This window comes from Xenopus laevis, chromosome 7L (genome assembly GCF_017654675.1).
Source record: "Xenopus laevis strain J_2021 chromosome 7L, Xenopus_laevis_v10.1, whole genome shotgun sequence".
Classification (NCBI taxonomy): Eukaryota; Metazoa; Chordata; class Amphibia; order Anura; family Pipidae; genus Xenopus; species Xenopus laevis.
In genome coordinates this window covers 85125928-85198016 of record NC_054383.1, presented here as the reverse complement: position 1 = coordinate 85198016, position 72089 = coordinate 85125928, and the positions used below count along the sequence as shown (strand labels likewise).

The following is a 72089-nucleotide window of genomic DNA, read 5'->3' as shown; positions in this document are numbered from 1 at the left end:
TCTTAAAATTACAATTGCCTTGGATATAAATGCTTCCTCAAGAAAACATCCAAGCCCCTCTTACAGACATAAATAGAATCAGCCATCATAACATCATACTGCAGTGCATTCCACAACCTCACTGTACTCACCATGACGATCCACCTACGCTGCTTCAAATGATAGATCAGTTCCTTAGGTTTAAAGAGGTTGGCTCTGGTTCGGTCACTCTATTCCCAGAAGCATTTCTGGGGCTGCTGCCACCTGAGACAGGGACCCTAATGCCACCCCCCTCATCTGGTCTGCATTTACTGTACTAGAAGATTCAAAATGAGTTTACGCCTCCCCTGGTAACTGACCACGTACTGCCATCTGAGCCATGGTTTTTCATCTTGCTTCATGGCACGACTGGACCTGGCTATTTCCTAAATATCAACTTTGAATGCAACCAGGACTCCAGTATGTACTGCTGATAAAAGAATCAGAAGTTCGTTAGGTTTTCATTAGGTTGTGATCAATGTTAGGGCAAATCTGTAAGTCGTATTCTTTTGTATTAAGATTGTGAAACATAATAAAAAATTGTTAACTATTATGCATTCTTTGAAATCATTTTCAATAATTAATGCTGTTACATTTATTCAATATGTTCAAACACAGCACATGGCAATGGGGCCAAACACATACATATAAAAATATACAGGATTTTCTTTATTCGGGTGGTTTAATAAATTTTTCCTGTCTATACTTCATCCACAGTCTGGATGCCACAGTTTGGTCTGCTGCATCCGCATGTGTGACCAGACTTTTCATATAATGCCTTGCCCTCCATTTTCAACACTTCTCCAGTCTATTATCTTTTCTCAAATGGATTTCTGTCCAAACCTCCTCTAACTATTGATGTGGTTGTAAGATAAATGCCATGTGCATTGCAGTGAATCTCCCTTACTAGAGTGAGTTAAATCCTGCCACGGGCTACACAGAAGGGGTGCTTCCTTTCACTTAGAACAATCATTCGTCTTTGTCTTTTCTTTTGAGATTGTTCTGATTTCCAGCTCCATGTGCCTATGTTCCATTAAACCCAGAAAATGAAAAGCTACAAACAACTAAAACAACAGAGGGGTCTACAATCAAATGCTCTAAGTTATCTGGAGATATTGCTCACACTGAGTTCTGGCTATGAATGAAAAGAAGGGAATGAAAGATCCTTGTGGGCATATTAAAGAATGGTATTATCAACAGGACCAGACAAGACATGTATATAATGCCTAAGCAGAGCCAGGTTTCTCCCCAAATAGATCGTACATCATTGGGACTTGCGCTCATGGGAAACGGAAGAAAGAGTAATGGGTGTTAGCATCAGGAAAGACACAGCATGCAACAGGAAAAATACCAACGAAATCTAGATCTGACTTTGTGTAAAAGACCTTCATTTCAGGGAGAATAAAGGTTAATAAGCAAAAGCATTAGGTAGAGATTGGAGGAAAAAAAAATAAGAGGAAGAAGTGCTGGCGTTTCTATGCTGACAGGAAGAAAGTGAGAAAAAATCTGATGGAGAAACATATAAACCACACAGGATTTCTTCAAGATGGATGGATGGATAGAATGGTGAATAGTATTCCATGAGCACTCCCTTGGTCTTTTTTGTTTTTCATTTTTAGATAATAGAACCTTTCAGGCAAAGGTATACTTTATAATATATATATTATTTGGGGGAAATGTAACAAAAACAAAAATTGTAAATGTTAAATATATAATAAATACTTTCCAGGTTAGCAAAAGCTATATTAAAATATTATAATAAGAGTACATTTGCGTTTGATGGTAACTGAGCTACAAAAATCCAAAACAAATGGCAAAGCAATCCTATTGGATTTATTACTGTGTACATAATTTTTAGCAGACTTATGACGTATGATGATCCAAATTATCCCAAACTTCAGGTCCCAAGTATTTACCATAATAGATCCTATACCTGTACTTCTATTTTATACATTATGTGAGGCCCATATGTGAGATTGGGTTCAAAAGAAATCTCCAATGGATTCAGCAACATATCCAAATTATCATATAATTCTCTAAAAGAGTTAGAGAGGCAAATATGAATTGCATATCATTTACTGATCTCTTTTTAGTGCTTTTTAGTGCTCTTGCTAACATTTTGTCAGCTTTATTACCATATCCATAGTACTGTCATCTCATTTGTTTGTAAGTTTAAGTAGCTAGTGAGTACTTGTCTTCCTTTGATCAGATCAGACAAGGTCTCCTTGGCGTCAGATCTTTTATGTGCTAATGATCAAGTGTTTATCTTATTATTTAGCCATTTTTGTATGATGAAATTCTACATCTATGCTGTAGGTTTATGAACTTCCCGAGGAGGGGGGGGGCAGGAAGGCTGGGGGGGAGGTGGGAGGGGGTTATACCCAGGGTAGGGGGGAGGGGTTTTTATTACAGGTTGAATTCTCCTTTAAAGTGTAGCTTTAAGAATTCCTATTATAAAATGCAAAGTCTGAGTTTCATGACTTTGGCATGAAAGGGCCCAGTCTGCGAAATTTAAATAAAAAGACCACGACCAAACTCCGATACCTGATTTCACCTTAGTTAATATTAAAGAAGCTAGATTTAATTGGTTCCCAAATCACTCTATTTTTAGTTTTTTTCCCTGAAAAGCCAGATTTTTAAAAATTTTGCTTGAAAAGTCTGAAATGGATTTTGGGATAGGATAGGGACCTCTGCTATTGACTTGTACACAATCTCGCAGGTCTGAGATGTCAGATTTTCGGATTCTGGACTCAGAAAAATTTGAGTTTTGCCCCAAAAAGCCAGACTGTAGTTTAGTAAATAACCCCTGCGTCTTTGTGTCTTTATATGTGTATGTAACCCTTAAGTCAGTTGTAACAGGTTGCTTTATTTTGATCTTCAAAATGACCAGGCCAACAAATAATTGTATTAGAGAAATTCCACTAGCATCTAATAATGAAATAGTACCAGTTTAATATGCTAACATGGATTGCCTAGAAAGAAATGGCAGTTACCAGACATACGTAACTCCTGCCTTTTAGAACTAAATTGTATATATATCATCACTAAGTAGTTAAATCATCTGGGCACCTAGATCTCCTATTCTGTAGCTTAAAGGGATACTGTCATGTGAAAACATGTTTTTTTCAAAACACATCAGTTAATAGTGCAGACTTCTGCACTGAATCCAATTCTCAAAAGAGCAAACAGATTTTTTTATATACTTAATTTTGAAATCTGACATGGGGCTAGACATGTAAGTTTCCCAGCTGCTCCCAGTCATGTGACTTGTGCCTGCACTTTAGGATGGAACTACTTTCTGGGAGGCTGTTATCTCTCCTACTTAATGTAACTGAAGGAGTCTCAGTGGGACTTGGTTTTTATTATTGAGTGTTGTTCTTAGATCTACCAGGGAGCTGTTATGTTGTGTTAGGGAGCTGCTATCTGGTTACCTTTCCATTGTTCTTTTGTTAGGCTGCTGGAGGGGGGTGATATCACTCCAACTTGCAGTACAGTAGTAAAGAGTGACTGAAGTTTATCAGAGCACAAGTCACATGACTAGGGGCAGCTGGGAAACTGACAATATGTTGAGCCCCATATCAGATTTCAAAATTGAATATAAAAAAGTCCATTTGCTCTTTTGAAAAATGGATTTCAGTGCAGCATTCTACTGGAGTAGCACTATTAACTGATGCATTTGAAAAAAACATGTTTTCCCATGGTAGTACCCCTTTAAGACAAGCAAACAGTTAGACCTGAGATGCTTCTAGGAATTCTGCATAGAGGGATATGGGTATACAGTAACCTCATGGAATCAAACACATTTCTAAATGTGGAAAATGAGAGTGATGGAATACATTTAATAGATTTGGAGTGTCAAATGTTTAAATAGAAAGGTTTAAATAGAAAAATCTCCATGCAATTCTTATTGCTATGAAAAAAGATACAAGAGAATGTGCACACAGTGCTCCCATGGTGCCACACATATCTTATTCCATCCCAGCCGGCCCTACATCAGCAGTGAGGCCCGAGGGCTTCAGAAAGTATCTACCTCAAATTGCTGACTTTGCACTAAAGACCTAATGGCCCATGTTAATAAAAGACAGCTCTGTTTGGATCAATTCCTCTTTCCCTGCGGATGCTGTGTGCTTAGTGTTAAAAGTGTATATAAAATGCCCTGTATTTTATCAATTGAACCTTACTGGAATTTACAAGAGAGTTTAAAATGATAAACAATATACACATATACAGTACAATGTTATATTCAAAAAAAGCAGTAAGTTTTTTATTAAAATGCTTTTTAGAAATCTATTCCATAAAAAAAAAGACTTATTATAGCTTGTGCTGAACATACTTTTTTCCTATATTAATTAGGAGCTCTATCTACAGTATCGATCTATCCATATATCTATCTATCTATCTATCTATCTATCTATCTATCTATCTATCTATCTATCTATCTATCTATCTATCAATCTATCTATCTACCTCTCGATCTATCTCTGCAGCAGTTTGTTTATACTGAGCTCGTAAACTCAATTTAAAGAAACAAGTGATTACAAGTGGTGGGAGGCTAAAAACAAAATAGTGCTTTACATTAACATGAATAATACAAATATTGAGGATAGGCATACTAATTTTACAACATAGTGCATTAACATGAATAATACTAATATTAAGGATAGACATTCTACTTTTACAACACAAGACCTAGAGAAAAAAATGTCTATATAGGTGTGTATTGCAGCTTTACAATAAGCTTGAGGACACAACATTAGATTCCTTTTAATGGTATCATTTTGTATTACTTATAGAGAATATATATAACCAGAGTATCATACGATAGATAGACATATTTTTTGTTATTTACAAATTTAGACATTTATCTTTAATACATCAGAAATAATGGTGTTTATGTGCTGCAGAACTGCATATTTCCCCCTCCAGAGTTGTACAGAAGCGCACAATTCTTTCAGCTGTGATGGGAATTATCCTCTGCTTCCAGGCCCTGTAAACTAGAAACATTATTCTGATAATTCTGTTGGGATATTTTTGGTGATCATTTCATCACTGTGCGTGTGTATTTGCCTTTTCTTCCTTCTTTGACTCAGAAATCATTATCGCTAAGCACCATTAAATGGTGAGGATTTAACCTTCTAAATACATTTGTTGACAATAGTGAAAGTCACAGTTTGACAGCCAAGGATTTAAGCAGAAAGAAAGTAGCTAAAGGCGAAGATAACAAAGGTTGTGAGCATGACACAGATCAAGCTTTCCCGCTCATGAGAATAAATACATACTGCTTTGCGAGCTCAATTACAGACTGCTCGGTTTAGAAAAAAAAAAAAAATAGCTTTTTGCAGCAAAATATATAGTGTTGATGTGAATGTTGTGTTGCTTTGCAGTGCTGCCATTTAATGATGTTGTGGAGAGTACAATTTGGCACAGGGTCAGTATTGACCTTTCTATGTCTTAAGAGTAGGTACATACTGTTTTAATATATAGGGTTGGCACACAGTCCTACTATGTGTTCCAAAAGTGCCATAAAGCAGATATCACCATGTAGTGGGGCATGCTGACAGTATTGTACATACCTGTCAGTTCTAGAGGCATCAGCACATTTCAATGGTATGAAACACTGATAAATTAGGCTATATGTTAAAGAACTGACTAGAGGAATTGTCATTGATAAGGGAATCCTCAATTGACCCTTCACTTTCAGACATCCAACTGAACCCCATTGTCACATTGTAAACACCAAAAGCCAGAAATTGGGTAAAAGCATGTATTCATATTTTATTAAATAAATAGGACCTCACCAGCCTAACCCAATGCATTAGGCTGCCTCTACCTACAGAGAGGATGGCCCCAAACTCTGCTACCAGCAGGAACTGCATCTCCCACCATGAGAGAAGTTCAGCAACCCTGCTGCCAGCCCTGAATCTGCAGTGTTTCGATGATAGGAAATCAAAGCAGGCTGTCACCTAGCACAAGCAGTAGTAGCGTCTGTACCAATCAACCCTTCGTGCAGTCACAGGAGAGAAACCCATTTCTCTCTCTGGCAAGGTCCTACCACAAGAGAGAGGGAACTGCTTCTTTTCCTGACATCACATACCTCTCTTTCTCCACCCCAGCCCAGCTTTCCCTGCCTTACCTCATTCATTCTCATCCAATCACAGCTGCATCTGATTCTGTCAATCTTTAAACATAAACCAGTATAATCTGGCTACTGGTCATTTGGCTCCCTTGTCATGCAGCCCTTGCGCTTATAGCTCCAGGGCTTTCCTTTCTGTTGTTTCCTTTTAACCTCAAATGTTTTCTTTGCTCCCCCAAAAACTATTGGGTCTACATATCCCATATTTATGTATTGTTTAGAAATGCTGAAAGAGGTAGTAGTGCAACATCAAGGCTGGTTTTATAAGTGACTCAGCTGCATAAAATGGTTCTCCAGCTCAGAAAGGCCAAGAAACCACTTAATGCTTGATGCTCATCTACTGAAAATCCAGCTCCCTATTCTTTGTTCATGCAATTTTCTGTGAAGACATTAAACTAAATTTTCCTAGCACTAAAAGCCTAAATACCATTATACTTCTTTACTGACATCTTGCTAAGCTGAAAGTGCACAGCAATCTCCCTATGTAAGATCAAAGCAAGATGACTGACATAGTACTGGTAGACTGGATTCCTACTGGAGAATTCTCTTCCATGAGTAGTTAGGTTTGTGTACTTTTGGAGATTTTACATGTACAATCGAAGACATCTGCAAAAGAAAAAAAAAAGTAAATACCTTGGTCTCCTTCTTCATTAATTTCTTTACAATTTTTCAGCAAATTTCTTTACAATTGTCTTATTGGGGCTGCTACATCAGGGGCTCTCCACATACCCCTGGGGCCCCAGCATCAGTCCTGGAGTTCTACTTGCAGAGCCGTAACCCCCTTTCCCTGTACGTAGACCATCAGAGTGCCAATTGGGTGGGAGCGGGTCTGGGTTGGTGGCGTAGATGAAGGCCAAGGCCCACCAGGTTTTTTCCCAATGTCCCTCTGTCCCAGTTCGACCCTGCAATTGTCAATGTCTTTTTTGGACTTTTTTCTAGGGCTCAGCTGCACATCAGAAAGCCACAATCTCACTTTTGTTCCGGACTTGCAGTTTCCTTACTGTAGAAGGACAAAGAAGGAATATGACTCAACTGAATCCAAGATTGCAGACATATATTCTAGAGACAGAGGTATTACAATTCTAAGGAGCTTTTAAAGGAAAACTATACCCCCCAAACAATGTAGGTCTCTATAAAAAGATATTGCATAAAACAGCTCATATGTAAAACCCTGCTTCATGTAAATGAACCATTATCATAATAATATACTTTTTTAGTAGTATGTGCCATTGGGTAACCATAAATAGAAAATTGCCATTTTAAAAAATAAGGGCCGCCCCCTGGGATCGTAGGATTCACTGTACTCACAAACATACCAACAAACCATACATGTTAGGTCACATGAGCCAATTAACAGACCGAGTTCTGTCTTTTGCTTCCTCACTTCTTCCTGTTACAGTTAGAGTTGAAGTATTTCTGGTCAGGTGATCTCTGAGACAGAACAGAGACCAACACGAAATGGTGGCTCAAGGCAAGAGATGTAAAAGGGCAATATTTACTTAAATATATATTCCAGTTTGGTAAGATTCTTTAATATGCCACTTAATATGATCTGTTGCTTAAGTGTTCATTTTGGGGGTATAGTTTTCCTTTAAGAGAAAAATAAGGTATATTTATGGCTGCAATTGCAAGATTGGTATGCTAAAATGGGCGCAGACAAGTTTATGTATTAACACTAGTGATGGGCAAATCTGTCTCGCTTTGATTCACGATAAATTCGCAACACAGCAACATTCGCAAGTATTTGCGAAACGGCTAAAAAATTCGCAAAACTTGTTTTGATCGGCCCTATTGTACTGCGTGCCACTGCTGCAATGACACTGGAATTCTGGTTAAAAGCTTTACATTATGCGGGGAATATGAGGATTTGTGTCTGAAAATTGCACTTTACAAATGTGATATTTAATTTATTCAACACGAATGGCAGAAACAAAGTATATGACTTGCGGGATCAATAAAAGATTTTTTTAACTATAAAAAAAAAAGACCATAGAGGAAGCAGGCCCTGTACAGGGGTGGGGGTACAGGGGGCCTGTAGTGGGTCCGCTTCCTTGCCAGTATTTGATTCAGGAAGATCGTTGGTAACTCGCTAGTATGTGCAGCAGAGAAGTTTAGGTCAACCGCAATTATACCTATGACTACGTATCTCAAGATACGAAACGCATCAGGATTTCATGTTTTTAACTTGCTGAAATAAAGTTGCCTTTTACCTCATAAGTGGCTCCAGGAGTGCTTGCCGATTCTTCTCCAAGTTTATACTCACCTCCTGCTACGGGTTGGGGGCGATGCACCCTGGCCACTCGACACATTCGGTGAGTACATTTCCTTACAAGTTTAAGCGGGGTTAAGAACCTGGGGACGTGGGGTTTCTACAGCCAGGTCAAAGTATTCCCAGGGTGAGCGCTTTTGAATTTTGGAGCTTGTTAAATAGTGCTACTTGTTAAATTATCCTAATAGAATAAGGACAGAATTTGTAGCAACCCTGCTTTCATTTAACACTTTCTAGATTTGAGCTACAATTTTTCTGTGTGTATAGCCGCAATAATCATGCATGCAGATGTATAGAGGGGTCCCGGAAATTTTTTTGCGGGGTGGACAGGGCCCCTGAAGTTATGCTACTGGTGTTGCAAATATACTTAAACAGTAACTCAATCATATGGCACCAAAGTGGGTAACGAAAGGGTTTCCAGGACTGTGGGGAGGTGCTGGGAGCAGAGGGAACTATGGGACAGGGAATGTGGGTGGGGGGGGTAAATATTGGTAAAGGTCTCTAAAGGAGGGCTTGTATGAAAGGGAAGTCACTTACTCTCCTCATCTTGCAACGTCACAGGCACCTGGAGCACTGTGCGGACTTAGCAACATCTCTGGTCTCCCATAATGGCAACCGATCAGCCCACCCCCCGCCCATTGCACTGTAATAGTATTATTGTATTTTGTTTAAAAAAAAGGTTTATGGGGATTTGTTTCCATATGTCAAAATTATGTTATCTGCAATGCTGTCAGAAGTGTTTTGTCACAGCTGCTGGTGGGCAATTGTTTTTGGTCCTTGCCGTTTTGGTCTGGTCTATAGTAGCTCCAGGGTTCCTCTGCATCAACAGGTGCAACTGTGCTTGATTCCAAACGGGAGTCAAGAAGAAATAAATGACACTGAGTGCAACTGTACAGAAGTGCAAAGAGCACCCAGGGCTTTTACACACACAACTGAATGTGGGGAGACTGGCACAAATGCAACTATGACAGCAGATATAAATGACCCCTTATTTCTCCTTCAAAATAATATTTTATTTTATGTATAGGAGCAAACATCAATTAGTAATTATAGGCAAACTATTATGCTTAGTAACCCGTGTTTGAAATAAATATTACAGTACGTGCCAGCACAGACTAAAATATCCTTTCAAGCAGTGCAATCCAAATCACAGAATGTTCCCTAGCCAGGGACGTTAGTGCTGTATAGGCCTAGCCCTGAATGTATCTTTCTAACTGTTTTTAGGACATTGTAATTGGAAGTTATTGGAACCAGAGAGGCTGTTTTGATCCAGGTCAACCTTGAAAAGAGTCATTAAATCTGAAGGATTCTTCTCAGCTGGTTAAATGTAGTTGGATTGATTGTATGATTGATGATGTGAATGAGGAGTCATTATTACCCTGTGCTCCCAATGGCTTCCTTTCCACTGCTACAATGCCAGCACAGTTAACATTACAGTAAGGTGGAGGAGGCTGGAAATCGCCCTTGTCATTTTGTAGACATTAATCAATTTTTTGTATAGTTTTGTACCAGAGCAAATATACTTATTTATCTGAAAAATATAAATGCCTTTCAGATTCCAGGTCTGTGTATCCAATCGGTGTTGCTGTTTATTGTATCTTTCCAAAGGAGAAAATAGGCTTTGTTATTATTAGAAGAATTTGCAGATTTTTTGCAATTTCTTTTACATTGTTTAGTGTGCGTTGTATCTTCAAGGTCTCCCATAATTTTTCTGCACAAGCAATGGTTAATGCTAAGCTGTTTTGCTTTTTAACAATTTGCTGTAAGTCAACTGTAGAAAATCACTGGATTCATTAATATTTTTTTCCCTTTTGGCATAATAATGAGTATTTTATTAAAATGAATTGGATGAAAATTGTATAAAAGATCTACTCAATGAAGGGGAAATAACTTGCAGGAGATCCAGCAATTAGCATAGAGATGCTCTTTTTGTTACCCTGTTGTATGCTCCAAAAAATTTCTATAGGGATCATAAGGTGCCCCCTAGCAGTAAGTAATCCAATGTGTGAAAGAGTGGATTTTCAGAGGGACTAAGATGAGCCAATGTCAGACACTTAGGGTCAGATTTCCTAATTGGGAAGTGACTACCGCTAGCGAAAATTCACCAGCGTGACATCATTCAGGCGCTTCACAGATTTCATAACTTTGTAAGTAAAAGAGACTGACGCTATTGATCCTAGTAAATTTACGATGCGAAGTGTTGCGATGGCTGCAAACCTGTTGCTGCCAAATTTTCGCTGTTTAGGGAATTTGCCCCCTAGAGAAAAAAGGACTTGAACTGGCGAATAAGTATTTATATACTTGTTTATGCATTGTAATTGCTTTATTTGCCTCCACAAACACACTCAAGAACTTTAATTTTAGCCTTTACATCCCCTTTAATATCTGGCATAAAACAGCAATTTGCCTGTGCAGGTTTTTGTCAAGCATGGTGCTGCTATCATTTTCAGTGTGGATTGCATTACTTTCAGCAGGTGGAATTAAAAGGGTATTAGATTGTCATCCTTTGGTTACAAATCTGTTACGTACAGATATTGATGGGAACTCTGGAATTACTGCCACATTCAGGGTGGTGGTAGCTCCATGGTCATATACTCACACAGGCATACAAGTGTACTCATCCTAGTGCAATATTGTTAATATTCAGTGCAGTCACCAAAGTGTTACAACACTAATCTGTGTGTGTCTTGAACCATAGAAAGTCTATGCAAAGATTTTCCGTGTGTGTTCTAAAGTGCTATAGTGATTTCTACAAGGTGCTCCAAAAAAAATTATAATTAAGTCAAACAAGGTGCTTGTAGTGTTTGCTTCAAAAGATAAAATGATTTAAAATAAGGTGCTATGGTGTTTTCTTCAATCAGTAAAACTCAGCATGTGGCTTCTCCACTCTCTGGTGGGACTGGCAACTTACAAGATTCCTGATTTCAAAACAGCATATCAATATCTCTGAAGAAGCTGACCTCAGCGAAATGCGTCAGGTGTGACATCAATTCCGGTCTTAGCAGTGAGTGGATGTACAGGTGGAACACACAGGAGAGGGAGAAGCCAGCAGAATCCATCTCTTTGTATTGCAAAAGTTCACGTCTATGATCTGCAGTATAAGACTGGATTTGATATGCGCTCAGAAGTGTGACTTATGTAAGTGCAATACGTTTTAAAACCTTTTAAAAAATAAAGGGAAATTACACTATAGGCGCTGTCCCTGCATTTTAATACCCTGGAGTTGATATTGATATGCTATTTTGAAATCAGGAATCTTGGAAAGTTGCCAATGCCACCAGAGAGTGGAGAAGCCACATGTTGAGTCTTTCTGATTGAAGAAAACACCATTGCACCTTATTACTAGTTCAGTACTAACTATCCATCACATACTCACAACCTGATGTTCACTCACACATAAGGGCTCATTTACAACCACAGCTGCAGTTGCAGGGCAGTTTTGGAAAAACGAATGCAGCTGTTGGACGTATTGACGCCATACTTGCATCGATTGCACCAGTTGTGTAAAAGCATGTACTGGGCCCCTCTGCAAAAAAAAAAACTTCAGAGGTGCCCAAAACCCAGCCACTCTTACCCAGCCCTCTGCTTCCCGCACAACTGAGTCCTCCACTCCCTGCCAGGCTGTAATAAAGGAGAATTTCATTAATTTCTTCTTTAATTTCATAACTAGAGAGGAAGCAGGCCCCGTGGTCTGCCCCCCCCCCTGTGCCCCCAGCCACCTTAGGGTCTGCTTCCTCTATAGTTACTCCAGTGCTTGCACTTCACTATAGTTGCACTTGGCACCACCACTTTTTTTCTCCCTCCACTGATGAATCCCACAAAAATGTGAGTATTGACCCTTGAAACTCTGGAGCTGGCCACGTTCAATCAGGCATTTATTCCGGGCTACTTTAAGAAGTGCAGCAGACTAGTGCCCCGTGAATAATGTGCACACTTCATATTAACTCAGCGTGCTGGAAATGATGCAATCCCCAAAATTTGTACGCAATTGTTTCTAATTCTTGAAATGTGCACCTGCAATGGCGTTCATTTTGACATGTTGAATGTGCATTTGCGGTGAGTGCAATGACGCAGTATTTATATTAGATTGTAAGCTATTATGGACAGGGCCCCGCTTTACCTCTTGTATCTGTGGTTGTTTTTGTATGTTTTTTTGTATGTGTAATGTACCGTATACACTAATTTATTGCACAACACTGCTGAATATGTTGTTGTTTTATAATTACATACTAATAATTGCAATAATATCAGAAAAACAAAACACTGCATTGTGGGTATCAAATAGGGATGTAGCGAACGTCGGAAAAAAAGTTCGCGAACATATTCGCGAACTTGCGCAAAAACGCGAGCGGTTCGCGAACGGTTCGCGAACCCCATAGACTTCAATGGGAAGGCGAACTTTAACATCTAAAAAAAAAATTTCTGGCCAGAAAAATGATTTTAAAGTTGTTTAAAGGGTGCAACGACCTGGACAGTGGCATGCCAGAGGGGGATCAAGGGCAAAAATGTATCTGAAAAATCTGCCTGTGTGTGCTTGGAAGAGATAGTGTAGGGGGAGAGCTGTTAGTGATTTCAGGGACAGATGATAGTAAGTTTGCTGGCTAGTAATCTGCTTGATACTGCTCTGTATTGGAGGGACAGAAGTCTGCAGGGATTTGAGGGACATTTTAGCTTAGGTAGCTTTGCTGGCTAGTAATCTACTGTTCTCTTTAAACAACTGCCATACGTTGACCTTGTAGGCATTGTTTGCCCAGTTTTTTTGGACGCAGCCACTGAAGCACAGTTGCCAGAAAAAATATGCCATATAAATGCTGAAAATAGTCATTTTTCGCCATACGTTGACCTTGTAGACATTGTTTGCCCAGTTTTTTTGGTTGCAGCCACTGAAGCACAGTTGCCAGAAAAAATATGCCATATAAATGCTGAAAATAGTCATTTTTCGCCATACGTTGACCTTGTAGACATTGTTTGCCCAGTTTTTTTGGTTGCAGCCACTGAAGCACAGTTGCCAGAAAAAAATATGCCATATAAATGCTGAAAATAGTCATTTTTTGCCATACGTTGACCTTGTAGGCATTGTTTGCCCAGTTTTTTTGGTCGCAGCCACTGAAGCACAGTTGCCAGAAAAAATATGCCATATAAATGCTGAAAATAGTCATTTTTTGCCATATACGTTGAGTCAACGTATGGCAAAAAATGACTATTTTCAGCATTTATATGGCATATTTTTTCTGGCCTCTGTGCTTCAGTGGCTGCGGCCAAAAAAACTGGGCAAACAATGCCTACAAGGTCAACGTCGTTGACCTTGTAGGCATTGTTTGCCCAGTTTTTTTTGGCCGCAGCCACTGAAGCACAGAGGCCAGAAAAAATATGCCATATAAATGCTGAAAATAGTCATTTTTTTGGTCGCAGCCACTGAAGCACAGTTGCCAGAAAAATTATGCCATATAAATGCTGAAAATATGCATTTTTTTGGTTGCAGCCACTGAAGCACAGAGGCCAGAAAAATTATGCCATATAAATGCTGAAAATATGCATTTTTTTTGGTTGCAGCCACTGAAGCACAGAGGCCAGAAAAATTATGCCATATAAATGCTGAAAATATAAATTTTTTTGGTTGCAGCCACTGAAGCACAGAGGCCAGAAAAATTATGCCATATAAATGCTGAAAATATGCATTTTTTTGGTTGCAGCCACTGAAGCACAGAGGCCAGAAAAATTATGCCATATAAATGCAGAAAATATGCATTTTTTTGGACGCAGCCACTGAAGCACAGTTGCCAGAAAAAATATGCCATATAAATGCTGAAAATAGTCATTTTTTTGCCATACGTTGACCTTGTAGACATTGTTTGCCCAGTTTTTTTGGTTGCAGCCACTGAAGCACAGAGGCCAGAAAAAATTAAACCAGTAGGGTTTGCACCCTAGTTTGTAACGGTGGCGGAGGGAGGAGGAGGACGCTAAAGGACAGCTGTGTGTGGAGTCATGAGGCTTGAAGAGAAGGACAGCTGCATAGAAGTCAGAACAAGTCTTCCGGCGTGCAGTAACCCTCCGAGATCCACCCCTCATTCATTTTAATAAAGGTCAGGTAATCGACACTTTTGTGACCTAGGCGAGTTCTCTTCTCAGTTACAATCCCTCCTGCTGCACTGAAGGTCCTTTCTGAGAGCACACTTGAGGCTGGGCAAGACAAGAGGTTCATGGCAAATTGTGACAGCTCTGGCCACAGATCAAGCCTGCGCACCCAGTAGTCCAGGGGTTCATCGCTCCTCAGAGTGTCGATATCTGCAGTTAATGCCAGGTAGTCCGCTACCTGCCGGTCGAGGCGTTCTTTGAGGGTGGATCCAGAAGGGTTGTGGCGCTGCCTTGGACAGAAAAACATTTGCATGTCTGACGTTACAGACTGGCCAAAGGGCTTTGTCCTTGCAGGTGTGCTCGTGGCAGGATTACTGGCACCTCTGCCCCTGGAATGTTGATGAGTTCCTGAAGTGACATCACCCTTAAAAGCATTGTACAACATGTTTTGCAGGCTGGTTTGTAAATGCCGCATCTTTTCGGACTTGTGGTATGTTGGTAACATTTCTGACACTTTATGCTTGTACCGAGGGTCTAGTAGCGTTGCGACCCAGTACAGGTCCTTCTCCTTAAGCCTCTTGATACGGGGTCCTTCAACAGGCATGACAGCATGAAAGACCCCATTCTCACAAGGTTGGATGCAGAGCTATCCATCTCCGCTTCCTCATTATCAAGGACTGCATCATCCACGGTCTCCTCCCCCCAGCCACGTACAAGACCAGGGGTCCCCAAAAGGTCACCACTAGCCCCCTGGGAAGCCTGCTCCTGTTGGTCCTCCTCCTCCTCCTCCACAAAGCCACCTTCCTCCTCTGACTCCACTTCTGGCACCTCTCCCTGCGTTGCAGCAGGTGCCTGGGTTCGTTCTGGTGATTCCGACCAGAAATCGTGCGCTTCCAGCTCCTCGTCACGCTGGTCTACAGCCTCATCTGTCACTCGTCGCACGGCACGCTCCAGGAATAAAGCGAAGGGTATTAGGTCGCTGATGGTGCCTTCGGTGCGACTGACCATATTTGTCACCTCTTCAAAAGGTCGCATGAGCCTGCAGGCATCGCGCATAAGCACCCAGTAACGGGGGAAAAAAATCCCCAGCTGTGCAGATCCAGTCCTACCACCCAGTTCAAAAAGGTACTCGTTGACGGCCCTTTGTTGTTGCAGCAGACGTTCCAACATAAGGAGCGTTGAATTCCAGCGAGTCTGGCTGTCAGAAATCAAACGCCTGACTGGCATGTTGTAGCGCTGCTGAATGTCAGCAAGGCGTGCCATGGCTGTGTAGGAACGTCTGAAATGGGCCGACACCTTTCTGGACTGGGTGAGAACGTCCTGGAATCCTGGGTACTTGGAGACAAAACGTTGGACTATTAAATTTAACACATGTGCCATGCAGGGCACATGTGTTAAATTGCCTAGTCTCAACGCTGCCAACAGATTGCTTCCATTGTCACACACCACTTTTCCGATCTGCAGTTGGTGTGGGGTCAGCCACCGATCGGCCTGTGACTGCAGAGATGACAGGAGTACAGATCCGGTATGGTTTTTGCTTTCCAGGCACGTCATCCCCAAGACAGCGTGACAACGGCGTACCTGGCACGTCGAAATAGCCTAGGGGGAGCTGGGGGTGCACAGGTGTGGAGGAGGAGAAGGAGGACCCAGCAGTAAGAAGAAGAAGAAGACGAGGTAGAGAGCGATGGAGGAGTAGAGGTGGTGGCAGAACCGCGTGCAATCCGTGGCGGTGACACCAACTCCACTGTTGTTGTTGAGCTACCCATTCCCTGCTTCCCAGCCATTACCAAGTTCACCCAGTGGGCAGTGTAGGTGACATACCTGCCCTGACCATGCTTGGAGGACCATGCGTCAGTAGTCATATGGACCTTTGGCCCAACACTAAGTGACAGAGATGCGGTAACTTGGCTCTGCACATGTTGGTACAGGTGTGGTATTCCCTTTTTAGAAAAAAAATTGCGGCTGGGTACCTTCCACTGCGGTGTCCCAATTGCTACAAATTTGCGGAAGGCCTCAGAGTCCACCAGCTGGTATGGTAAAAGCTGGCGGGCTAAGAGTGCAGACAAGCCAGCTGTCAGACGCCGGGCAAGGGGGTGACAGTCAGACATTGGCTTCTTACGCTCAAACATGGCCTTCACAGAAACTTGGCTGGTGGCAGATGACTGGGAATGGGAACAGGTGGTCAAGGTGGAAGGCGGAGTGGAGGGTGGTTCAGACGGGTCAAGGAGAGCAGAGGTAGAGCAGTAAGATGCTGGACCAGAAGGAGTGTGGCTTTTAGTTTGCCTGTTGCCTTTGAGGTGTTGCTCCCAAAGTGCTTTGTGCTTGCCGCTCATGTGCCTTCGCATAGAAGTTGTACCTATGTGGCTGTTGGGCTTACCAAGGCTCAGTTTCTGACTGCACTCATTGCAAATTACAATGCTTTTGTCAGAGGCACACACATTAAAAAAATCCCACACTGCTGACTTTTTGGAAGTGTGCGATCTGGCGGTAACAGTAGAAGTTGGCGGCATTGGCGGCAATGGCGGGTGCGTTGGCCGGCTGAACACAGGTGCCGATACATGTTGTTGCCCTACTGATCCCTGCGGGCTGTCCTCCCTGCTTCTTCTAAGTCTTATTCTCCTACTGCCTCTCTGACTCTCCGTCTCTCCATCTGAACTACCCTCCTCTTGCTCTCTTCTACTAGGCACCCACAAAACATCAATCTCCTCATCATCATTCTCCTCAGATGCATCAATTTCTTCTGACACATCACAGAAGGAAGCAGCAGCGGGGACCTCCTCCTCATCACTCATTATGTCCATCTCTGTCGTGTTCTCTGCCAGAATTAAATCTGGTGTAAGGTCCTCATCTCCTTCATCTTCTTCTGGCAATAATGGTTGCGCATTACTCAGTTCAAGAAACTCATGGGAAAATAACTCCTCTGACCCCAGTGAAGAAGGGGCACCGGTGGTGGAGGAAGTGTTACGTGGGGTGGCCATAGCAGTGGAGGATGAGGAGGATGTTGTGGTAAAGTTAGAAACGGTAGAGGATGGGGTGTGCTGTGTAAGCCAGTCAACTACCTCTTCAGCATTTTGGGAGTTCAGGGTCATTGGCTTTTTAAAACTGGGCAATTTGCTAGGGCCACAGGATTGCATAGCAGCACGGCCCTAGCACGGCCTCTGCGTGGCGGCCTGCCTTTGCCTGGCATTATTTTTTAAAAAACAACAACAACAACAAAAACTCAGTTGGTTTTTCTGGAAACGATAATACACACAGCTAGATGGCGGGTTGAAGAAAACAGTGTGCAAATAATGCCTACAAGGTCAACGTATACACTACTACAGCGGTGGATACGGATTACGTAAAATATATTATGGCTGCTTGAAAAAAGTCACTCCGGTGTTTTTTCTGGAGACGGTAATATTATGGATATTTAGACAGAATGTGAACAAGGTCACACAGCTAGATGGCGGGTTGAAGAAAACAGTGTGCAAATAATGCCTACAAGGTCAACGTATACACTACTACAGCGGTGGATACGGATTACGTAAAATATATTATGGCTGCTTGAAAAAAGTCACTCCGGTGTTTTTTCTGGAGACGGTAATATTATGGATATTTAGACAGAATGTGAACAAGGTCACACAGCTAGATGGCGGGTTGAAGAAAACAGTGTGCAAATAATGCCTACAAGGTCAACGTATACACTACTACAGCGGTGGATACGGATTACGTAAAATATATTATGGCTGCTTGAAAAAAGTCACTCCGGTGTTTTTTCTGGAGACGGTAATATTATGGATATTTAGACAGAATGTGAACAAGGTCACACAGCTAGATGGCGGGTTGAAGAAAACACTGTGCAAATAATGCCTACAAGGTCAACGTATACACTACTACAGCGGTGGATACGGATTACGTAAAATATATTATGGCTGCTTGAAAAAAGTCACTCCGGTGTTTTTTCTGGAGACGGTAATATTATGGATATTTAGACAGAATGTGAACAAGGTCACACAGCTAGATGGCGGGTTGAAGAAAACACTGTGCAAATAATGCCTACAAGGTCAACGTATACACTACTACAGCGGTGGATACGGATTACGTAAAATATATTATGGCTGCTTGAAAAAAGTCACTCCGGTGTTTTTTCTGGAGACGGTAATATTATGGATATTTAGACAGAATGTGAACAAGGTCACACAGCTAGATGGCGGGTTGAAGAAAACACTGTGCAAATAATGCCTACAAGGTCAACGTATACACTACTACAGCGGTGGATACGGATTACGTAAAATATATTATGGCTGCTTGAAAAAAGTCACTCCGGTGTTTTTTCTGGAGACGGTAATATTATGGATATTTAGACAGAATGTGAACAAGGTCACACAGCTAGATGGCGGGTTGAAGAAAACACTGTGCAAATAATGCCTACAAGGTCAACGTATACACTACTACAGCGGTGGATACGGATTACGTAAAATATATTATGGCTGCTTGAAAAAAGTCACTCCGGTGTTTTTTCTGGAGACGGTAATATTATGGATATTTAGACAGAATGTGAACAAGGTCACACAGCTAGATGGCGGGTTGAAGAAAACACTGTGCAAATAATGCCTACAAGGTCAACGTATACACTACTACAGCGGTGGATACGGATTACGTAAAATATATTATGGCTGCTTGAAAAAAGTCACTCCGGTGTTTTTTCTGGAGACGATAATATTATGGATATTTAGACAGAATGTGAACAAGGTCACACAGCTAGATGGCGGGTTGAAGAAAACACTGTGCAAATAATGCCTACAAGGTCAACGTATACACTACTACAGCGGTGGATACGGATTACGTAAAATATATTATGGCTGCTTGAAAAAAGTCACTCCGGTGTTTTTTCTGGAGACGGTAATATTATGGATATTTAGACAGAATGTGAACAAGGTCACACAGCTAGATGGCGGGTTGAAGAAAACACTGTGCAAATAATGCCTACAGGGCAAATAATGCCTAAAAGGTCAACTTATACACTACTACAGCGGTAGTAAAATAAAAAAAAGTAAAATAAAAAAAAAATGAATATTAAAAAAAAAAATTAAAGTTGGTGCTGCTGAACTACTAGGAGCAGCAGATTAGCACACCAGTCCCACTCCCCAACACTGCTAGACTAATAGCACTGGGCTCTTATAGTAGTAGTAGTAGTAGTAGTAAAACAACAAAAAAATAAATAAAAGCAGTCCTTACAAGGACTACTGTTATTGCAGCAGTCAGCAGATGAGATCAGAAGCAGGACAGCTGCCCACTGCAGCTACATACAGAGCACTGCAGTAGAAGGTAGATTACTAGCCAGCAAAGCTACCTAAGCTAAAATGTCCCTCAAACCCCTGCAGACTTCTGTCCCTCCAATAACAGAGCAGTATCAAAACGATTACTAGCCAGCAAACTTTCAACTGTCCCTGAAATCACTAACAGGCAGCAGCTCTCTCCCTACACTATCTCTTCAGCACACACAGGCAGAGTGAAAAAACGCTGCAGGGCTTCGGTTTTATAGGGAAGGGGAGTGGTCCAGGGGAGAGCTTCCTGATTGGCTGCCATGTACCTGCTGGTCTGGGGTGAGAGGGCAAAAAAAAGCGCCAACAATGGCGAACCCAAAATGGCGAACGTCGCGCGACGTTCGCGAACTTCCGGCGAGCGCGAACACCCGATGTTCGCGCGAACAAGTTCGCCGGCGAACAGTTCGCGACATCTCTAGTATCAAACATAGCGAACCGTGTGCAAAATCACACTTTACAGAGAGCCCTATTTATTTTGTTCTCCCACATGTGCTGTGACTATATTCTCTCTCTTTCTCTCCCCCTCACAAGTTGTTTTCAGTTGCCAAAGTAATTCCCTTCAACTGCAGATCAGCTTAAACCCAAGTAAATGACAGGTCCAATAGCTGCTACTTTATTTCTCAAAGCAATGCCAGATACAGGCTGAAAAACTTTAAATGAGCAAGCACTGAAATATAAACCTAATCGCATGTTTCTTAATTAACATCAACATTGGGGTAAATTACAATTTAGAACAGAAGTTTATGTGAAGCCGTTGCCCATGTGAGTGGTTTGAACATGAAGTGATATTAATGAAGACAATGTTGAGCGCAGACAGAAGGTCTAGGACATTATAAAGGAATTCCACCAGGATTCTCAGTGCAGACAAGGTAACTCACTTATAATAGTCTAGAAACTCATCCAACCAATTCTCTCTGGCAGCCAGTATATCATCTGCAATAAAGATCCGTGCCAATTCATCCTCTAGTGCTCATGTGTTTAGCAACATATTTACTGTTCATACTCATAACAAAGTGATAATAGCTAGCAAATTTTCTCCACTGCAATTGATAAAGGAACATAAATATTAAGAGATAGAAAGATACTATAAAAATGCTATCAATCAAATCCATTCCCCTAAGATGATTTCTGTCTTGGCACGGATCAATACAATTACCTTCATCCTCCATTTCCAGTGACTGTGCCATTTCCTGCATGACATATATCATTTTTAACGTGTGAGGCATTGAACACTCAAACAGAGACAGGTGGGAGGCAGGAGAAAGCGTATGAAAACAGTATAATGTAATGTGAACTTTTCTGCTCTCTCATGTATATAAGATTTAAGTGCAAATGTACAGTATTTAAGGTGATTTAAAACGTAGCTTACCCAAATGTTACTGGGCCAGGAATGAACCCAGCAACGTCTCAAATGCATGAAGGTGCCAAACAGCATGCAGAACTGCACATAATTATCAAATGGATTGAGATTTCGACAGATAATCCTTCTTCATAGCACAATTTGCCATTATGCACCAGTGAGTGACAGGTGTAGAGCTGCATGTTTTATGTGATGGCCAGAGCAAAAATATGAAAGAGGGGAAAATGTTGGAAAGTGATCCCTTGCTAGACTTTTTCAGTGATGTCAATGCCTTTTGAAACTATTCAGTTGTGCTCATCCTCCACATATTTCTGCCTAGATGTCTTTGATAAATAAAATGTCCTTCCACAGAGAGGCATATGCTAAGGATAAGGAAACTTTTTAAACTGCTTTATTAAAGGAATTCTGTTGTAATTTGTATGGTATAGTTTTATTACTAAATTACACTGTGTACCTTGCAAGTAATTCATGCTGCCATTTAAAATGGTATTATTGAACCAATAAATGTTATTTAATAGATGTCATATTGGTATGTGAGCAGCCAACTAAGGCCATTTTGCCTGGTCATGTGCAGTCAAGAGCAAGCACTTCACAGTGGAACTGCTTTCAGGTAGGCTACTGTTTCTCCTAAGCGATGTAACTGAAGTTACCCTGACTTGGGTTAACTGGACTTGGATTTTTACTATTGAGTGGTGTTCTCATATCTACCACTAGGTGGGGCAAGGGAGCATTTTAGCAATGCAGGTTTTGAGGAATTTTGTTTCTTATAAAATTAACTAATAAAATACATAAAACATTAATTCACAAGAAACATAACATATAATGCAATTAATCTAAATTAACCAAGTTCAAAGTTAACATTTTCCTAAAGAGACATATTTTGATTTGATTTCTCCATATACCTCATTATGACATTCGTCACCTGACCCACCGTCTTTTACACCCCTCCTAGTGTCAGTTGACTTCATATTCCAGAGAAATCATTGGAATAATTATATACAAAATCTCCTTATGAGTATATTAATATTTTGTATCATTGTATATAATTATGTCTCTGTTAACACTTCCATAACATAATTCTGCATATGTAGCACATTTAAGGAAGGAGAAAGACACAGTCCTTGCCAGCCTTTTCCTTAGAGTTTTTTGTAATTTGGAAAAATGCTCCTGTGTTTCATCTGCTGCACAACACTTAAAGTGGACCTGTCACCCAGAAAAAAATGTATAATAAAAGTCCTTTACATACTAAACATGAAATCTAATTTTTATTTTTTATAAAAGCATTCGTAGCTGTTGTAAGATCATTTAAAAATCTCAGCTGTCAATCAAATATTGTTTGCCCCTCCTCTATGCCTAGGCGGGCAGACAATTACTTTCACTTTCCATTCAGCACTTCCTACATGTCACTGCTCTCCACACATTCCCCCGTTCTCTTCACCATTTAATTGTGTAGCCAGGGCATGGGGATGGACATCAGGTCCCCCATTCTGGTGCACAAACAAGATTCTGAGATGATGCAAGGCTTTCCTTAATAACAGTGTCCACAAAATGACTCCTGCCTGCTTGCTATAATTATGAATTCCCAGACTGAAGGAAACAAGATTCAAATAATTTATATAGTGTAATTAAAGATCATTTTGCTTGACTAATATGATTTTGAATAACTCTTTTGGGTGATGGGTCCCCTTTAAATGCTTAACGTTCCCTCTAACAAAAAGCTTCCCATGGAGTGAAATCTAAGCATTGTCCAACAATTTCTTTGGAAGCCCCCTATTATTTAGAAACCAAATGCTTTTTTCCATGACATCATTCAAACAGGCCTTCAAAGCCATGGGTGTACAGAAGAAGGTTTGTAGGAACCTTAAATAAAGTTGTTTTCTTGGGGTCATATTTAATTCCTCTATTCTTTATGGACAAAGCTAAGTATGGTGGGAGTCTGTCACCCCTGACACGGATCCCCTTCATCCTGTCTCCTATCAGCCAACCTTTAACAAAAGGTGATATCTATAACCTAATACTTTCTTCCCACAAAGATTCAGTTCTTTGACCTAAATTTCCAAAGTTATACTTCAGAAAAATAGAGAAAAAAAAGCCATTGAGAAAATCATTCCCAACCCTCATTTAGATTGCTGCAAGAAGGTGATGGTCCTTTTAAAAGAATTTAGTCTGCTTACCCAAAGCATCTGAAAGAAGAGACTATACATTTTGGTATAGCAGGCCTCTGACAATAGCATCACACAGAAAAATAAATAAAACAAATTAGGAATGACTAATACTGAACCTTTGTTGAGATGGGATCTAACTTATCTTCCCAATTAGCCTTACCATTATCTCCCTCACCAGAGATTGACAAGATGCTTCTTTCTTCCTCCCTATATTGAAAGAAAGAGACTGAAAAAAAACTTCTTTGCATCCTCCCACCGTAGGGGAGTCATAGAAATCTACCTTAGACCATTGGTTCAGGAAGAACTCTTTGAATGTCTGTTTAAAATTTTCTTCCAGAAGTGCTGAACTGAGCTTCTATAAACATTTCCTTCTTTTAGAGAACCCAGTGAAAGATATTAGTAGGTGATCTGAGATTTCTACTGGTATTGGTAATTGTCATTTTACCTAAGGTAGACTTAACCTTACCAGACTTCCTTCTCAATACATTCCATTCCTCATCCACAGGTACATTTTTTCTAAGAGTTCTTTCCAGATCATTAACAGTAGTCTTTTCCTTTCTGCTTTCCCTCCCCCTGCTGCTACTTTCTAGCTGTCCCCTAAGATTTTTGTCTTTACTCTGTACTTCTTGACCTAGCTCTTGCTCTAAAATTTCCCAAACGTCAGGACCTGTGGACATGAACAAACATAAAGCACAGGTTGCACCAAATTCTATTGCAGTTACATTTTTGAACTGGACATTTTTCTACCAGATTATCATTAGAACCACAATTGAAACAAACCTTAGGCTAGCCAACATAAAAACAGATCCCTCTTGGTAAATGCTTAGGGGGCTGCTGAAACCGTTATCACCCAGACATCCCCCCACAATCTGTTCCACCTCAGCATAGACCTTCTATTGGTAGCCCTCCTGCTAGACCCAAGGTGGGCCCTCAACACACAAGGGGGCAAAAGTGTCTTCCTCATGATGGAAGCAGCACAAAAAGAGCCAATATGGAAGAATGGGAGAACAGTGGGTGGGTGCCTAAGCACTCAAAACAGCAAAAGTCCTCCAGACCCAGATGAGCCTGGGTGAAAACAACCTCTTTCTGGAACTCACCAGAACATACCCTGTCAGTAGGAGGGGGCGATATCACTGCAACTTGCAGTGTAGCAGTATAGAGGGACTAAATTTATCACAGTCAAATGACTGAGGGCACCTAGGAAACTGACATGTCTAGCCCCATGTCAGATTTAATAAAAAAATGTAATTCAATCCAGGATTCTGCTAGTATTAGCTGGTGCATGACAGAATCCATTTATATTCATAACTTACTTGTATAACGTAGTAGATCATGCTTTTTAGCAACATGATAAAGATGTTGTATGTCTAATAAAAGTTACAGCCATTTAATTTTGCTTTGCGTGGTGCCCTCTGTTTAAAGATATATTGCAAACTGTTAGAAAAGTTACCACGCTCGGAATTTAGTTCACCTACGCAAACAGGGATTGGTTTCACTTAATTAATACTTAATAAGAAAAAAGAACAAAATACACAAAGCTTAATAACTGTCAAAGAGAGCACATGAATGTTACTGCCGAAAAGTCTCCTGGGGCAATTTTTTCAGAACAGCTTATATTCTGAATACAGCCATAAGCTTACATGAAATATAATTATGAGCCATGTTTACTAGACCTTTGAAATATTTGGTGATCACAGATTAATTTAGTGGTGATTATTGAAAAGTTAGTTCTGAGCAAAATAGTCAGAAATTAAATAATTCACCCCCCTCTATAATCCTTCAGCAATCCTTCAACATGTGTAACCTTTATTAAACTACAAGGAGATATGAGATGCAGAGTAAAGCAATGCTGTTATGATGGAGCACTAATTACATGAAACAGAAGCAACATAGAACAATACCACATTTCAAGGGGTGGTTAATTTGGACCTTTGCAAACTAGAAAGCTCCTGAATAAAAGCTAAATAGCTCAAAAACTACAAATAATAATAAAATGAAAACCAATTGCAAATTGTCTCAGAATATCACTCTATACATCATACTAAAAGTTAATTTAAAGGTGAACAACCATTTAAATATTGTAATACAAATTTTGGATGCCAATGAACGTCATTCTTTGAAGTAAGCATCATTGATGAGTAAAACTGTCCTGCTTTGCTTCTCCAAACAATTCCAGAAAAAACAAAATCTCATTGAAATACATTGGAGTCAATGGGAAAGCAAAGATATATTATAGTTAGGGATAGGTGTTTTAGCTCTGCAATAACATGTACAGTACATTGCCCTACCTATTTATGCTACATCTATATTTCCCATGTTATCCATTTTTTCCAAACGAGGCACCAGTACAGCTTCTAAGCTAGAAAGGGGGAGGCCTGGGAAGGTTTCAATTGGTTGATATGGAAGGCAACAGTGCATAATAATGTAGTCAGAGCTTTTGAGTGGAAAGAATGCCCTTTGGGAGTGAAATGTGAACTAGGAACAACAGTGTTATGACAGGGCTAGGAAGTAGGAAACTGAAAGAAGGTGTTATATTATGGGCATTAGGTATTATGGGTGTTGTGAGAATGGGTGGAGACATGAGGGGTGTAAGGAGGAAGGAAGTGAAGGAATGTTCTCTTTTACCTTGAACAGCTCCCGTCCGCCCTCCCCAGAGCAATGGGGTAGCGGTGTAGGAGGGTGGTATTAGGGTAGTGTTGCAGCAGGAGGAGCTCCCCTGGCTTATCTGTTCCAGTATCTCCTGCAAATCCAGCGGATGCATGCGCAGTAAGCATCCAGTCACAACATTGGGTTACTTCTGGGTTTTGACATACAAACCTCTGCTGTACACAAAGCAGTTTCCCCAAGGATCTTCTTCTAAGTGTGCGCTCAGATAGGTAGGTGGACCTGTACATAGCATTACCCAGAAAATCAGATAAGGTTAATGGGACAATGAAATAACCAAGCTCAGAACTCTTGAAAGCCCTTACTCTTTGTCTTTGCAATGTACTGCTGAGTAGATCTCAAATACTATGTAAGGGCATATTCTCATTGGTCAGATAGGTTAACCTTTAATTCAGGGGTTATTTGATGGTAGAGCGAGGATCAACACCTTTGGAAACCCCTAGGTACCTGTTTTGTCGTTTGTTACAATGGGATTTACAACTGAAAGAACGTTATCATTATTTATTGTTCATATGCAATTTCTGAACATTATTTATATGGATTTGCATAGATTGACAAATCCATTGTCAAATAGTCAAGTCAATTTATTTTATTGCAAAAACTCAATAAAAAGTATTTAAAAAGAAAAAAAGAAAAAGGAATTTACACAGCTTACTTACTTACAGTACTTACACAATACAGTTTGATTATTACATAGAAAAAGAAAATTATTTTAAAAATAATTATTTGTTTAAAATGACTTCTCTAAAGAGATCCCATATCTGCAGATATAATTAAGGTATATTATCCTTATAGGGACAGAGTTAACAAATAGCTATGGTCTGTTTAGTAACAAGAAGGTGTTCCATTTTCCTTTAAAAATATCAATCTGGCCAGATGTAAAAGTCCTTTTCTGAAATCCACTTGATTTGGCCAAAGAAAATCCCAGAGTGACACCGGACAGAGCTTCCTGCTTTTTCAGGGCACCAAATGTCAATGTAGGCATGTTGCCTGAAGGGATTTGGCACATACATTATTAACAGCATGTACTAATGCCACGTTGTCACAACACATCAAAATCATCGAATCTCTGAATGACCCTTATCATAACAGTACAGCATGACTGCAGGGCACTGTTCAACCATCCAAAAAGCAAGATTAACAAACAAAAACTCAACTGTCAACTATATATGTAAATATATATACAGTATATAAACGATATATATCTATATATATCTATATATATATATATAGATATATATATATATATATATATATATACCTTTAGGATTTTGTACAGGGACTAATTAGTATACAACAGTGATATATTTATAAGCCTATTGGGAATAGTTAAAGAAATGGCAGGATGTTTATCTTAAAATAGACAACCCACCACGCGCACATAAAAAAATTACCTTCCATTCTATTGTAATATATTCTATTAGGGTAATTATTCCAAAGCATGACATGGATAAACAATTATCATTTTTAATGCTGTTTCCAAGCATAAAATATAATTTAACGAGGAACTACATGTTCTTAAAAGAAAACTTTAATAAAAAAGGATTTGTATCCTAATATCTCATATCACTCATATCACATTGACATATACGGTAGTAAAAGAGTAATATAATAACATGGTAATATGCTATATATACATATAAATAGCAAAACCATTTCCAATAACCATTTCCTATTTAGTATATGTGTCTTAAGGTAGCACAGCTCAGAGGGAACTTTGTACAATACCTTTCAATGTCTAAATACACTGCCCTTCTCTCATATTCCATTTAGGTTTGGTGCTGCCCACATGCTGGTGCCCAGTACATACTCAGATCAGCCGGTAGTGATCCTCCTGCAAATAAAATTCATATAGGTACATGCAGAGTCCATATGTCAAACACCAGCTGTCATATTGGTAATAAAAAAAAAATGTAGCTAGGGTTGCCACCTTTTCTGGGAAAAAATACCGGCCTTCCTAAATATTTATCTTTTCTTCCTATTAATAACATTGGGATCAACCATCATTTTTACCAGCCAGGCCAGTAAAATATCCCTAAATGCCCTATACGTGAATAGGAAGCTGTGAATTTTTCCTCTGGCAAACGATGGTGTGGGGTACAAAGTTCCAGTCAATGCTTTTTTACTGTTATACATGAACGTGACAAATATTATTACCCCTTACCTAATATCCCCAATAACACAATTATTATATACTATATATATGTAACTTCATTTGGTCCTGGATGAACAAGAGAAGGAATTCAAAGGATCATCTTTCTATAAAATATAAAATGCCTACCTAAAAAACACTGGAGAATCAAAAAGAACATAAGTTGCTAGCACCCTTTAAATACACTATGTGGTGGCAGAAATTTCCATATTGAGACAGATGGTACATCAATCTGTGGATAATTCTACAATAAAAGGCCTTTACAAATATACTTATGTTCCCTCTAATAAAGCTTTTTTCCTCTTTTTGTTCTTTTCTTTTTTATTCTGTCCAAATTCTTCACATTTTACACTAATTATGTAATATCTAAACTTGATTATTTAGGTGCAAGTCTACTGTCATTTGATGCATGATGCAGGGGGAATTTTGGATCTAATTTTGGGTCAGGTACAGTGGCACCCATTTCGGAACAGAAGGCAGAAAGAAGAGTGTTGCCAAGCTCAACTATACGGAAGTGTGAAGAGAGGATTTCAGTGCACGTACTTTTACATTTACTCTGTTTCATGCTGATTCAGAGGGGCCAGCACCACAGTTTAAGGCATAACAATACAAAACAGTAGAGCACAAAAATAGTACAGATAAACTAAAATATACACATAAGGGGTAATTTAATTACCATACCATAAAAACATTGTTTTTTACCCACAATGCAGTGTTCTTCCCAAAATCTGATGTAGTTGGGCAAATGTTTGAAAACTGGCATACTTGCACTTACACTTTGACATGAATTGGGTACATTTACACTGAAAATTCTATAAGTCCAGTTGGCTTCTGGTTTCCAGGTTGCTGTGAAAACCCTGGATTTACAGTCTAATTTGGAGGTGGTGGTAGCTCCAGGGTTCCCACAATAGCCTGTATCAATTGGTGTAAGAGTGCTACATTTGGAACAAGAGAGGAGGTGAAGGAGAAAGGCAGTGGCACCAAGAACAACTACAATATACAAGTGCAAAGAGGGCAATACAATATACTTTTGATGTAAAGGGCAGCAAAGTTACTAATATAACTGATATACCATCCAGTATCAAACATGATACATTATATATAATATAAAATAAATGTCACATGCAAAAAGAATATATCTGTGAAAACAGTGGCCTAACATATACACAGGGCATGAGATGTGCAACTGGCAGTGGACTAACCAGTCACATGGCACTTGGAGGTGTGGGAGAAGACTCAGTAGATAGTGCTGGGCAAATAAATTCGCCAGGCATGGATTTGCGGGAATTTTCTACGTTTTGCCAAATTTTGGCAAAATTCACCAGCCAAAAATCCGCATCAGAATAGTCGTACACTAAAAAATTGTTGCGCATCAAGATTATTCGGATGCACATTTACTTTAACGCATTTGGACAAAATAGTCGCGCAATTAAAATTGTTGCTCGCGTCAAAATTGTTGCACATTCATATTATTTTGACGCCCATTGACTTCAATGCGTTTCTCTAATTACTTGCCGCTTTGCAAATTTTCCGTAAAATGTGCAAATTTTTATAAAAAATGCCACGGATTTGCCCATCACTATCAGTAGAGTGACATAGGGCTTCCTGTGCAGGCAGGGTCAGTTTAAGCTACATTGAGGGAAATGTAATAAAAGTCGCAAAGAGCAAAACAATTCGCACCAATAAGACTAAAAATCCACATCTCAAAATGTAATATTATTCCTTAAACTGTTATTGCGAATTTTAATTGCGCATTGCGAATTTTAATTGCGCACTCACAAGAAGTGCTTGAAGGTGTCGTAATCTTTTGGAGCAAACATAACGACTTTTTCAGTAATAAGTTTTATTACATTGACTGCGCATTGGCGCAAACTATAAAATTCGCAAACGGTCTTTCACTGTCGGAAGTGGTCGCTAAACAGTTTCCGGGCTTGCAAAAGCTATATAGAATTCGCACAAAGCTAAATTTGTTCGCGCAAAGGCATAACTTTTCGCATTGCGAATAGTTTTTCCATTAGCGATTTTTATTACATTCCCCCGATTATATTATAAACTGGAGTTGTCATTTACATTTGTACAAACTGCAAATAACAATAATGTGCCTGTCAATGGTGGCTTAAAATAATTAAAACTCTCCATGACATTTTCGATGCCTACACCTGTAAGTATTCATTTTATTCCTTCTTTTTAGCTATTATTTCCGCCCAGGAGCCTACTTTAAATCCTCCCCTGATGGAACATCCTGCAGATCTCTGTTCCCCAATTGTCATACAAATCACTACTGTACCTTATGCTTATTGTAAGACCAATAATAACTTGTAAGTTATACACGTATAGGGTGAGACTTCATTTAAACTACATGAATATTTCTTGTAGCTATAGTAAGTGCATGTAAGATTAGTAGGAAACATTAGCAGGGCACCCAGAGGATTAGCACCCCAGCGATGCGTTGTTCATGCAAGATTAGTACTAAAGAGCGGTGCGCAGTCTCAGAGCGCTGAACATTCCCTGGAAGCACCAAACTGATAGGTTTCTTTACATTTACAGTGTATATTCCTTTGGGTGCCCACATCTCACTTAGCTTCAAGCTGACTAACACTGCAACCCCATCTCTGGAAGCAGAAGTGAGGGAAAAAAACCCATATCTCCTAAGGGGCGCAGGAAGTCCCTGTTACCAGCATTTTCACAGCTTGATTTATTTTTTAGCAGCTGTTGTTTTGCTGTGAGGTATGGTTCTGACAAGCTGCTCTGCCTGAAAAATGTGCAGCATCTTTCCTTGAGGTAAAGGACACTGTGTCAGATTCCTTGCTCTGCTCCTCTGGGTTCTTGTCACATGTAAGCGCCCGTTCCCTCTTTCTATGAAAAATCCTCCTCTAGCCGTAGATACTTAGCAGGAGACAGGGTTGCTTATGGTTATACACAGCAGAGAGACAAATGAAAGGCAATTGCAGAGTGGTGGCGTATCAAGGAGCTGCCTAAACGCTACCTCTGACAAGTCTGGCCTACTCTGTGCCGTGTTTATAGCTAACTGCAATTGGGAGATGTGATTTTTATGCTTAAGTGCTCTGTTCTCTTTAGTGCACTATTCTAATTTGTGCTTATTCCCAAATGTACCCTGTACAGGAGCAGAACGCATATCCCAGGATTCCAGGCTTTAGCCACTTACATAATGCAGAGAGGCACTGCACAAAGGCATTTGATGGATCAGAGGCATTAGCTTCTTTCTGCTGATGTACAGAATGAGGCGACAAGAGAATGCCGTGTAAAATTCCTGATGCTTCTGCAGGCCAAATGAGAATCACAGCAAATGAAGCCAAACGCAAGTAAATCCTGGTGCCTATTCACGTCAAAACAAAAACAAAGGCGGCAATAAAGATGAATCATAACAAGGTAATTATTAGCATACTGGTGCACTGCAAAGAGTGTCAAGGGAGTCCACACAATGTGACCTTTTGTTCTCAGTCGCAGAAATGTACTGTAGGTGCTTTCTAAGCATCAAATCCTTTTTAATTCCTACCATATACACATATTATGCAGCATTCAGGAGCCAGATTATTAATGCCGTAAAATGAGCTACATTGTACAATACTCTAATTGGAAAAACAACATTGCTAATAGGAATATTATAGGTTTTTGCATTAAACATAAAGCAGAAACATAAAAAGTAGGCCTCAAGTTACTTAGATAATTGGCTTTTGGTTGTCCACATATGTTTGGCCTACGCATAAATGAAGTCTTGATTATTGTGATGGAAAGAGCTGTTCTAGTCTTTGCAACCATGGGCTAGGTAAAAAAAACATTAACACGAGTCGCCTTGCCTCCCAGTTCTTTATAGCGCAGCAATGATTCACTTGCTATGTGGGTGCCAGTCTGACGAGTTTAAATACTGCATTGTGAATGTGTTAGTACTGCTGCAAGTGCCTATTCAGACGAAGAATCCAAGGCAATATCATTTGCCTAACATATTGCTATTGCGTTTAAGTTAAAACATCCTGCAGTTCATTTTTTTTTCATCCAGATGACCAATTCATGTGAAAAAAAAATATTATTCAAAAGGTCAGGCTCAGGTTTTCTTTCTTAAAGGAATAGTTCAGTGTGAAAATAAAAACTGTATAAATAGATAGGCTGTGCAAAATAAAAAATGTTTCTAATATAGTTAGTTAGCCAAAAATGTAATGTATAAAGGCTGGAGTGAACAGATGTCTAATAAAACAGCCAGAATCCAACTTCCTGCTTTTCAGCACTATAACTCTGAGTTAGTCAGCGACTTGAAGGGGGGCAACATGGTACATTTCTGTTCAGTGAGTTTGCAATTGATCCTCAGCATTCAGCTTAGATTCAAAAGCAACAGATATGACCCATGTGGCCCCCCTCAAGTCTCTGATTGGTCACTGCCTGGTAGCCAGGGTAACCAGTCAGTGTAAACCAAGAGAGCTGAAAAGCAGGAAGTAGTGTTCAGACTGACATGTTATACATCAAATCACTCCAGCCTTTATACATTACATTTTTGGCTAACTAACTATATTAGAAACATGTTTTATTTTGCACAGCCTATCTATTTACCCAGTTTTTATTTTTACACTGAACAATTCCTTTAAAGATAGCAACAGGCACCCACACCTAGAGCTTGAGGATCCTACAGCTGCAACTCACAGATCCCATGAACAGATGAATACATTGCTCCTGGTCACTTGAGGAAATATAGAAGAAGCAGACCCTGCAGCTATAAATGCAGGCGCTGCATGACAAGGGATCTGAATGACCAGCAGCCAGATTACACTGGTTTATGTTTAGAGATTGGCAGAATCAGATGTAGCTGTGATTGGGCGAGAAGGAATGAGTTAAGGCAGGGGAAAGCTGGGCTGGGGGTGGAGAAATAGAGGGGTGTGATGTCAGGGGAAGAAGCAGTTCACTTCCTTATCTTCTGAGCAGGTAGATACATCCCACCCACCATGACCTCCTGGGCATATTTTGTGAATTGTCAGGAGTTTCTCTTCTTTATGTTCTCATGTCATCTATTGATAGCTGAATTTGGATATTTCCTGCATGCACTTTTATATTGTGGTTTCAGTATAGATATACATTATAAATGTGAGAGTCTGGATTGTATGAAATTCATGTTAGATGAGTGTCAAATGCTTGATCTAGAAGGAAGGAATTTTTTCCCTCTTGAGGCATAATTGGCATGGGCTTCTGGCTGGGTTTGTTTTTTTTTTGCCTTTCTCTGGATCAAAACAGTGGATATATGATAAAATATTTTACGTTTTATTTGTCACATCAGCAGTAGGATCTTGCTAGAATACTACACATGAGATTTTAGAAGAGGTAGAAAGCAGGTTCTCTCCTGTGACTGCACAGTGGGTTGATTGATACAGACACTAATATTTCTAAATATTGCACATGACTGCACCCACAGCTTCACCAAAAAGGTTCTCTGTATATTATTGTGTGCTTGTTCAAAATGGGACAGATAGGATACATAAAATCAGATATCTTATATCTAAATAACAAGTATTTAAGAACATAGTAACATAGTAACATAGTAACATAGTAAGTAAGGTTGAAAAAAGACACATGTCCATCGAGTTCAACCTTTTTTTTTTTATTAACTACCTATCTGCCAGTTGATCCAGAGGAAGGCAAAAAACCCATCTGAAGCCTCTACAATTTGCCTTAGAGGGGGAAAAATTCCTTCCTGACTCCAAAATGGCAATCGGACTAGTCCCTGGATCAACTTGTACTATGAGCTATCTCCCATAACCCTGTATTCCCTTACTTGCTAAAAAGCCATCCAACCCCTTCTTAAAGTTATCTAATGTATCAGCCTGTACAACTGATTCAGGGAGAGAATTCCACATCTTCACAGCTCTCACTGTAAAAAAACAGATCTATTAATATCAAGGGGCATAATGTTCTCAATTTGAATTGGTAAATTTCTCTCACAGTCCAGTGCCAAAGTGTTCATAACCACCTGGAGAGCAATAATAGAAACATAAACTTATTTCTGAGGTTACTTCCATAGTGCCAAACTGGTATGCTTCAAATAACACTTCAATGTCAAGGTGTCAGTTTCCAAAAGCATCCTTCCCAAAGCCAATCACAGAAGCCTTTTGCTCCAGGACCACAAAGGGAATCCCTTAGTGATTAAGAAGATCTTTGTGTATAAACTGACTGATATGTCTTTATTACAAGCTTTCGGTTGCACTATAAAGCCTTGATTTCAGCTTCTTTATCTTCTATAACCTTTTGTGTTGGGTGCAGCCTCTTACTATATAATGCCTAAACGAGTGGAACATACAGTTATTCTCTTACAAGTATTTTATTGCTCTTTCTAACCCATCACTAGCATCTCCTATTGACTCATATAACTCTGCTATAACTCCTTAAATTGCTCCATATAAAACCTTCCTATAACTCTTCCTAACATAGAACATCAACTCCTTCTAACTCCTTCTATTAATCAATATGCCCATTTATTATCCTTTGGCTTCCTGCAGATGATGGGATTTGTAGAAGGACGGAAACAGGTTTGAATATAGAAGATTTAACCACTATATACTTACCTACCACCCACCAATTACAGATGAAGTGCCAGTTCTTTTGCCATATCCTAAAACTGTCCCTTATTATAATGTACGTAATTTATTAAATGACCACTCAGCCTTATATTGCCAGCATCACAGTTAAATTAAGCTTCATACCAATCCCCATATACCCCAGCCTGCTGCTCTATAAATCCACCAACAATTGATTTGCTAATAAAAGTAGACTGGCAGATGCAAAAAATTTTGAAAGTGCTGCGCTGAAATGGTTTTGTCAGAGAGTGTGTAAAGAGGGAGATTTATGTAAGGAAATTGCAGAGAATGGCAGGTTTGATGGCCATATCTGAGATTTATGAATGTCCCCTTAAATAGATCAGCATCAATTTCATGACAAAATGCCTATTTGTGGTGCTTGATACCGCCATCAAACTGCTCATTTATGTCTGGCCCTCTGTATCTAGCAGAAAGTGCCTGAAATTCCTATTCATTTGCATTTCGCTTTATTTCCTTGTCTCTTCCATAATTTCCCTCTCTAACAGATTCTCTGCCTGCGTTTTACATGATAATACTTGGTACTGGATGAACAAACACAAAGGCTGGACTTTTTTTTTTCCTTTAGTGTTAACAATCACCACCTGCTTCTTACAAAAACATTTTCTTCCATTCCATATGATATGACAGAGACATTTCAAAGACATCTCCCACTTGGCTGTTCTTTCAGCCTCTGTGTGATAGAAACCATCGTCACATTCAGATTGATTTTGCCACTTACAGAGTTACGCTTTTAATAAGCATTGTCTTCGGAAGAAAGACTTCAGGATTTTTTGTTTCCTGAGTCTTCCGGTGAGCAGTCTGTACTTGTATTTGTATTCCTTTTGACATCGACCCTTTTTTATGTACAATGAATCTGTTTAGTAAGAAACTCTTCAATACTTAGCTGTTTAAAGGGATGCTATCATATAAATAGCCAATTTTTTTATTTTTTTATGCAAGCTTTAAAACTAACGTCCTGCTTTCTTTTAACAATAAGATTAATGATAAGATTTATTTATATTCATGCTCCAAAATAAGGGGGATTTCTATTTACAAACAATTCTTACATGTTCTTATTTTAAATGTTATAATACAACAGCTGATGATATTTAAGTTAAGTCCTTGCTGATAGTACTTAAATTAGCGTGACACCAAAACAATACTATTGGGGTTTTTGTTAACATTTAAATGGATTTTAGTAGCATTAAGCTATGATGATCCAAATTACAGAAAGTTGCAGGTCCCCAAGCATTCTGTGTAAACGATCTGATACCTGTTAAGCAGGACTACATCTTCCAGGATAATATTTAGGGTAGAGGTCTCCAATCCAACCTGATTTGGGAGCGACGCCAGTGTGAACAATGTTCCCAGGGTTTAATAAAGAAGGCCAACTTGCAGCAGCCTCTGTATTACAGTAATCATGTATTTGTGACTCTTATACTGTATTTGCCTAAAGCTGGGAGGCATTATAAAAATAGAACGTATAAAATAAATACAATAAGAACCTGATTTGAGACCATTGTGGGCATTATCACGTTGCTCATTAGGAACAAGTTGGGGATTACTGATGTAGGGTTACGCTAGCTGGGAGCTGTAGTTTAAAAACCTCATCCGGGGATACCTAAGCAATGCTGTATAATACATTTTCCTCCAACTCTGCAGGATCAGTGGCCGAATGAATGCAAGATCATCCTACAACGAGGTTTCTGCCTCTGTTGAAATCACTCTTATCTGTACATAAAAAACACTGAGACATTTTGTGCAAACGTCACACGTAGTGGTGACCACTAATCTGCTGCCATCCACCCGTCAGTGTGCATATGGGGAGAATTTATCATTCAAAAATGAAGTTGCATGTTTTTGACCAGATTCTGCCCCATTTAAGAGAGGAATACAAGAGTATGGACCTCACACTTGTCTTGAAATTTGCACCTTGAATAAATACACACTTCTTTAATGAATTGTGTACAAAGTAAAAAGTACAGGCACATGAATCCCTGTAATTAATTGATATCAGCCTTTTCCCTATGTCCCCATTGGGACTGCAACTTGAAGGTCCCGCAATGAGAACTGTGGTGCCTTCCTCCTGGCACTTAACATCCAAACTTGCACCGCATATATCCCCCTCCCCCATGTTTATGCTGTTTACTTCTGTGGTGTTTATACAGATGGACTGTAGATGTCACTGTGCTCAGACTTATACTGTGCATACTTCCTGACAGCTTAAAAGTGAAAGCTTACTGTTGTGTAATGGCTGCATGACTCTGCTAATAAAGCACTGTTATACTCTACTCATCCTCGGCTACCCAAAACATAACAACTTCCTTGCTCCTTGACTTTGTGGTTGTAATCGGGGATGGTCTGGTCAGGGGAACTGGCCTGTGTCGGCAGGACCCATTAAGGCCGTGGTCTACCAGATTTTTTTCCCAGTATCTAACCGGCCCAGTCTGACATTTTGCTTGTTGGAACTACTCATGCAACTGTCTTGCACTTAATAAACTGCGCACTTATGCTGATGCACTGCATGCGCCTGTACACTGGAAATTACTCCATTCAAACACACACACAACAGTCTGTTATTATGCTGAAATTCTGTAAAAAAAATGTTGCTTTGTGAAAAAAATGGTAATTTGCTGAATTCAAGGTCTTTTTTTGGCCTTCAACTTGCATTCATAAGGGAACCCCAACGTCTATTAAAATATTTATATGGGAAAATGCAGAGTATCTGCTTTCTTGTCAATATATGTATTTATTAAAGATGCGTCAAATTCTGGTTTTGGTTCAGGGTTTGACTGAATCTGATTAGAACCAAATCCAATCCAATCATGTGACTTTATGCTATTTGACTGTGGAAATGGTAAAATAAATTCTAAGTGCTATGCTTGCTGTTTTTTTACTATTAAAGTTAAGATTTAGATTTGGTATGGAGTTTATGGAAGATATGACATTCAGCTGAATGGATTTGGTGGTATTTATATATTTTACCATCATTGGATCCATTGTGAATTGTAATTATCATTCTACTGTTTGCTACATTTATCCTGTGTTGCTCTTTTTTAATGCCATTTCTGCACGTTCTGCGTCACTTCTTTTTTCTTTAAGTTCATGACTTTTACTGATAATTACTGTAGTTTTAAGTCTTTGCTCAGTACTTTTGAAACGCTGTTCACAGAGGATTCATGCCTTACACGTTTCTCCTCTAGCCAAGCAAAAATATCTATAAAAACAAAGGGCACTACAAAAAAACGTACTGGCAAGTTTCAGCAACTAATATCACCTAGAAATTATTTATAATATCATTATTGAAAAATTCTCTAAAACCAGATACAATTTTGATAAATGAATATATAAAATGCAATAATATACCCACATAAAATAGAACACTTAAATGGGTGGTTCACCTTTAAGTTAACTATAATATATTATAGACCAATTCTAAGCAACTCTGTCAATTCCTCTTCATTATTTATTTTTTATCATTTTTGAATTATTTGCCTTCTTCTGACTCTTTCCAGTTTTCAAATAGGGGTCACTGACCCCATCTAAAAACAAATGCTCAGAAAAGCTAAACATTAAGGGGCAGATTTACAAAATTCGAGTGAAGAATTCGAATGTAAAAAACTTCGAATTTCAAAGTATTTTTTGGGTTAAATTCGTTTGAATTCGAACGATTCGAACGATTCGAACGATTCGAAGTAAAAATCGTTCGACTATTCGACCATTCGATAATCGAAGTACTGTCTCTTTAAAAAATACTTCGACCACCTACTTCGGTAGATAAAACCTACCGAAGTCAATGTTAGCCTATGGGGAAGGTCCCCATAGGCTTGCCTGTGATATTTTGATCGAAGGATTTTCCTTCGATCGTTGGATTCAAATCCTTCGAATCGTTTGATTCGAAGGATTTAATCGTTCGATCGAACGAAAAATCCTTCGATCGATTGAACGAACGTTTAGCGCTAAATCCTTTGACTTCGATATTCGAAGTCAAAGGATTTCAATTCGAGGGTCGAATTTCGAAGTATTTTTTACTTCGAAATTCGACCCTTAGTGAATCTGCCCCTAAGTGTTATTTCTACTTTTGATTACTCATCTTTATATTCAGGTCCTTTACAATTCATATTCCAGTATTTTATTCAAATCAACACATGGTTGCTAGGGTAATTTGCACCCTAGAAGCAAGATTCCTGGCATATAAAACTGTTGGATACAAAGCTCAATAGCTCAGAAACCTCAAATTATAAAAAATGATAACCAATTGCAAATTGTCTTAGAATATCACTCTCTACATTATACTAAAAGTGAACTCAAAGGCGAACAACCCCTTTAAGGATTAAGTCGTTATGAAATAAATTCCAACTAAACAATGATAGTCACACTGATGGGATAAATGATGAATTAATTGATTAACACAAAGATGTGAAATAGTTATTAATGTAATGGATGATGTGATAAAGCTTGTGAACGCAATGGTAAAAGAACAAATCCATATTTAAAGCCAAATGGGTTCAAAGAGCTGGGCCCAAATATATCCTATCGATTATAAAAACCAAATAATTGGAATGGAATTGCAAATCAGAATACCGTAGCCAATAAAAATGGCTGACATCTATGCAGTCACTAGAATGAGCTGCTTCAGGTTATAGGTTATTTAGTGGGTGGGGCTGATTAGTTCAACATTCAGCTCACCAGCCTTCCAGAGTCTCTGTTGAGTTTAGCCCACCAACAACAATTTAAAATTTTAAGGTTCCATTTAGCACCTTAATAAAGAAGCCAGCAGGAACAGTCTAGCCCAATGCAAAGACAATTGACACTAGATATAGCATCATAACCAGTCTCTGCACTGAATATGCTATCAGTGTGTGTGTTTTGATTTGAAGCCGCTGGCATGTTTTCATAGATGTTTCTATAAATTCCCAGGGATCGTATGCTTAATATGTCTTATCTTCAGCCAGCAAGAACCCTGCCCACTCCATCACATTGCAGCAATTCTTCCTCACCTTAACTTTCTATTACACACAACTTCTAAGTGCTTCCATTTACAAACATGAAGCCAGAAGGAAACAGAGTTGAAAATAAGGTGATCTGAGGCTGAACTGAACAACTACAGCAGGAAATCAATACACTGTTTCAGGGAACGGCACTCATCTGCAAGCCTCATAATCTGATCAGCATCACTGTAAATTCTCTTTTCCTCATCTTGCTCTGCTTTTTATATTTCCTTTGGACCACTCTCATTTGATTAATCCTTGGCACCACAAAGCAGTTATCTAAAGTAATGAGCAAACGTATTTGCCTGGTACAGTTCACAGCAAAATCTGAGTTGTTGCCAGCAGTGAAAATGTCACAATTTCACTTTAAAGTTTTGAAATAGTCTATTTAGCCAGATTAAAAAAAACACAGACATCTGCCCCATACTTTCCACATTAACCAAAGGCATTAAAGCCCTCCCCAGCCCTCCGCCTGTCTATCTAAGGAGCAGCCTGGGTGCCATGTTTGGAAGAAATTCATAGTTTGCTGCTTCTGTTGACACAGGCCGCTGATGGAGCCATGGAGCAACTGCCACCTCCACCAGGAGACACACTGTGTGTGATTCACAAATGAGGTGAGACAATTAATGGAGTACATTCACACAATGGGGTCAATTGACTAACATTCAAATTTCTATTTAATTCACAAATCATAATTTTTTAATTTCTATAAAACTCTAAGGGGGCAATGTAAAAAAAGTCGCTAATGGAAAAACTATTTGCAGTGCGAAAAGTTATGCCTTTGCGCAAACAACTTTTTCTTTGCGCAAATTTAATATAGCTTTTGCCAACCCGGAGACTGTTTAGCGACCAGTTCCCGACAGTGGAAGACCGTTTGCGAATTTTATAATGCGAAGTCAATGTAATAAAACTTCTTAATGAAAAAGTCTTTATGTTTGCTCCAAAAGATTACGACACCTTCAAGCACTTCTTAAGAGTGCGCAATTAAAATTCGAAATGCGCGATAAAAATTTGCAACGCAATAACATTTTAAGGAACAATATTGAATTGCGAGATGTGGATTTTTAGTCTTATTGGTGCGAATTGTTTTGCTCTCAAGAAAAAACTTGACTCAGCGAGTTCAGGGTTTTAGCCTGAAAAAGAAATTTTTGACCACAAAAATAACCTCAAAAACCGAAATGTTTGCGGAAAATACACCTCGATCCTTAATAAATCTGCCCATCGGTGGTTTTTGGATTTTTTTTTTCACTAGTAATTGTCCGAATGACTAATTCTAGAGGTTTTTGGAATCTTTACTGCACCCTATAGCATTTTTTTCTTCAGTCTATACTTTAATATTCAGATCTTTCATGGCATTTGTGGTTTTAGAGAAAATGAGTTTAAACGTGGTTTCACAAAGCTTTAATACCACTACAATTCAACCTTTAATAAATGGGCCTCAAAGACTGTGGCTAACTGTACAACCACAATTATACGTAGTGGTTGTAATTAAGCCCTATAGTGTTTGAAGGGACGTTTCATAGTTGAGGATTCTGTAATTTAGTATAAAATACCTATATTGGAGAGACACTGCAAAAATGGAGAGGTTATGCCCTCTGTAGGTATATTTAATGTATAGTCAATAATTGGTAATGTCCAGGTACTGAAGCTCAAGAAAGAAGCCCTCTGCTTACTGATTTTTCCAAACTTTTAGACACTGTTAGTAAATAAGCATCAGAGCGTGGATTCCATGACCCAACCTATCCCTTATATGTTCTGTCAGTTTGGGTTAGCAAAGGCTGATGTATACTTATCAAGCAGTATTGAAAAATGCTTGCTTTGCAAACTCACACCTTTTCGGCAACCACTAATAATGAAATATGCTGAATTTCAAGTAGAATAGAGAGGTGAAAAATGTGCTGGCTTCAGGCAATCAGGTTTATAGTGGAAGTAATGTATTTAATTAATAATTCACAATTGCTAATGCATTTTTGCCCATGCAGTCTTAATAAAAAAATGGACGGCACTTAACTAAAACAGCCCAAAATGAATATTTATAACGTTCTAAAAAAGGAAAATGCAGAATGGAGGGTAACAAATATGGTACGTTATATTCTGACTTCTAATCTCCTATAATTTTCTTCAGGTAATATATATATAGATTCTTTTATGATTACCAGACCTCTTGCTCCTGGAGGAATTCCAGATTTCACACTTAATTGACAGAACACATTGTTGTTTTGTGGTCCCACCTATATATTATGAATAATACATTTCCCTGATTTTACATTTTTCCTGGATTTTACGCCATTTTTTTTGGTCCCCTGAAAAATCTAAAATGGGGGTTCTACTGTATTTGATTAAGGTGGGCTTTTATGGCTTTATTTTAGCAAGGCACAGAACAGCAGTTTTTATACATGATATAAGAATAAACATTTAAACAAATGTATTGTGCACACATGTAGGCTATTACCTACTGGCCATTTATAGCATGTGTTGTAATTAATAGGGATTCTGTCATGGGAAAACATATTTTTTCAAAACTACAAACCACACCACTAAAATCATGACAGAATCCCTTTGTATTTCTATGGTTGTAGCTGATGGTGCCTCCAATAGTTTACATGGGAGTTTGAACTTGGAAACTCACAGCAGTAGTGGCCCTTGGGCAAATTAGGTTGCAACTTGATGGAGTATTTTTTTTTAACATTGCATTAAAAATGGCAAATTTTGAGACTTTAAGTAAAGTCACATTCTACACTGTTTGTTCAAACACCATCAAAACAAAGTAAAAAGAGGAACCTCTGTATAAACAACTCCCTCTCTCTCCCTCCCGCAGATTCTTCTTGTTTGGCTGTAAGATAAAAAGCTGCTCATTTTCCAGTGGGTTTTGGTTGTTCTTGGACAAACAGAAAGTAAAATTTGGCATTTTACTTCCAATTTCAGATTTAGCCCTGTTTTAACTGACAATAATGCCCCACCGGTATGTCTGAAAACGATAGATAAGTAATAAGATAACAGCTCTTGACACTTCTCCTGAAGGATTCAGCTGCCTGGAATGAACTACCACTGCTCTACTTTGGCTAATAGCATGTAAAAAATTAGAAACTGTCCTAATTTAAATCAGTGGCGAGATGGCAAAAACTGCCCATGCTGCCTCCTATTCACTCTAAGGACTACAACACATGGGGGGTTTGAAGACTACAGGGGTCAAAACTTCTGGTCAAAACACCCTTGTATGCCTGTCTCTGATTCTGGTATCAATATATGAAAAGCACCATGGTTGATCCATACAGCATGATGACTAGGGTTGCCACTTGTTCGTTTTTGACCTGGTCAGCTGTTTTTTTGAAATGCAGTCCAGGTCAAAATGACAGGATTCCCTATGATTGACATGGTGATCGGCCACCATAGCCCTGCCCCTGACTTCACAACCTGCCCAGTCACATCATGACCTCACCCCCATTACATTACGATCCCAACCCTAGTGATGATATAGCTCTTGGGTGCGCATTTTTGCAGTAGAGGTCTGCCAGTCATTGCCCTGTTGTTTACTCAAGGTGCTTCTCATTTAATATTTTTTTAATGTGATCAGGAGTGGTGGTGATGGGAGCATTTTAACTATAGCTGGCTGCTACAGGACAAAACACCCTTTGTGCCATAGCCCTAATGGAAACTGCCAAACGCTTCTAGTACAAGTAAATATTAAAATGCTCTAAAATCTATTTTTGGGCCAATAATTACCTTGTATGCCATTAGTGTCAGTCTCTATGAATGAGTAATATCCATACATACACTTGTAGAAATAAAGTTGCGGTTACTTGCAATCCCACTTTCTACATACATAACACATAAACAGCACAAGCTACATTACATATAAACAGCAGAGGGTTCTGACACCCCAAAAACATTAAATGCAGAGAGATGACATGGAAACTTTAGCCCACAATACATTATATACAGTGAAAGGAAATGGGTCCTGATACCCCATATCTTTCTGAAAAAAGGGCTTGGAGTAGGTTTCAGCATCCTACAGGTCAAAATACTTGCATGCTGCTGTTCTGGATGTATTTTGCATGCACTGGGTCATGCATAATGAACTGAAATGGCTTCCAACACACTCAAGAAAAAGAGACTGCATCAGCATATATCTAAATATATAGTATTTTGCTACTATTTCATTTTAAAACCTTTAGATTTGCAATCAGTCACAGGCTGGTGTCAATCTTGGTCTTTTATCAGTTACAAATGGATTTTAAACAGACCACAATTACTCTCTAGCAATAGCCATTTTTAGTAAAATGCTCTGAGACTTGCAGTCTTCACAGGAGATAGAGTTCTCGGCAGAGTGCCTTATATAAGATATAAGATTATGAATCTGATAGTGTCTCTTGGATGAAACTAAAGCATTCGTTTTCATCCTTTTGAATAGGTGTATCATTTCATAATATGCAGCCATTTATTAGAGGCTTGAATTCCTCTCACTGGCTGCTGCTGCTCCCCAAGTCTTGGAACTAACATTGTCACATTGCTCAAAATGCTAAATACATGACTAAGGGCTCTGCCTTGCAAGAAGAGTTTGTTTGAAAATCGCTTGACTTCTTCAGATGACATTTGGAAATTGCTTTAATGTGTAGATTTTCCTCTCTATGATTTTTTTTCCCCATTTTCAATATAAAATGATAATCACACAAATGAAAACATCACCCATGGAAACGAGATGGCTTTGATATTAAAAACAAATATTATTTTTATCTGTGAGAGATTAGTATTTCCAATACAGGACTTGAAGTACGTGATGGCAGTAAATGTTTTATGAAACTGTAATGTCTTACGGAATTAACTGCTCTCCCTTAAAACAATGATTTATGGCGGAACACAGAGTACACTGTAACTAAAAGAACAGATTAGCATTCATAGATCAGGCTTATATACACATCTAGGTGAGGAAACCTAGTCACATTTTTCTCTATGAGTGAGTCCTTTTACAGTTCTCAATATTTTAATAAAAGGAAATATATTATGAAATATATACTTTTCCACTGCTCTTTTCCCCTAGAGCAAGGGAAGATGAGATGGCCTTGAAAGAACATCATTAATAAATGCATGAAAACCTCAGAAACCCATTTGTGAATGAAACATACTGTATATTGGTTAACAGAATTCTCAGATTTTCATGTGCTATGGCTATATTCCTCCTGCTGATTACTGGTAATTTCAATCCTTGGAGGTGAGTACCGAAGTATTATTCTGTGTTAAAGCAAATGAAACAAAAGCCTGTACAAACTGCTGTTCGTTACAACAATCTTTAATATATGGCCTACCAGACGATACAACTGCACAATTGCATATAATTTAAGGTCTACATTACAAGTTGTAATTTTGAATCAACAATATTGTTGCTGGTACTAAGAAAAATAAAGTATTGACCAGACAGGGGAAGTGAGGTAAGATGCAGGTTTTTGAGGAAGGTTATTATAAAAAGAGTATTTCTGCGTTTGGGGTTTGGGTTTCTTTTTTGGGCATCTGGCAGAAACATGCTATCTAGCCTCCTTATTATTAGGCACTGGAGAGTTTTATCAGCAGCGTTCTACCTGGGCTGCTAGAGTTGGGTGCTTCTAACAACATCAGGTGCTAGTGGGGGAAATGTTTACTGAAGTGTGGCAGAGTTGTTATACCCCTACTCATACAGATAGTAGTTATATAGTTAAGTTGGGTTGAAAAAAGACCAAATTACATCAAGTTCAACTCCTCCAAATGAACCCCAGCACAATCTCACTACCCTCACCATGACAACCCACCTACACTGCTTCAAATTAAAGTTCTTTTCCTCTAGTCTAAAGGAGTGGCCTGTGCTGTGTTTATCCTTTTTCTCCTGATAGGAATCATTAAAAGGACACTCTCATCAAGTTTTTTTCCCACAATGCATCAGTTAATAGTGTTGCTCCAGCAGAATTGTCCAATGAAATCTGTTTCTCAAACGAGCAAACAGTTTTTTTAGAATTAATTTTGAAATTTGACATAGGGCTAGACATATTGTCTGTTTCCCAGCTGCCCCCAGTCATGTGACTTGTGCTCTGATAAACTTCAGTCACTCTTTACTGCTGTACTGCAAGTTCGAGTGATATTACCGCCCTCCCTTTCCCCCCCCAGCAGCCTAACAACAGAACAATGTGAAGGTAACCAGATAGCAGCTCCCTGATACAAGATAACAGCTGCCTGGTAGATTGAAGAACAGCACTCAATAGTAAAAAGTCAAGTCCCACTGCGACACATTCAGTTTCATTGATTAGGAGAAACAACAGCCTGCCAGAAAGCAGTTCCATCCTAAAGTACTGGCTCTTTCTGAAAGCACATGACCAGACAAAATGACTTGAGATGGCTGCCTACACACCAATAATATACATTTTTAAAAAAATACACTTGCTGGTTCTGGAATTAAATGTTATAGTGTATTATCTGCAGTGTCAACAGTGTAATTTAGTAATAAAAACAAAACAAAAAACCAAATAGTGGGTGACTTGCTCACTCCTGTGATTGAGAGCTTTTTTTTTTTAGTAAGCCTTCCAGGGGTGCTATTGTACTTAGTTATGTTTAATAATGTTTCATTCTGCTAGTTATGTTCACTAAATTTACTTTAACCACTACTTTAATAAAGCTATAGTCTTTCAGATCTATCCTGGACAATTTTTAAGGGCATTGGCCTGGGGTAATATGGGGCCTGGTGGTCTGTGTGTATGTATTTAGGGAAAAACAGTGTTTTGACACCTCCTCTGTCATTAGCTTTCCTTTACTAGAAGGTTTTTTTCACCTCTTAAAATGTTTTGCCCCCTTTCATGGAAAACTTTATCAACCATATATACATTACTGACCCAGCTAGGACTATCAGTCACTACTTTTGTACATGGAATGAAAACAGACAGAATAACCTTTCCAAAGAATTTTTCTTGTCTTTATCAATTTGATCAAATGAACTGGCACTTTTCCAAGTATTTGTTAGCAGAAAGTGCCTTTGAACAAGTGCAGCTTTTTCGGTATTTGTGAATCAGAATATAGATTTAAAAATGTGCTGAAGCAGTTGGCCCTTCTTTACTTGGAGCCAGCTTTATCCAAAATCCTTATTAAAACATAATTTTCACCATGTTTCATTGGGGCATTTATTAGCATTGGTGGAAATGTTTTAGTGCAAATAAGTGAGAATTTATAATTAACAAATGGAGTTTATTTTGTGCCACTGATTTGACCTGTAATAACTAATAGAGCCATGGTACTAAGGAAAGAAGATTAACATTTTCTCAGAGCAGATATCGGCCAGATAACGTGTTGACCTACAACCACCTGATCTTATATATATATCTGCAGGATGTTTCTCTATGAACGATGCATGCTTCTTACATCTTAGCAATTCAGTAAATGAGTAGACCCAAGCATAACTCTTTAGTTTTAAGGTCACTTTCATGTTTTCCTCCACTTCTGCTAGCTAGTAATAGGTTCATGATCGGTGAAGTTTTTCAGTGCATGAGCTAGAATTTATAGTTTGTGTTTAAGGCTCTGTGATAGCCTCTGAATTTTGATCAATGTTATGTTTCTCTGTTTTGCAGATACAGACACAAGATGGCATAACTTCACATTTACAGTAAGTTGTACTAAAGACTTTTCTCCTGTGCATCTTTGTGTGGTTTTGGAATGGGAAGGAAAGGAGACAAATGGATATATGGGAAAACACAACTAACCTTTCTGTTAAATTCTTTTATGTATGTCCTATGATATTGAGAAACAATAGGATTGGGGTTGCCAGGAGCTGTTTATACACTGTTACTTATAAGTGATGTTAGTATGGATCATAGGCATTCTAGATACGTTGCTGATGTTGAAAAGAAGCCTTAACAGGCTTTAAAGCTTTACTGATTCTTTAACATAAGGCTTTCTTCATTTGAATCTCCGTCAGCATGGGGGAACATTATTCTTAATGTTGGTTCTGTTTGTACAGGTGGCTGCATGGTGGGATCTAAAGCTTGATCACAATTTTTATTTCACTAAGGCTGAGGGGGTCAAAGAGATGTCGGAGAAAGGAATACTGTACATTAATTGATGGTTAAGTTAATCTACCAACAATGGACAATTTGCATGGTGCATAAACCCCACTAAGCTTAAGTGGGCAGTTATTGCCTCAAATTACGGCTTCTGTTATGGGTTGAGGATTTAGAATGGTGGAATGATGAAAGGTTAGAATGGCATAATGCAAAGTTGTGGAACAAAGAAATCAAGTGATGTTACATACAGTAATACATTGTTTTGCCTGGTTGTGGAATATGTATCCCACAATGATGAATATAGATTTTAATACAAATGACCAGATATATAATAGCTCAGGTTATGCTAAGTTTCTATATGAACAAACTATGCCAGTGTGCTAAGAAAAAAAATTGCTAATAAAAAGACAATCTACCGTATAACTGCATGCAATTGTGAACTCACTCCACAAAAACCTTGTAATACAGGCAAATATACTGTATAGACTAAAATAAGCTTTCACTCGCAGCTTTATTGCATTCATTATTATACAGGTTTGGTGCATTACCTCCTAATGGTTTGAACTGGGAGTCGTGCAATTTAGCTTTTTTTGTAACTTGTATTTTTATTAAGTTTTCAAAGTAGATAAAAGACATACAAAAAGAAAGATCAATGTAAAATAATGTAAAACAAAAAGTTGTTTACAACATTGCTTAACCAAAAATGCAGTGGTCTTAGTGTTACATTACACTTATTATTTGTAATTAGCCATGTTAGTACAGTTTAGAACATACAAGGTGCACCTTCAGATGTCCGGTCTCTTATGGCATTTTAAGAGAGATTAGTCATACCAGTTAGTTATAACTTGTTTGTCTTAGACACTTTTTGTACATATCTTCTATATCTATTAAGTGTCAAATTGTAGCACTTAGTTGCTAATTATCTTTATGTTGCTACTATATACATATCTAAAGGTCCCCATACACGGGCCGATAAAAGCTGCCGACAGGCTGGCAGCTTATTGGCCCATGTGTTGGGCCATCCAACGGGCTTCCCTGATCGTAAATCAGCCAGATCTCGATCGGTCAGGTTAAAAATTCCCGGCAGATTGCAGCCGCATCTATGCATGTATGCGGTCCCGCGATACAACTGCCCATATCGGATCCATTATGATCTGATCGGATCAGCCCGATATTGGCCACTTCGATGTGGGCATATCGAGGAGAGATCCGCTCGTTTGGCGACATCACCGAACGAGCAGATCTCTATGTCTATGGCCACCTTAACAGTAAAAGTCTGTGTATTAGAGGTGACGTGTTTCCCACTCTGACCAGATCTCTAGATATTGTGCAACTTTATCTTGAATAAAGGCAATGTTATTTTCAAAAGCGCGGTTAATCTCTATTCTCTGTTCAGTTTCTGCTCTGGTGGGTATAATGTTAGACTTCCATCTAGACACTATTGAAATGCGTGTATTTGTAAATACCTGGTTAACCAATATCTGCATTGGAGTAATGCAATTGTGGCCACAACATTGTCAGTGCTATTGTCTTTTTCTGTAAATTATAATAAAGGGTACAGCTAACACTCACAGTAAGTGACAGCCAGTTTAGAAATTTGCATGCACATTACATTTATGTGTATTAGAAATAGTCTTTCTTTTTTATTTCCCTTACTTTTTACTTTATTAGGTTGGGTAAGTCTCTACCATGGAGACATCTGTACTTTTCATACAGTCATACACAGAACTGAATTTTTTGAAAATTGGTGGCCATAAGGTTATTCATGCACCCTCTGTTATCTGTCACCTATCAGTTTTAATTTATACTTACTTGATGTCCATTCTTCATTGCATTTTACATCTATTTTTTTTTGGGCATTAGGGCTACTGAGAACAAAGTCATGTAAGCCAGTATTAACAAAACACATGTACCAAAGCTACTTCCTCTGCATTGAAAATCATGTACTAGTGGGAACTGTTATCAAGAATGCTCCAGACCTGAAGTTTCCCAGATAAGGGATCTTTCTGGAATTTTGACCTACATACCATAAATCTGCTAGAAAATCAATTAAACATTAACTAAACCCAATAGGCTGATTTTGCCTCCAATAAGGATTAATTATATCTTAGTTAACATAAAGTACAAGGTACTGTTTTATAATCACAGAGAAAATGGAAATCATTTTTACAAGTTTGAATTTTGTGATAAAAAGTCTATGGGAGACGGTCTTCCTGTAATTTAGAGTTCCCTGGATAAGAGATCCCATACCTGTATGTGGATACCATGAGTATGCCACCAGAGGAAATCTAATGTCATTATGGCCAACAGGTTATCATGTGCACTCCCATAACTGCTGTTCCTTGCTCATGTGTGTAACATTTTGAAGCAGAAATATGCAATCATCAACTGGAATAATAAAAAGGGGTATTCTGTTTACTTATGTTGTACTAGCACCCACAACCGTGAACGTTTTGAATGTATTGATATTTATTAATATCGCATTTACATTATTTATACATTTTCTATATTAAATAATGCATGTCTATAAATGATTGCCTTGTTAAATGCATATGATATTCTAACAATATTAGATTTTATTTGCAACGTGATGCGACTTCAGTATATCATTTAAATACATTTGCATAATATTTACTGCATTTGCAGCTTCCCAGAAGCTTAAAATCACAACCATTTTGTTCTACCAAAAGAAAAGTTTCAAGTACTATGTGGTCATCTGCTGCTTATTCAATGCCCCTGGTAATCTAGTTACTACTAAAGCACCCACTGTCCCCCATGCATCAGCAATTTAAGCTTCCACCATATTTGATTAGAGCTTCACCTGAACATGATGTCCTTCCTCCTATATTGCATAAAATTACTTCTGCCCAGAAACCCTGCTACAAAGTTAGTACTCTAGGTCTGCCCAGCGTGCCCAGGGTTGCCAACACTGTGCTGTGGGAGGAAGTAATGGGTTTGTATGTATCAATCCCTTCTGTATATTATACAGACTTATTGTATTTTTGCACTTGCATATGAACTGACCATATGCAGTACATGTACATGCCTACATTAAAAACCTCAGTTGTAGAATCTTATTGTACGCATCTAACACTTGATTCTTAATTGCAAGAAAGATACTTTCCAGATAAATAAGAGTACACCTTGCAAGAAGGTACCTATCTATGGAGCAAAAGCTTTAGTCCTTGTGCTCTATGCCTTGAGTTCTCTTCCGACTGCATCTCAGGTTTCCCACCTCCCTCCCCCATTCTCTGATTGTAGAGCTGCAGATTTTTATTACAATGTCTTCATGCGGCAATGTGAGCAGGTACAAATGTGGAGCATCTGCTATAGTGCTAAGTGTCCTTCAGGGATCCCCAACGCCATTGCTTGGTGGATTATAATGATGGCGCCATAACGAGCATTAACGCACTGCTTGTCATTTGTCAGTATTTATGCTCCCCGCGGGAGGCATATCTCTGCAAGGAGGAGGAGGAGGGAGACAAACGTGGAAGAAATATTCATTTAAGAATAACACACGCGTACACACACTCACGCCGTGGGGCTGGATGATGGAATAAGCCCACTCAGCAAAACCGAAAAGAGATCAGGACATTATTAAAAGGCAAAGTGCAAAGGGTAAAAACCCAAGAGACTCAGAGCCTAATAGGCATTGAGACTGAATAATATTAAAAAAGGAGAGAGTTAATAGGCACTAAAGGGTGGGTTGAAAAAGAAAAAAGTTGAAGATTATAACGATAGATTATAAGTATGAGTAAGTGAATTATAAGTATGAGAAAATAGAAAGCATACCACACATCTTTGGATTTAATTTTTTTTTACATTATATACACTTTTATTATTGACCCTCTTTTAGATGTTGTAAATGGTCCATGGCCACCATTATTATTGATCTGCCTGCCTAACACCCTGTTCAGGCCCTTGGAGGAAAGCTCCCATACGATGTTGGTGTAAAGCAGAAAGTAAAAGAGCACCCTAATTAAATTAAATGACTCTCTGAGATGACACTCTGTAAATTACCTTGTCCTGGCACTGATTGTCATGTGTCCAGTGCATCTGCTAATAGGTAGCATCTTTGCATGCATATTATTGCACCCTTCTAGGAATGAACATGTTAGGTGCTGCGTCCATGCACAGTAGATTTGAAGCAAAGCTTGGCAATGTTTTCTATAATTATTCATATGCCTACTTCATGAAAACTTGGATTTGCCCCTATAAGACATTTACATATTGTTGATCTTGGCAGCTGTCTTGTCCATGATTTGCCTGCCATTTCAAGCTGCTCTATTGCAACTAGCTCTGTCCATCTGGTTTAACCTTAAAATGTCTTCCTGATTTTCTTCTTCAATTTCACACCTCAAGTGCAACAGTACTGACAAAGTCACATTGGCAGATCGCTTTTTTTCATGGAATTTTACAAGAAGCATTTCTGACATATACAGGGTGTTACAAAAAATGGCAGACCCTGCAACTGCTTTGGCCTTGGGTGGAAGAGGAGAGGGGTCCCTGATATATAACCTTTTAGTTTATTGTGAAACAGATTCTCAATGCTTTTGGTGGGTCTAACAAAGATTTACTGTTGTGCCCAGGCCTCTGTAGACCACAGCACACACACACTACTAGGGACCTATTTTTGTGGCAAAAATGTTGAATTTGAGTTTTCAAAACTCAATTTTCTAAGATTTAGCTATAAAAAAATCTTGAAAATATGAATGAAAAAAATGCATCAGGTAAAATTTGTTGAGCGTCGCTCGAAGTCAATATTTTCAACATACATTCCTTTTTACATTTTTTTAAAAAAAAAATGAATTGAACAGTGGGATATTCATTGTGGTCTACTTTTTTTCACGAATTAAAGTACGTTTTTCCAATTCAATGTTTCTTTGTAAATATGCTAGGAATCGAGAAACAGGAAACTCAAAAATTAATAAATTGGCTATCCTGGGATCTGTTTATTAACATTCCTTTTTGTTTGATTTTCCGTAAGTGTTGTTTTTGAATTAATTATCAATTGCACAGGCTTTTTTTAAACTGAAACGCCACCTTTAAGTATATGCTTATTATGTTAAAAATATGCACTGCTAAAAAAACTGGTGACTTTGCAAATAATTATTTCAGTAGTTTGCTTAAAAGATGTCCATAGACAAGTTGATTTTGGCAACAACCTCTGCGATTCCTGACTGCATTGGCTTCCCCAAATGTTTTCTGTTAATGAACAGGAAGACTGAAAATCTAACATCAGGTTAAAGTATGGGCAGATGTGATAATACATTTGTGTGTCATCTTTAAAATGACAACAATTTTCTTATTGCCAACAGGGCCGGATTTCATCCTTTTGCGCCCCTAGGCCGCCTGAATCCTAGCGCCAACACGCACCGAGAGAACATGAGATGGCCGCTAGGCCGCCTGGGTTCTAGCGCCCACACGCAAACATGTGCATCTCCCTACGAGCGTATGCGCCGACACCTCAGCCACCAGGTTCTAGCACACGAACATCCCCCCCCAGTGCTATTAGAGCTCTACCAGAGGCACTTGGGTGGCAAACCGTCCCTTAAATTTTGCCGCCCTAGGCCTGGGCCTTTGTGGCCTTGCCACAAATCCAGGCCTGATTGCCATGGAAAGCATGCAATAGCAGTAAGAAGTGCATGCATACTCAGTGAGTGTAAAAAAGCCAAATCACTGGTACCCTACATTTCATAATTTCAAATTTCCTACTGTGACATATTTATAGTTACATAGTTAAATCGGGTTTAATAAAGTCCATCAAGTTCAACCCCTCCAAATGAAAACCCAGCATCCATACACACACACCCTCCATACTTTCGCATAAATTATATATACCCATACCTATACTAACTATAGAGTTTAGTATCACAAACGCCTTTGATATTATGTCTATTATGAAATGAATAGCAGTAAAGCAAGGTTGACTCTTGTTCTGTGTTTTAGACTACTGGCTTGCATGATTAATAAATTGTTATGTTTTATAAAACATTACAAATTAATGCCTGACCAGGCTTTTCTTTTCTTTTACATGGGGGGGGGAGGCAGGTGCTTAGGCTAAACTTAAAGCAAGTTTTCCATATATTATCTTGCTATGAAATAGTAATGTTTTAAGCAAATGTTTTACCCAAAATGTCAGAAACCTCTGACCTCAGGTCTCATGCTCATTTGCATTTTGATTTCTACTGCAACTTTTAACTTCAAGCCACTTGCAACTTTTTCGCTGCTCTGACATGGGAGCAGTTGTTCGTACAAAGCAATCAGATCCAAGTTTTAAGGGGAGAAACTTTGCAGTTTAAAAGTGAATCCAGCTGGCTTCTTAAAAATCAATTTACATGTATTTCCTATTCAACTCCATTGGGATGAAAGGGGACGCTATTCCTGATGCAACCAGTGAAAGGATGGGGCTCTGCCTTATGAATATATTCAGATTAGCAGGACTGACTTTTTTGCAGGCTGACTAGTCAGATGTTAAAAATAGAGAAAATGCAGATGTTCCTGAGGCTGTATGAGAAATCATGAATGATAGAGACTGTGAATTGTAGATGAGCCATGTATAGATGGCTGGTAATCTAAAACACGAAAGTATTGGTGTACAAAATCCTTCTGCTTAGAAGTTTCCTATGAGATTTGGCCCATTAATTATACTAAAATTGCCTTGAAATGTAATTTGAAATGCATAGATTAGCATTTTTAACGCCGAGTCAATTTGTTCTTGCTTGGTGTATCTTTTGATGCAGGTCAAACTGGGGTCTTAATTAACCTCAAATTTTATATTACTTACACTGGCAAACTGGCATGTGACATAATTACTTTGACTTTTGCACTTTTAGTGCAATTCTTTATACAGTAATCTGATTTGATACATATCAACTAAAGATACTGCCATCACAAAGAAGGTTGTGAGCCCAGCCCACATTATTATAGACTCTCACTTAAGGGCGTGAGATTCATTTGCATCTCTGTAATTCAATGCTATGTGATATCTTTCTATCTCACTAATGATTACTAAAAGAGATCGTGTTATATTTATTGTAGTTTATTGATTTATGTCTGAATAAATGAAATAATTTTAGGCTCGATATGAGTAAAATGACTGCACTTATTATCCTCACAAATTTGCTCCTTTTCAACCTTTCAATGCAGGGTTCTTCCCATTAATGGCCTAAAGTCAGCTATTTTTAAAGATAAATTGGATAGCTGATATTTCTAATAAATGGTTCCTCTATCTTTCTGACAATACTAAAAAGAAGTTAACCTTGGGTGGTTTATTTTCCTGTTTTTTTTTCTGTAGGACACAGAATAATAAGGGAACTTTCCAGCATTCAATGGCAAATGAAAGCATTCTGCCCAGCACTCGCATAGAGAACATGCTGTGGAAGTGAACAGTAGTTGTCTCTTCTTCTTGTCTTTCTGGAAGCTGATATTAATTCAATCTATATCTTTCTCAGGAAGTGCACTTTTAGCGAAGGTCTGTTGATAGAATGGAAGACATCGCGGAGAGCTTTTCCACTGGTAATTGTAGCCATAGTATTTACCTTTCTTATAATCGTGTTGAGAACCCAAGGAAAGACTTTTCATTTCTATTGTTAACTCTATAGCATTTCAGATTCTGACACCCAAAGTATTAGTCTTCTGTTAAATTCAAAGGACTTTCCTACCATCATAAAAAGGAGACAGGTGAAAAAAACTAGTCTTACTTTTGCAGGTTGTTGAGACAAACTCCAGATGTTACACAAGGACATCATCCTTGCTAGAAAAGGAAAATATTCTCATGATGCTTGGCAACTTAACTGTAATATTGCAGCCTATGGCTTTTAACCCAGTGTCTCTAACTAATCAAAAATATCTAATGGCCCAAGGCAACTTTTCAGTTGTCTACAGACAGGACAGATGCTGTCAGGAATTTGGAGCTGGCCGTGGTCCTGAATCTCACCATCTGGCTGTTGCTCGGGAAACAGGATGTTGGCTTGAAAAAAAGTAAATTTGATCTCTTTAACTGTAGGAAAAGGTAAATTTACATGGGGGTATATAGAAATATAGATAGATAGAAATTACATTTGCTGATCAGTTGCAAACCATCACATAAGTTTAGCACAACGAAACAAAAACATGTCAAAAATATATCAATGTAAAAAAAAAAACAACAATGGTCACTGAACAAAATAAAAAGCAAGAAACACAACTATCAAAGGAAAATCTTTTAAAAACCCTATTGGCAATGTAGATGCTGCATTTAATTTTACTGTCAGATCCTCTTTGTTTGCTTTGAGACATGCAACCCATATAAACCGAGAAATTTAATCCATGATAAAATCTGCTCATTAACACAAACAATGCATTCATTTATTACACAGAAATAATCTGGTATTTTGAACCCTACAGCTATAGATCAATGGATATTAATATCCATTAATCCATTAGTTGTTATCAACTGTTCATTAGCATTTGTCTGTTTCCATATACTGCATAAATTTAAATGTATAAACTTGTGTGTGCCAAGTAACATATATATATATATAAACATATATATATATATATATATATATATATATATATATATATATATATATATATATATATATATATCAAAAGCATGTAATGAACACAAATATAACAAAGCATCCATAAGCAATAGCAAACAATTGATGTCAAGCTCAAAAATCAGGCAATAATAGGTCATTATTTTTAGTTCAAAGGGACCTTACTATTTGAGCTAAATGAAGAGCTCTCCATTATTGCATAATTTTTGCAAACATACAGTATGTGTGTGTGTGTGTGTACAATATATATGTGAGTGCCATGTTTCATGCTCATATCCTACCCCAAAGCCCCAAATCTGAAAATACTCCATCTCAAACCTGTCCAGGTCATGTAGAAGTCAATATATATATATATATATATATATATATATATATATATATATATATATATATATATATATATATATATATATATATATATATATATATATATATATATAATGTCCATATAGGTGAACGCACTCTTACCGGATTCAATGAAAGTGGGTGCGTTGGTCAAAAGATTAATGATACATCATGACAAATGGACCCGCACTCCAAGGTTTTTCATGAAAATAATGTTGTGTTTTATTCACAAATGAATATCCAACGTTTCGGTCCCCATTGGGACCTTTCTCAAGGAGAAAGGTCCCAATATATATATGTGTGTTTTTGAGGTCAGCACAATCACTAGTCCTTAATAAAACTGAATCATTTTGACCAGCTTTGGAATAAGAAAAGAATCAGCTAAGATTCCTTCTTATATCATCTCTCAAAGACATGGATGATGGAAGAAGGAATGCAGCAATAAGTGCAAAGTGCAATATTTGAAGTAAAATCACATTTTTACCCACAATAGAGCATTGCCCGACAATCTCAATATCATTTTGGGAACCAGCAAAATATCATGTGCTGCAATTTGTGTGATTCAGACTTAAATTAATGTCTACTGTGGGAAATGATGTGGAGTCACATCAGAGAAGGAGCATTGATACTCACCATAAGACTCTAAGAAGTGTGCATAAGTTAAAGTTCCTTTGTGGATAGCATCAAATAGGACTATGCTCTTGTCCTTGTGATTGTAATTGAACCCTAACATTAGTTCAGGGTGAGTAATTTCCCCATAATATATACCCGTGTATAAGCCGAGTTTTTCAGCATCCAAAATGTGCTGAAAAAGTCTACCTCGGCTTATACTCAGTTCCCGACCCGAGTAGCTGAGATTGCAGTCACTTTTAATCATTCCTATACCAACAGTTCACTTGGGGAGAGACTGCAATATCCCACAATGCCCTCTGTTGGTTATATGAAGGAATAACAGTGTGCCCTCTGTTGGTTATATGAAAGAATAACAGTGACTGCAATATCACACAGCGCCATCTGTTGGTTATATGAAAGAATAACAGTGACTGCAATATCACACAGCACCCTCTGTTTGTTATATGAAAGAATAACAGTGCGCCCTCTGTTGGTTATATGAAAGAATAACAGTGACTGCAATATCACACAGCACCCTCTGTTGGTTATATGAAAGAATAACAGTGACTGCAATATCACACAGCGCCATCTGTTGGTTATATGGAAGAATAACAGTGACTGCAATATCACACAGCACCCTCTGTTGGTTATATGGAATAATAACAGTGACTGCAATATCACACAGCGCCATCTGTTGGTTATATGGAAGAATAACAGTGACTGCAATATCACACAGTGCCCTCTGTTGGTTATATGAAAGATTAACAGTGACTGCAATATCACACAGCGCCCTCTGTTGGTTATATAAAAGAATAACAGTGACTGCAATATCACACAGCACCCTCTGCTGGTTATATGAAAGATTAACAGTGATGGCAATATCAAACAGCACCCTCTGCACATGGTAGTGGGACAGTGGGACAATGCACACAGTAATCCGTTTGGCAATTCTCTGTCACCATCAACTTTGCAAAGAAGTCCGGTTGATCGCTGGGGGGGTCGCTTTGGCAGAATGTGTGCTGCTGGGAGACAGGGCTGTAGTTGTGTCTAGGCTTATACTAGAGTCAATACGTTTTCCCAGTTTTCGTAGGTAAAATTAGGTACCTCGGCTTATACTCGGGTCGGCTTATACTCGAGTATATACGGTAAGCAGTTTATAGACAAACTGTAGTCAACCATTGTGCCTAAGAAAAGAAGAAGAAGAACAACCATTTAAGCCATTTGGGGTACCTAACAAATTGGTTCCCTGCCCCCTCCAATGATTCTTTCTCCTGAATTGTTCTTATAAACTGATATAGGTGAGTGCAGGGAATGTCTTATGCCATCAGATATTTTTATTTGAGGATTGTGTTTTATTAATTAAGTTTACACAAGAAACTGGACATTCAAGAAAAGAGTGAAAAAAACGATGCCTTCAGCTCCTCTAGATCATCTACGTTTCCATTTACTATGTTTCACTTTTTTTGAATGTGTCACTTGTTTTATATTTTGTCTCTGTTTATATTCAGGTATGGGACCTGTTATCTAGAATGCTCGGAACTGAGGTATTCCGGATAAGGGATCTTTCTGTAATTTGGATCTTCATACCTTAAGAAAAATACCTTAGAACATCATGTAAACATTAACTAAACCTAATAGGCTGGTGTTGTCTCCAATAAGGATCAATTATAACTTAGTTTGGATCAAGTACAAGGTACTGCTTTATTATTACAGAGAAAAAGAGAATTATTTAGATTATTTGGATAAATGGAGCTTTCTCAATTGGTTTCCGGATAACGGGTCCCATACCTGTATATACTGTATGTTAATAGGTGTCCAATCCTTTATTTGTTTGTTTTAAATGGGTAGTTTTATGACTGTACATAGACAAAAGATCATTAAAGGGGACCTGACACCCACACATAAAAATCTGTATAATAAAAGTCCTTTTAAAATTAATCATGAACCCCAAATTTTTTTATTTTTTTATTAAAACAACCACATTGGTTATAAACTCGTTTTAAAACTTTCAGCTGTCAATCATATATTGCCTGCCCCTCCTCTATGCCTTAGGTATTGGGTGGGGCAGGCAATTAATTTCAATTTCCATTCTGCAATTCCTAGATGTCACTGCACTTACATCCCCCCTTCATCTCCAACATTCATTTTGTAGCCAGTGCATGGGCATGGGCATCAGGCGCTCCATTATGGTGCAGAAACAAGATTTTGCCATGATTTTAGCTTGCCTTTATAACAGTATCCACAAAATGGCTGCTGCCTGCTTGATGTGGTTGTATTTGGAATTATTTTTTAAGGTGACAGGTCCCCTTTAAATTATAAAGTGGGGCTCCAATGAGATATTGTTTTAATGAAAAGGAAAATGTCCTGGTTTTAAGCCAACCATTTGAGTTAGTTCAAAGTGCCTCGTGAAGGAACACTAAAAGCAAAACAATTCTTCTTCATTCATGAGTGTCCTATTAATAAAATACTATGTACTCATCATTTAGCGTTACAATATTATGGTTAGCCCTACAAGAGAATTTTCATGCAGAATGCATGCTTGATGTGCAGTGCATATTCGTTCCAATGCACATATACAATATTCATTAAGCATTAGCAGCCAGCAATAGGCACAATGCCCCCAGAGGGATACATGTAAAATTCAGCTGTCAAAAACTATTGCCTGATTAAAAACCAGTAAATGTGTTTAATTGTTCACTGTAAACTAAATGCATAATATGAGACTAAGAGGTATACTGACTCACATCATTCTAGCACTTCATGATATTGTTCACAATCCAAGAATGGTAAAAACAAAGTAAGCATGTCCTGAGGTAACTCGCCCTGACACATTATTAATATTTGATTGGGTTTTTTTAATGCAAAGCTCTACTGGGGCTTTACTTAGTGTTTAGTGTTTGGAGTTCAGTGCTAGACGTACCTCCTTACCAGGTAATATAGTAAAAGGTGTTGGCTCAAAGGTGCCTGTTTGAGGTGTAAGTTATTAACCCACCCCCAAGCTCAAAAATAATAAGCAATATGGAATACTGCTGTAACTGCTGTGATACTAAAAGAGCAAATCAGCAACCACTCCAAATTTTAATCAGACTGACATTCCCCCTGGGGGTCAACCACATATTTTGGGAACATCTGTGTTAGCGCAAACATGGTGCATTGATGCAATGCAGAAAACTCAGCAAGGGCTTGCCAAGTTGTGCCATTTTTTATGCTGTTCAAGGGAAACAAATTCAAATAGTTGCCTTGCCATGTTAATTTGCAATGTCAAATTAATGTTCTGTTTACTTACTGGGGAATTGCTAGTGATGTATTCATAGAATGTGTGTGCTCTTCAGACAAGATCTACTGTATGTGTTTCTTTTTTTGAATATGGGGGCCATCTTTCTTGTAGGATAGGCGATGTCACTTTGAATCATTGACTTACATCAACCCAGGAACACATTTTCATTCTTGGCATTTCTTTGCAACTTGATTATGTGGGTACCGCTGCAATTGTTTGTATACTTGAATGCATCTAAATGTTTCTATTTCATTTGTATGTGTTTTAGTATGTGGTGCGTCTGACCACAATGCACTTGCCTGATAAAGGTCTAGTTGAATGTTTTGTTATACATCTGTTTCATTCATCTGTGGTCTCTTGTTTCTACCAAAAGAGAGACAACCATCAGATTGGTGCACAATGCTAGTATAGCTGAGTGCAAAGTAGGTGCAAACAAATTGTAAATGGCATCTAATGTCTGTAATTGGAAGCCTCTAAGAATAAGAGATTTTTAAATTTTCTCCTAATGTTAGTCAAGTCCAGAATTTTCTTCCCAAATGCTGACAAAAAAAAAGCTTTTGGCCTTCCAGGAGAGGCCGGGTGATCATTTGGTGGGGGGGGGGATACCAGAGGGGCCCAGTGTAAATAGGAATGGGAAAAAAAACAATGATATGAGAATTGTATGCTGTGAAGGTAGTGAGGCTTATAGTGTATTGAATGGAATATGTGTAAATACTACTACTGGTGCAATTCTGTGAATGATTTGTGCTCCTGTAAATGGCTTTGGTATTCAAAGTAACATTATCTACTACATGGATAGATTGTTATAGTTTGTACACAGTGGTACAGTATCATCTGGTAGATACTTCCAATAATGGACTTTGTCTTCACAAACAGGTAATGGAGCATATGTATTATTTTTGTATGGATTTTATTAATTTAGGTCTATGGATCACGTGGATGGAGGCGGATTTCTGTTCTAGTCTGTCCCTCAAAGATCGTAGATCACATAGGGCAGTGGTGTCCAACATATGTGGTACTGAAGGCCGGAGTTTTTCTGGCTTATGTGGTGGAGGGCCAATAATGGAAGCCTGTGTTGACATTCCCTGTTTTTAAATCACACCCACTTTAAACCATGCCCATGTTACCACAAGAACATTTAAGACCTTGTCCACATTACTTGTGGTTGCACACCAAAAAACCAATGGTTGGTGCTCAAATGTGAAAAATTGAAGTCATATTAAAACATACCCTTAAATCCACATGCCTCCTCCTCCACTGTGAATAGCACAGCAACCCCCCAGCACTACTTAGGGGACAATTTCAAAATGCTAAAAAACCCACAAGCTTATATCCCAAAAGTAGTGTAGAGCAGGCCGAGTATGGCACACACAGTCAGAGTATGGTACACCAAGGGAGAATAGGGCAGGCAAAGTATAACACACACAGGGAACATTGGGCAGGCAGAATATGGTACACCAAGGGAGCATAGGGCAGGCAGAATATGGTACACGCAGGGAGCATAAGGCAGGCAGAGAATGGCACATGCAGGGAGCATAGGGCAGGCAGAGTATGGCACACAGGGAGCATATGGCTGGCAGAGTATGGCACACATATGGAGCATAGGATAGGCAGAGTATGGCGCACACAGGGAGCATAAGGAAGTCAGAATACAACAGGAGACAGGGAAACCTATTAGGACCACTCTACGATGAACAGTTCATACTGTACTACATACAGTGACATAATGCTGGTGCACTTTTAGTTGGGTCTGAGGTGTAAACAGTACAGGGCTTTAGGGGTGTGAACAATAGAGGTGTGGACAATGAAGGACCTTACCGTCTGAATTTGAGGTATAAACAATGCAGGGCCAGTTAATCTCAGGACTGATATCGATTTAAAGCTTACACAAGGTATAAGTCTGTCAAGGCCGCCGGGAGCACGAAGAGACGCATCTGCTACCGGCGGCGAAGAATCCAAAATGGCGGCGCCAAGTCGGCCCACGTGGAAGCTGGGACGCCAGCGCCACAATGCTGACGAATGTGTAAAACACGCATGCGCAAACACGCCGGCGCAAGGACACCAGTGACGTCACTATGGCCAAATTCAACTATAAAAGGGCGCCCAGGACGCCAGAAGGGCGCCCAAGAATAGGTTCTGCTACCCTAAACCTGGGTTCCTGTTTCCCTGTATCCTGTATCCTGATTCCTGCTCCTGCCTTGGTTTTGACCCTCTGCCTGGACTCTTGTTATTTGATCCTGTTCTGCCTGCCACTGAACTCTTGCCTGGACTTTGACCTTCCGCCTTGCTTAACCCTTTGGATACCGCGACCTTGCACCGTCAAGAGGGGTTCCTCCTTGATCCAGACTACCTCCCTGGAGGGAGCTCCCGGCTCGCTGACATTATTCTTGGGCCATGGATCCTACTGAGGAAGCTACGCCTGATGTCGGACTGGCATCCCGCATGGAGGATTATGAAGCCCAGCAGTACCGCATAGGGCAGGCACTCGATACCCTTCTCACTCGTATGCCTCCAGCGCCCCCTGCTTCCCAAGTTGCTGTAAACCCTCCCATGGCGGCCGTCTCGTCTAACGCAGGTTCCTCGTCTGGTGAGCCTTGCATTCCGCCTCCTCCTCGCTTGCAGAGGTTTTGCTACACAGTGCCAGATCCACTTGGAGTTTCAACCCTCGCACTTCCCCAATGAACGTTCCAAGGTGGGGTATGTGATGTCTCGTTTGGTGGGCAAACCGCTTGAGTGGGCAACATCTCTTTGGGAGAAGAATTCTCCAGTGACTTTTGATGCCAAGGCTTTTCTTCAAGCATTTCGTACTGTGTTTGATGCCCCGGGTGGGGTCACAATCACCCCTTCTCGTCTTCTGCAACTCCGGCAGGGAAACCGCAGTGTCAGTGACTATGCTATTGACTTTAGAACTTTAATGGCTGAGACTTCCTGGAATGACGATGCCTATAAGGCTGTATTCTATCAAGGTCTGTCTATTCGAATTAGAGATGATCTTGTCTCCAGGGAGTTCCCTGACCTGCTGGAAGATCTGATTGCTCTGTCCATTAAGGTGGACACTCGTCTCAGAGAGCATCAAGTAGAGAAGGAGCGCAGTAAAAGATTTCAACCCTTGTTGGCACCTTGCTTCCAAAGACCGCTGTTACCTTCTACCCCCCAGCAGCCTTCTGTTATTCCTCCGGAGGAACCTATGCAAGTCGGAAGAGTTCGTCTCTCTGAACAGGAGAAACTCCAGAGATGTACGGCTGGACTTTGTCTCTATTGTGGTGGTCAGTCACACTTTGCCAACTCTTGTCCTGTGAAGCTTCAGAATTCCCCTCTTCAAGGTAACCGTGGAAAGACTCGTGTGAGGGGTGTTATTCCTGTAAAGCCTCAGAGTTCCCCTCTTAAAGGCGACCCTTGAAAGTCTCATGTGAGGGATGTTGCTCCCAAATCTCAAGAGAACTCTCACAGGTTTCTTCTACCTTTACAGATCCGTCTGGCCACTAAGACCCTAATTGGCTCAGCATTCATTGAGTCGGGTGCTGCCGGAAATTTCATGGACACTCTCTTTGCTAAATATATGAATGTTCTCCTGTTTCCATTGTCTACTCCCCTTCGTGTCACTGCCATTGATGACAGACCCCTGGAGTCTGAGTTTATTTCCATGACGACTGGGGAATTGCCTGTGCAGGTTGGGACTTTGCATAAAGAAAGATTATCGTTCCTAATTATTTCCTGCCCATTCGTGCCAGTTTTTTTGAGTCTTCCTTGGCTGCGCCTGCATAATCCCACCATTGATTGGTCCGCAGGGCAGATTTCCCGTTGGAGTCCATTTTGCCAGCAGCACTGTCTTCCTGCTGAACCCCTCCAGAGGATGAATATCTCTACGACTGATCTGAAGACTCTACCCTCCTTCTACAAGGAATTCTCCGATGTTTTCTGTAAGAAGTCTGCAGAATTCCTTCCTCCACATCGACAATACGATTGTCCTGTCGATCTTCTGCCTGGAACCATGCCCCCTAGAGGTCGCACTTATCCTCTCTCTCCAGCAGAGACCGCTGCCATGAAGGAATATATCCAAGAAAATCTCCAGTGGGGGTTTATTCACCCTTCTACTTCTCCTGCAGGGGCTGGATTCTTCTTCGTGGAGAAGAAGGATGGAGGCCTACGTCCTTGTATTGACTACCGGGGTCTTAAAAAAATCACCGTTAAGAACCTGTATCCCTTGCCTCTGATCGCAGAACTTTTGGACCAACTGAAGGGGGCTAAAATCTTCACTAAGTTGGATCTCCATGGGGCGTATAACCTTATCCGCATCCGTGAAGGTGACAAATGGAAGACTGCATTCAACACTCGTGATGGGCACTATGAGTACCTCGTGATGCCCTTTGGTCTCTGCAATGCCCCCGCTGTCTTCCAAGAATTTGTAAATGACATTTTCTGGGATCTCTTGGGAAAGTTTGTGGTAGTGTACCTTGATGACATCCTGATTTTCTCCAAGGACCTTGCAAGCCATCGCTCCCAGGTGAAGGAAGTACTCTCTCGTTTGAGGAAGAACTCTCTCTTTGCCAAGCTGGAGAAATGTGTGTTTGAAGTGTCCAAGATTCCTTTTCTGGGCTATATCATCTCCCCAGAGGGTTTTGAGATGGATCCTGTGAAAGTGTCTGCAATCCAAGAGTGGCCCCTACCGCTGAGCACCAAGGCAATCCAGAGATTCATTGGTATTGCCAATTACTACCGGCAATTCATTAAGGGGTTCTCTTCTCGCATTGCTCCTATCCTGACCCTCATCCGAAAAGGGGGTAAACCCAGCTTGTGGCCCCCATCTTCTATTGAAGCCTTTCAGTCCTTGAAGGATGCCTTCACTTCTGCTTCGGTTCTCTGCCATTCTGATCCGGAGTTACCTTTCTTCATCGAGGTGGACGCTTCTGAAGTTGGAGCTGGAGCCATCCTATCCCAAAGACATCCCACTGATGGGAAATTGCATCCATGTGCTTATTTCTCTAAGAAGTTCTCTCCTGCCGAACAGAATTATGATGTAGGTAATCGAGAACTCTTAGCTGTCAAGCTTGCCCTAGAAGAGTGGCGTCATCTTCTTGAAGGTTCCCTGATTCCAGTCTCAATATACACTGATCATAAGAATCTCGAGTTCATTCAATCTCTCAAGAGGCTGAATCCCAGACAAGCAAGGTGGGCTCTTTTCTTCTCTCGATTTAACTTTGTCTTAACTTATCGCCCAGGCTCCAAGAATTGGAAGGCTGATGCTCTGTCTCGAAGTTTCACCCCAGTGGATCGTTCTCCTGAAAGACAAAAGCCAATTATTCCTCCTGTCAAGATCACCGCTTCTTTGTACCCTCAATTCGCTGATCAAATTCTGGCTGGTCAATCTTCTGCCCCTCCTGATACCCCCATTGGGATGGCGTTTGTTCCCTCCGAGCTACGTCTGCCTATCCTGCAATAGACTCATAGCTCCAAGCAAGCTGGACATCCTGGTCCTGCTAAGACCATTTGTGCCACTTCCAAGCCTAGCCATTCTCGCCCTAGCGGGTTATTGCAGCTATTGCCTGTCCCCTCTCGTCCATGGACTCATTTGGCAATGGACTTCATAGTTGAACTTCCTCCCTCCAGTGGGAACACTGTAATCTGGGTCATCATTGATCGCTTTAGCAAGATGGCTCACTTCATCCCGTTACGGAAGCTTCCATCTGCGGTGGCATTGTCTCAATTGTTCATTCAATTCATTTTCCGTTTGCATGGATTCCCAGCGGAGATAGTCTCTGACAGAGGTTCCCAGTTCACAGCTAAGTTTTGGCATTCCTTATGCAAGGATTTGGGTATTGCTCTCCAGTTCTCTTCTGCCTATCACCCCCAAACTAATGGGGCAGCGGAACGTGTGAATCAAGCCTTAGAACAATTCCTGAGGAATCATGTCTCCCTATACCAAGATGATTGGTCTGACCTTCTCCCATGTGCGGAATTTGCTCATAACAACACCTGTCATTCATCCACTGGAAGATCTCCATTCATGTCTGTGTATGGCCAACATCCTCAAGCCTTTCCGCAAGACTTTGTTTTGTCTGATGTCCCAGCCGCCGATGAACATGCGGCCCATATGTCCGCTATTTGGGGTGCAACCAAGTCTAATTTGGAGAAGAGTGCACAAGACCTTCGCTGATCGAAGACGTAGACCCTCTCCTCCCTACAAGGTTGGTGATAAAGTCTGGTTGTCTTCCAGGAACATTCGATTGAAGGTGCCATCTCCTAAGTTGGGTCCAAAGTTTGTCGGTCCATTCTCCATCTCAGAAGTGATCAATCCTGTGGCTGTCAGACTTCAGCTTCACCCCGAGATGCAAATTTCCAACGTGTTTCATGTCTATTTGGTGAAACCCGCTACCTCCAACCGCTTTTCTGTGGACCAGTCGCACCCTCCCACTATCTCTGTGGATGGTCAACAAGAATATTAGGTGGAAAAGATCCTTGACTCCAGAATCTCCAGGGGCTCTCTTCAATACCTCATCAAGTGGAAGGGCTTTGACCCTGAAGAATGCTCCTGGGAAGGACACTCTGATGTTCATGCTCCTCGTCTTGTAAGGGATTTCCATTCCAAGTTTCCCCAGAAGCCAAGCCCTGGTGGTCCTTAGGCCCCCCGTGAGGGGGGGGTACTGTCAAGGCCGCCGGGAGCACGAAGAGACGCGTCTGCTCCCGTGGTGAAGAATCCAAAATGGCAGCGCCCAGTCGGCCCACGTGGACGCTGGGACGCCAGCGCCGCAACACTGATGCATGCGTAAAACACGCATGCACAAACACGCCGGCGCAAACACGCCGGTGCAAGCACACCGGCGTAAGGATGCCAGTGACGTCACTATGGCGCCAAATTCAACTATAAAAGGGCGCCCAGGACGCCAGAAGGGCGCCCAAGAATAGGTTCTGCTACCCTGAACCTGGGTTCCTGTTTCCCTTTATCCTGTATCCTGATTCCTGCTCCTGCATTGGTTTTGACCCTCTGCCTGGACTCTTATTATTTGATCCTGTTCTGCCTGCCACTGAACTCTTGCCTGGACTTTGACCTTCCGTCTTGCTTAACCCTTCGGATACCGCGACCTTGCACCCTCAAGAGGGTTTCCTCCTTGATCCAGACTACCTCCCTGGAGGGAGCTCCCGGCTCCCTGACAAAGTCACAGCAGGTAGACTTTCATGTGGGGGCCACACAAGAGTTTGACAGCACTGCTATGGGGCATAGCAATGGCTATCAATGGCTAAAAAATCTGTTAAATTCCCAAAGAATCTTACATTCTGGTGGCTATATCTTTGGCAAGTAGCTTTCCTTCAGCATTTATGAGTGACATGGGTGAGCAGTATGACCAGGTCCTGGTCTTAGACTCTATAATGTAAATATTTTGCTACATGAACAAAGTGTAGGCTCTAAGGGAGTAACCATTTTGTGTTGGGGGAAAATATTTGTAGTCTATTGAGAAACTGCCATGCATTCATGGTAGATTGTGCATTAGTCTTCTGATTTTGTCGCCCATTCTGTCTGGGACACTGGATCCAAGCAGCAGTCCATGAGTGAGTATCAGGAAAGAATTAAAACTACAGGGGGTTAGTAATAGAACAGGGGAGAAAGAGTAGAAATGGATGGATTTGGAGGTATTGAACAAGGGAAAGTGGGTAGGAAGGAGAGAGTATAAAACATATTTTACAGTTTTATGCATTCAACTGTGGCCAGTGACAAACACAGTAATTTAAATGTTGAAATAAAATAGTACCGAGGTTAACCCTGGCCAAAGTGTATCTAGGGATCCCTGCAAAATAAATATTTCCCATGTATCAAGGGACTGCTGAGTAATTCCGATCTGTAGTACAACTAGAGCTTTGCATTGATCATAGCTATGTATTTCAGTTATTAAATTTAATGTCATTATTAAACAGGCCAGTTGGGGTTTCTGGCATTTTCTATGCAGTTTAATTCATATTTATTAATATTTTCCTGGCATTCTGGAATTTGTTAAATGATTTTGCTCATTTATAAGAACATATCCCCTTTCCCCTACACTTTTTGTCATCAGAAAGTGATCATGGAGGACTCAAACTCCATTAAGATAAAATATTTCAAATCTGCTCAAAATGTCATCATTGAAGCAATTTGCATAGCCATGCAAAAATGTTTAATTTCCACTCATATAATAAATGACTGATATAAACTTTATACTGGGGAGGCACTAAAATTAGTTACTGGAAGGAGATCTAAATGTCAAATGATTTGAGTAAAATGTAGGGTAAATTGTTTCTCGATGTACTGCAAACTCCTGAAACTCTAGCAGGGTTTTTTTAAGGGGTGGTCTGATGAAAGATCAGATGTTGGACAGCAAATAGTAACTTTAACTTCAAATGTAAGACAATTACCAGTAAGACAAGTTGATTGAGACTTATTTGAATCTCTTAAAGGAGAATAAAACCCTAAAAATTAATATCTCTTGAAATGCCACATGTTATATACTGAATTTATTGAACCAGCCTAAAGGTTCAGCATCTATCTTATAGTAATGATCCAGGCCATCAAAGTTTTCACAGGAATTTCCCAACTTGGATTTTGATAGAAGTGTTAGTGACACGCACATGCTCAGTGGGCTTTGAGCAAACTTAGGGGTAGTCACAAATCATCAAACAGAAAATGAGGTGATGATGCTACAGGGCTGAATACTGATACTGAATTCTGATGCTAGTTGTACTGGTTTATGAGCTGGCTTGTACCAATAATTGGAATTACTTACAAATCACTTTTACATTGTGGCATTAATATTACATAGATTGAGTATCTTGTGCATCTATCCCTAAGCTCGGGAATTAATAGCAGCACAGAGCATGTGCAGTGAAGCAGCAGAAAAGAAGATGGGGAGCTACTGGGGCATCTTTGGAGACACAGATCTTTACTGCTAAAGGGCTGTGATTACCTTGGGCTGGTAAAAAAGCCCAAAACATAATGTACAATATTTCAGCCTACTTCTTTAGTTAAGTTTGAGTTCCCCTATATTAGTAAAATGGAATGTACAGAAATAGTGTCACTAAAATATAACAAAAAGCTTTGTAATTCTATGCATTATTTTGCATTACTAGATAATCATGTCAGTCAAGCTTCTAGGTATAAAGGGGCTCTGGACAGACTAGGGTTCTGATGTCTCAAAACAGATAAGCCGTAGGGCATCAGTGATTTATTTTTAATTCACACACAGCCAAGGGATGTAGGAACCGCAGCATATTTTTAATTAGTTACCACTCCAAATACATTGGGTGCTGGAAGCAATAGATGGGGGACACTATAATGGTTTAAATCAGTGATCCCCAACCAGTAGCTTGTGAGCAACATGTTGCTCTCCAACCCCTTGGATGTTGCTCCCAGTGGCCTCAAAGCAGGTGCTTATTTTTGAATTCCAGGCTGGAGGCAAGTTTTGGTTGTATAAAAAACAGACTGCTAAACAGAGCCTCGATGTAGGTTGACAATCCACATAGGGGCTACCAAATGGCCAATCACAGCACATATCTGGCACCCCAAGAACATTTTTCATGCTTGTATTGCTCCCTAACTCCTTTTACTTCTGAATGTTGCTCACGGTTCACAAGGTTGGGGATCCCTAGTTTAAAGAGTTGGTAAACCAACCATCTCCAGTATTCGACCATTTTCAGTGCATTTTGAATATTAATGTACAATTAGAAGAACCTGGGCATTGCTGATACAAAGCAAGATGAATGCATTGTAATTTTGGTGCTGAACACTAGTTTCCACACAGAAATCTCATGGGGTCAGATATGTAGTTGTCTTGGTACCAAGAAGGCGCTGTAGCAAATGCGTTATAAAAAGTAGCTTGGTGGTGTTTCAATTATTAAGTACATTTTGAATATTTATTTTGAGAAGATGCAAAGAAAGCAGAGAATCTGAAAATACAGTTTTAAAGCTCATATAAAATATGAGGATATGGACAATAAGTTATACACTGGACTTTTTGCTCATATAATGAACACATCATTTTTCCACGAGGCACATTAAATGCAGCGACTGCTTGCATCTCTGAATTTATCTATGCCAATAATTTCTCCAAGATAGCATTTGTCAAATGAAAGTTACAAAGTAAAGGGAACAGGACAATCACTTTCTCTATAATTTAGCAACTTCTGCTTTCTGTGCATGCTAACTTTTTAACAAAATTGTTCTTTTTACGTTCCAAAAACGGTGTTTTCAAGCCATTTCATTGATTATTCCTTCAGCAATGTGGAGATGGCTTTCCCTTCCTATCTGTCTACTGATTCATGCTTTTCGGTTTCTTCTTTTTTCTCTGCACTGTTCTTTTGAAAATGTATTAAAGGTGATACATAGCACAATATATATAAATAATTTTAGTCATAAAAAAATCTTTGTGGATCGTTTTAAATTTTGTACCAAATTTATTGAGGTAAGAATCACACGTGGAATGATTTAAATTTGATCTAAAAATAACTATAGGGCATTTCCAGGATACTGAAGACAGAAATCGCTCTGTTGAGAGTAATCATTTTCCAAGAAATCCCTAGGGTAAACTTGGTACTAATAACACGACTGCAATCAGGCAAAGCAAAGAATCAGCACAGAAAGTGCTTCTCGGAGACTGTTTCTCTCATCTCCATGGTAATCTATGTATCATGTGGCACTTTTAAAGTAACATGCTGTTCTTTTGTTCTTCAATGCAAACTTACAGACTTTGTACATGTTAAGCTTTACACTGATTTGTTAGATCCCATACAAACGGATATTAATTCCTCCAACAAGCAGCGAATCGGTGTCCTATATTATGAGCTCCCAAATAAACAATTTCTGTAAACTTCATCTTTGTTGTTGAAGACCTTCATCCCTATAATACATTTTCTTGTTGAATAAAGTCTAGACAGCCATGTTTTATTTTGACTCTCTTATTGATGTTTGTAAAGTGCCTGATAATAATAATAATACACTTGCTATGGCTTATTCTGTAGGCTACTGTTGCTGTACATGAAATTTAGAGCTTTTTTGGGCAGCATATCCTTTACTTCTTGTGTTAGTTATTGGACGTTTTTCTATGTAAATCTGCATGTTCAGTATATACACCCATTTATTGTTCAGGGCTGTGGAATATATTGGCATTTTAAATATACTATGTATGTATCCTAATTTACATATGCAAATTAGGGGTGGGAAGAGGAAAACATTTTTTTCCTTGTGACAAAAAGTAATGTGATGTCCCTCCTTGTCCCTAATTTGCATATGAAAATTAGGATTCGGATTTGGTTTGGCCAGGCAGAAGGATTCGGCTGAATCCGAATCCGACTGAAAAAGGCCGAATCCTGGCCAAATCCCAAACCGAATCGTGGATTCGGTGCATCCTTATTACCAATGCATTATTCACTACACTGCTAAGTATGACACTAAAGGGGTCATTTACCAAACCTCAAGGTTTAAGTGCTAGAGCACTAAGGTGCCCACCTTTGTACAGGTGATTAAGACTGGGCTGCTCCTCTTGGTGTACCCAAATGTATGCATTTGAATGACGTGCAAATTAGGGGTCTGATTGACACCTTTGCATGGAGCATTGTCTGCACTCT

At 39.4% G+C, this 72089-nt stretch overlaps 1 long non-coding RNA gene across 1 annotated transcript; it reads left to right on the top strand.

Annotated features, from left to right (window-relative positions):
* The first annotated feature begins 31210 nt into the window (after positions 1-31210).
* Positions 31211-55241, top strand: LOC121395758. Its single transcript, XR_005962660.1, has 3 exons — positions 31211-31535; positions 47292-47326; positions 55178-55241. It is a non-coding gene; the product is annotated as an uncharacterized LOC121395758 (long non-coding RNA).
* Positions 55242-72089: the final 16848 nt, after the last annotated feature.